The sequence below is a fragment of the Aulonocara stuartgranti genome (genome assembly GCF_965226115.1).
Source record: "Aulonocara stuartgranti genome assembly, chromosome: 17".
Lineage (NCBI taxonomy): Eukaryota > Metazoa > Chordata > Actinopteri > Cichliformes > Cichlidae > Aulonocara > Aulonocara stuartgranti.
In genome coordinates this window covers 15,220,892-15,292,980 of record NC_138953.1, presented here as the reverse complement: position 1 = coordinate 15,292,980, position 72,089 = coordinate 15,220,892, and the positions used below count along the sequence as shown (strand labels likewise).

General features: G+C 38.9%; 1 protein-coding gene across 2 annotated transcripts; it reads right to left on the bottom strand.

Annotated features, from left to right (window-relative positions):
- Window positions 1-25,058: 25,058 nt before the first annotated feature.
- Window positions 25,059-67,315, bottom strand: LOC309691880 (phosphatidylinositol 3-kinase regulatory subunit alpha-like). Of its 2 annotated transcripts, none has more exons than XM_082509906.1 (7): window positions 67,162-67,315; window positions 66,990-67,045; window positions 57,772-57,846; window positions 55,097-55,171; window positions 34,790-34,921; window positions 26,847-27,039; window positions 25,059-25,296 (listed from the first exon to the last, which is right to left on the bottom strand). In XM_082509906.1, exons 1-7 carry the CDS (start codon window positions 67,179-67,181, stop codon window positions 25,089-25,091), a joined length of 759 nt encoding a protein of 252 aa, XP_082366032.1. In that variant the 5' UTR covers window positions 67,182-67,315; the 3' UTR covers window positions 25,059-25,088. The 2 variants fall into 2 exon arrangements, with proteins under 2 accessions (XP_082366032.1, XP_082366033.1); XM_082509907.1 differs by having other exon boundaries at window positions 25,166-25,291.
- Between the last annotated feature and the right edge of the window lie 4,774 nt (window positions 67,316-72,089).

The following is a 72,089-nucleotide window of genomic DNA, read 5'->3' as shown; positions in this document are numbered from 1 at the left end:
GTTTCGATCCAATATGCTATCAAAGATTGTAAAATTCATGGACTGTAACAGTACTTCTGAGTTTTTTCATGAATGGTCCAGGTGTACATAAGTTACATGACTCATATTCCTGCCAGGGGGTTTCAAAATGTTCCACTGATTTACAAGTGTTGATGACGTCCCAAAATATGCTGCATGTGATAATAAACGCAGTGAAGACTGCTGGTAAACATAAACATACATACTATCCAAACATTAAACATTCCACAACACATGATGTAACAGGTTTAACTTGGTTGTTAGTCATAATATCTCTGTGTAAGAAAGTTTTTGTACACTGAATGACTCAGACAGCTCACATTTGAAAACATTTATGGTAGAAGCAGACTATTGAATCGCTCCCTGCAGATATCTTAAACATATGCATTGAGGAGGGATGCATAAACATCCACCCTAAGCCTACAGGTGGATGCTGAGGTTGTGAATGGAGATAAAAGAGCAACTGCACTGATGAGGGAGAGATGGAGAATTCTGCAACTTAAACTAATTCAGAGGATGTGCATGAAACAGAATGTGAGGAGAGGTATGAGCTTCCCGCCCAAAGAAGATTTCAGGCTTTGCTCCATTTGGTTAAAAAGAAAAAGTCAGGATACATAGTTTGACTTTTGTTTTCAAAGTCCCGAATCCTAATAAATAGTCATGTGAGCCAGTCTGCGATCAACAGCGAGTATCCTCATTGACAGATTCACTGTCTCCTGAGAGTCAATGCCTCAGTAAGACAGCTAGCATTTCTGCTTCATTACCAACACAAAACCTGCCATTTTAATCATATGGTGAAAAATTGCACGTTGTCTCATCTTATTTTAAGCCTCTGGCATTCCATTTCACTTAATGCATTCGCCACATTGTTACATATTTTTGGTCCCCAAAGTAAAGGCCACTTCTCCTGATCTCAAGATTTAACAAAAACTTGCTGAGATGTACACATGTATTCAAAAAGTTCTGCCCTAATGAACACCTTGCTGTGCATCTACAAATGAAGATGCTTATTTCTATAAGGAGACCTAGCCACAGCCAGCGGCTGCTTCATCACTTATTAAACAGTTTCACTGCTGATCTCTGAGATGAAAGCAGACAACCTCAGAGACTCAGCTGCAGCTGGCTCATTCACTGCTCATCTTGAATCAATAGAAAAGTTCTTCAACTTTTGACTCAAGTACAATTCAATAGCGGGTATTGATGCTGAAAGAGTCAACAAAGCAAATGCCAAGAGAAGAGAGCAAAGTTTTGGCCTGGGAGGAGCCCTAGTGCTCATGTCCTAAAGTGAGACCTGCTTCATATTCATACTCATCTTTTTATGCCTTCACTCCTCTTTCTGAATAATGAATACAGATACAGTTTGGGTACCAGGTTTAAATAATACATAAATGCTGTCTGAACACTGAAACTAGAACGATGACCCTGTGAATCTTTACAGCTCGTCTGAAAGAGTGGAAGAAAGAAACTTAGCTTTCTTTGAGTAGTGACCTCATCAACCTCACTGTTATTGACATGCAAAAGTTGTGGCTTGGCTAAAAACTTTAGACCTTTTCCTTTGGCAGTTGTCCTTTTGTTACTTTTAAACCAATAGGCACACATTTAATTGTATTATCAGATGACCTGGAGACGTGTCATACACTCAGAGTTTTCGACAGATTTACTACAGGTTCTGTTGTCAGCCAAAAAGAAACCCCTTTTCTGTAAAAGATATGACCTTGGGTCACTGCCATTTGTGTATTTTTCTGTTACACGATGTAGTCCTGAAGACATTTACTTTGGCACAAATGACCACAGTTTGGAGTACTTTGGTAGGTGTCTATCTAAATGTATGTATAACCCTAGATGTAGCCATAAAACATAAAACAGGTGTGTATGTAGTTTTATACCAAAGGAAAGGTGAATTTAAACTTTACACTGTATATATAAAATAAATAAATAAATAAATAAAAAGTTTAAGCCACATTAAGAATTCCATTGGTTTCTCGATGGCACATTATGGAGCCTCAACTTTAGCATTCTGGCATTTAGCATTCTTTTTTTTTTGAACCACAAAAGAGCATTTAAGATTTGGAAGAGCAAAAAAAACCCCAAAACCAAAGAACCCATCCTTCACAAGAGAGAGGGAGACCATTTGCCATATGACACGTCAATGAGTGTGTATATTCTAAATGCTAGAATTTAACTCATCAAAACTGTAGCCCAAACATTTGGAACAACCTGTACTGCACAGTAAGTCATATTATTATTGATTGCATTTGACATTAACTTACTCCAAAAGGCACCAAAAACAATGGAGAGATCTATTTCAGTAACTCACATTAGCAAAGGTCAGCTAATGGCTACAGTGTGTTATCAGTCAGGACACCAACACCCTTAACTTTAAGCCTCAAAACTATCCAGTTAATTCTAACATCATATACTTCTTATAAAGGGGGAAACTATCCGTAGACAACTGTACCATTTTTGTACCAGGTTGTAAACATGAACTTCTGTAAGGACTGAGTCTTATGTTATTTCTAAGCCCTGAAGGTTGTTGCTTGGTTGGTTGTTGCTTGGGTCAAGCATAGGATAGAGGGGACAGTGGACGTACCCCAGTTTTCATGCTTTTTGCCTACGTCTAAAATTCTTACTTTTACTTGTATTTGGTTGCTTCCCATTTAAAGTATCCTTATCAGGTGTGTAAACTTTTTTTGAATAGGCTGGTCAAGAATTTATTAACATTACAAATGGCCTCTATCTAATCCTTGTTGTACCTTAAGACAGGAAGTCAAAATTGAAATGTTCTTTTCTTTAGTCCCTACTATAATAGGCCACAAAATACTAGGGGTGCAACGATACACAAAATTCACGGTTCGGTTCGGTTCGATACTTTGGTGTCACGGTTCGATATTATTTCGATACAAAAAAAATGTTCATGCCTTTTTAATTTGTCATTTATTAAAATTATAAATATATATTTTAACTCAAAAGTACAGTTTTTAAATTTAACCCTAACCCTTGTGCGTGTTTTTTATTTTGACAGCGAATGCGCACCACTTATGTGCAGCCCTGGTTATTTAGCTCGTCATATTGCAGCCACAGAAATTCTTTTGTCCATGAAACCATAAAGCTGCACTTTCTTTTTGCCTTATAGTCTGATTTGTCATAACTTCTCCGTTTTGTGGTAAGCTTTTCTTTGGCTGTCACTTCTTCACCCTGACCTGTCTTATTTGGCTCAGCAGAACTAAAATATATATCTGTCTGTGAAGGTTCTCAGTCATCCAGGTCATCGTAGTCAAATATATATCCTGCTGCTTTTACACACGCACTCACATAAGCTCAGCGATTCTCTGCGCGATCAACCTCTCACATGTTTAAGCTTGCTGCGGGGGATTTCACTTGTCATGTTTGCATAGTAAGCTAACGATTAATAAGACGATGTCAGAGGAATTGGTGCACAAATTATCATCACTCACAGATCAGTGCTGTCGCTCTCTACACACAGTTCGTGCGATTGCAAAGTGAAAGCAAAAAAACAAGCGCAAATTCAAACGAGATTTCAATATGTCACATATTGACAGTGGCTCACCGATGCCAATGACATAATTACCCAGCTACATTTCTGAAAGAATGCAAAAGCATTGACATATATTTTTCCTTCCTACAATAGCCCGACGGGCAGGGAAGAGATAGATTTTGGTAGCCCGACTGAAAAAAATCGCTAGCCCCGGGACGTCGGGCTAGCGATATTGCAAGCCCTGTATCTGATTGAGGAATCACTCATCTTTGGAAAAGAGAGTTTATTACAGAGAAATGTCTCTTTCCAAAATAAAAGCTATACTATCCGCTTCTTCTGGGCTATATTCTCAGCAGTATAAGGAGAATCATGTGCTAACAGCTGTCTAAATGACTCGGCTAAAGTTAGTAGCATGCTTACTTGTTTTTGTCTGCTTCCACTTGTCTTTGCACTAGGATGATGTCGGCGTAAATGTGCAGTCATATTCGTTGTGTTCCCACTAGTGATTTCAGGTTAATCTTGAAATGACCTTAACGCCACAACACGGCAAATCTCCGTTAACGAGCTACCGCCGATCGCCCGTGCATGGGGCTAGACGGCCAACACGTTAACGAGCTAACTGCTGTGGAGCAGGGAAATTATTTTACTGCTATTGTTAAATAATCATCATTATTACCATTGCATTAATAATATAATCTGTAGTTTAGGCCAGACGAGGCCATTTGAATTACTAGGTTATTCAAATTGATCATTGCTTTAACAATGTAACAGATAGCTTTAAGATGGCCTTAAGATGTTTATGATAATGTTAACTTTGTATTCCAGGTGCAGTTCTAACTATTTTATACACAATGCATATCTGTGCTTATTTGAGTTGATGTTCAGGTTCATTAATGGTCTAAAGCTTCACCTAGTGAGAGTGTCTAGATGATCCATGCTGAGGGAAAACTAGAACATAGAAGGAATTGCAATACATGCTTACACAACAGTTCATTTTAATATCTTTTATATGTTCATATTCTTGTATTAAGCTTTTAGTAGGGGTTCTTGATTAAAACATTTATTTAGTAGAGGACACATACATAGTTTCAGTTGTTACATATCAGAGCGGCTTCTGTCTCTCTGTCTGGTTAGAGGTCAGGAGCTAGTCGCGAGGTGAAACAGGGTGCAATTGTGGTTAGCACACAGACACACACACACACACACACACACTCAGTTAGAGAATCATTTATAGGTGAAAGTTTAATCATGTTTTGCTTGGGGTTGCAAAAAGAGCAGTTTGTCGCAGAACTGCTGCTGAGGTGTCAGGATGACAAGCGAGCATCCGGCAGTGACAGGAAGCACCTGTTATGAAGATAGAAGACAATTGTTCTTTTAAACGGTGTCAAAAGTCATTGTGGTTTTGATTTGATCTATGTATAAAATGTATCTGTGACGTTGAAGGGGCGTCATTAAATTTAAGCCCTGACGGTATAAATATCTGTTTATGCTTTGATTAAGTTGAAGATCAATTGCTGTTTCTAGTGATCTTCCCACGTGTGAATTAAAAATCATTGTTTGACCAAGAGCTTCTGGACCAAGGGTGGTTTGTACTCTCCTTCCTCAATTTTGAACCTTAACACTGCGCTAACACACTAGCTCCCACCCATGTAATTGAGCATTGCGTGGCACATCCAACATACTGTTTTACTTTAGTCCATGACTCGCTTACCTTCAGGGTCATACGTCACATGAAAACCAAAATAATTCCAAACGCCAGATCTGAATGAGGGTGGGGGAGGTCCATGTTGCAAGGAGAGCTTAACTTCTGTCTCGCTAGCTTGCCCTGCGCTCTTCCTTCTGACTATGCTGTCTGTGTTGAGCGCTCAGTGGATCTGCGCTCGACAGTGCAGCCTAGGCGGAGTAGTCGAACGCAGATTCACTGAGCGCTCAACACAGACAGCATCGTCAGAAGGAAAGTTGATAAAATAAATTACAAATGTTGTATTGTTCGATACATATGCGTACCGAACCGAAAGCACTGTATCGAACGGTTCAATATCGATACGAATATCGTTGCACCCCTACAAAATACATAAATAAATACTGTGTTATGTTAATTTTAAACAATGTCAGAGGGAATAAAATAATGTTGCTCTGTCTTTGTGGCGTGTATCAAACATTGGCAACAAACATCATTGCAACTTCACTGGAAGAAACCAGTTCTTATATCTCTCATTTTGTCAGTAAGTCTACTCCAGAATCGATTCTGCAGCCCTCTGCCTGTAAACAGCCTTGAGCTACTTTACATGCAGTATTTATTTCCACAGATTAATTGCTTGTTGTGTGTAAACCTCCAAAACTATGAAAACCTTTTAGCATAACGACATTATGCTTTTAGAATAGAATTAGAATAGAATTCAACTTTATTGTCATTGCACATGCACAGGTACAGGGCAACGAAATGCAGTTTGCATCCATCCAGAAGTGCTTTAGTGATTTTTTTTTGCCTATTATTGCTTTGAACAAGGATCTCTTTGGTAATGAAGGGTACCCTTGCATTAGTTTTTTTTCTTTCTAAAAAAAGATATATAACAACATCCAGCAGTTTTGGTGTGAAGAAAGCATTCAAGTTCAAAAAGAAACACTGCATATATTCAAAATATCATCCATCTGAACAAAATTCAGAAGGTGTTTGTCTTTTATGTTAGATTTATTTTTAAGTTTGCCAAAATATTAATAATACCATACAAATATATCGAAAACATTAGCTAGCCGAAAAATGTGGACCATAACATGTAATTATTTGTATCTATTTTTTTTTTAGCTGAACATCCATTGTATAAAATCAGTTTAAAAATACTATCACTGACTCACTCTTGTTTTGCAGAATCAACTTATTTAATATCCTTTTTACCCACATTGTTCTGTGCATAGAAGGATTCACATATTGCACCTACACCTGAATTCTCAATACAGTGGGCTCAGTGTTGACCCAAACAGCCTGAAGTCAGCAGTCAGAGCAAGAATGCTACCCTCAAGGATATATACAAGGGAGAACACTACAGAATCAATACTGTTGACAGGAACCTCTCCTACTTTTTGACTATTTTAATAAAAGCGTGCAAGGGCAACTTTTATTAAAAAGCATGTCTGTGTGTTTGTGTGGACATCAGTGGGAATTTCTTTAGGTCGGGAAGCGGGTAGCTAGAATGAAGCTAATGAAATTAGTCTGGAATTAAAGTGTGCTCACTGAGCTCATTGGGAAGCTAATTTAATCAGAGGTCCTTGGAAGCAATGTTGAGCCCTGGATAAATCAGCCTGTCTCAGGTGCTTAATAAAGAAGTTGCAGTACAACTGACTGAATGCCAGGTAATGACATGTGCTGATCACATGTCAGAAAAGCAAAACAATTTCTATTAAAGCCTTTACCAGCTCAATACTTTGGTCTTTAATTGTTTCTCTCATTTAATTGTTGATTTATTACTTAACATATTATATAGTGTAGTATGAACGGCTATGGGGGAAGTCTTTATCAGTAAAAGCTGTAAAACCTATAAAAATACAGTTAAGTCTAATGATTTTTACCCTCTTTCATATTTTCCAAAGCTATCCAGCAGGCAGGATTGGAGCCATTACCAGCCTGATTCTTGCCATTGCCTTTTTTGCATATTACTTAGTTTTTATTCACCTAAGTAAATACTGATTAACAACCTTTCAGACAAGGAAAACCATATTATTTCTCTTAATTCCACAAAGATGATCAGAGTATGATTGTATAGATAATTCCTGTAGTTTTGTTTTTAAGCACACTACTAAATGTATATGATATGTGTTTTGAGCTTATCTTGTTGGTTTTATTGGCCATGAGTACCATTCACAGACAGTTGCAATTGCAGCATTGTAATTTGATCTCAGGTGATCTGATAATCCTGACACATAAGAGATCATCACAGGTTTTTGCACTGGCAGCGCTTGTCCTTCTTTCCCGGATCACCTGGAGCAGTCTTCTGGCACCTTTCCAGATTTTCAGCTTTGTCCAGCTGGGATAGCCACATTTATCCAGGTCTTCTGAGAATTTTAGTTTTAGTTGACAATTGACAGTGCTACAGAAAAGATGAAACGATGTTTCATGGTTCTGGGTCATTTATTTTACTTCCCTTGTCTCGCTACCTACCTTTAGTTCAGGTGTGTTTAGTTCCCCCAGCCGTATCATTTCCCATGAGCCTTCAGTGTGTCTATGTATTGAAAGCCTCAGTTTGCCTTATTTCTTTGTAGTGCCGTCTTCTATTCTTTGTGTTTTTGCTGGGAGTTAGATTCTGTTGTTTTATATGTTGTTGTAGTTTGTTTTGTTCTTTTCTGGATTTTTTTTGACTGCCTTTCATTAAAGGTGAGCCTTTCATTGAATGCCTGATTGAGTCTCATTTGAGCCATCAGTCATCCTCACATGACAAGAAGGAATGAAAGTGACAGGAGGAATGGATAGAAGATTTGCATTTACACTTGACTGAAGATGCTGAAGTGTGCAAAAAATCAGGTAGGAGGACAAAGAGAGCAATAGAAAATAAAAGAAAGCAAGTTGGATGAAGAAAGAAAAGAAACAGAAACATAAAGACAAAAAGAGGCGAAATAGAGGACATCTGTCATTAGCTGCAGGGTCTGAGTCAATGCCAACAATGAGGTCAGAGCAGCCTGCTGGATACAAACACTGACCATGTTACAGCAGGACGATGCATTTCAGCAGATTTAAACATTTTAACAGAGACGCATTCAGAATGGAATTGAAATAGAAATTTGTCCTAGTTCCCATATAGCTTTTGTTTCTAACAAATGATGTAAAAAAAAAATTGTGCTGCAGAAAAACTGAAGACATAAACAGAAAACAGTGAAGATTTACAGACTCTCAGCTCTGCAACTGAAAACAAATTCACAGCATTATCACAGAAAAACACTCCATCGCACCCATCATACAGTACTTGACAGAACCTTTCTCTATCACATACACACATGTACACAAATCCTGGTATTATGACTTGAGTTAATGATGCATTACATGCATTACATGCTGCATTTCCTCCATCTTAGCTGTGACTTTTAAGATACCCACTTTTTATCTCACTTGCAAGAACCGAAGTTCCGCTAAAAAGTTGAGGCTGCTGTGCAGATTCACAACAAAACTGCTTTTACCTTTGTTTGTTGTAAATGCCAGAAGTCAATTCTTGACGATTCTTGATGAATTTCTTCAACAACAAAAACATAGTTCTGAATAATCACGTGAAAGTAAGATTCCATTTTTCTTATTTTAGAACTTTGTATCTGTAGTAGGATCAGATCCTCTTTCAGCTCAGAACTGACAAACCCTGGCTCTGGAATGTGACATTAGAGACTATTTTTCCAAGGGCACTGGAGGAGTATAGGGGTAATAAGTTGGACACAATCTGCAAACTGACCACTGTACACTGCTATACCCTGCACGCACGGTAACCTGAATGTTATCAGAGCCTTTTGTATTTGTGGTGTAAATGGCAATGATGTGTTTTGTGGAAGAAGTCAAACTGGTGTAAGAAAAGGAATCGTTATTCTTTAGTATATCTTGCTAAAGGGATACAGAGCCTTTGCTTTTTTAAATAATTCAAACTATTCACTGACAGAGCTTCCATACCACGATGATGCTGTGAATAAGTGATCAATAAGGGAACAACATGTGGATTTTCTAGATCTAGAAATGTGTCTCTTTAAGATGTCCTTTTAATGACATTGATTTTAGGTCAGTGCAATTAATTCACTTTCATTTAAGTGATAACTGAGACCATTTTCAATTAATATTAGTAGCGCAAAGCAAATCAAGTGATCCGTAAATGAGCACCTAACGACATACCTGCGTATGCCAATAACAGCTGTTCTCTGCACCATGCAGTGTGAAGTTTCATTGCACTTGACAGCAGCAATATACCACAGATAAGACTGTCAAAACAAAAATCAAACGGCACAGCAGAAGGTGAAACACTTATCTCTCAAAGTGGATCTTTGTACATTGTGCTGTAGAATTGTTTCTGTGTAACAAAGACGTTAACTTAGTCAACTACCTGAAAACATATCACAAACTGCAGCATAATGAATATATAAAGATAAAGTAAAAGAATGCCGCTGTTGGTAAGGTGAATTGTTCAAAGTAGAGATGGCACGATACCACTTTTTTATGTCCGATACCGATATCATAAATTTGGATATCTGCCGATACCGATATGAATCCGATATAGTGTTTTTTAATCAACAAAACTGTTTTTTAAAATATCTTGCTGCATTTTGCAAGTCTGCAAGTTCATACTCAAGTTTAAAACAACAACTACACTAAAGCTATTCTGTTATACCTGTATACAAAAAAAATATTTCATAGTTCAGCAATACTGATCAATCTAATAAACTTAGACCTACACCATCCTCCCTATTCTGGTATTTTAAAGAGTACTTAGCGTAAATATTAAGCAACCTAACTAATAGGGTTCCAACTCCCAGCAACAACAAACATAAATAAATAAAAAATAAGGAACCACCCCTCACGCGCCACCTCATGATGCTTAATCGACGTAATCAACCTTAATTTGATGCAGTGTGAAAAAAAATGCACAGAAATCAATTATTTTTCAAGAAATATTAAATAGATTCAACATCTTTCTTCAACAAAATTGCAGACTGCACAGATGGTACCTTCCCAAAGTAAAAAGTACTATAGCTTACTAGGGTATATATTAGACTTAATAGTCACTATATACAGTAATTGACTTCTATTCATTTTACATCAAATTAAAACTTTGGGTGTCAGATAATTATTTATTAAAAGCTCGACATTTTAAATGAGAATAAGAAAGAAAAGTATGTCTTTGTGCCCCCTTTTCCCTGTTAATGCCCTATCGGCCCCCCTGGCTAAACTTTGCTAGATCCGCCCCTGCACAGTTACCAGCGTCAGCTACGTAGAAAAAGATCCTGGTGTAGAAAGTAATATTAAATACATTCTAACAACAGCTTATCAAGCTTAAACGTGCTGCTGTTGTTCAGCCGCTGGTTTCCTCTTTCTGGTGCAAAGTGGGCCAAAAACAAACAAGAGAGACGGACTCGCGACAGAAAAGCCGATCAGCTGATCATTTAAGCAGTTTCACGATTGAAGTAGCAGCCGGAGAGCGAGAGGCAGTCGCTTGTTAAGCTTAACGTGGGAATGCTTTACAAACATTCAGAGATGGACTTACACACTTGCTTTACTTCTCTCGGGGATAACTTTGTCGGAGATGAAATGCCAGGTTGCTAGCGAAGCTCCACATGCTATCCAGACCACCGACAGGTCCGGCATGCCACAGCCGCTCTATCACGTGATGCATACTGCTCCGACTGCTAACGTTCTGAGGTGAGTTACGGCGTGTTGCAAGTTTTGCGAGGTGCTTTCGTGATATTTAATTTTCTCCGATATCCGATCCAGTAATTTAGGTCAGTATCGGACCGATACCGATACGTAATATCGGATCGGTCCATCTCTAGTTCAAAGTCAACTTACACATTCACAAAAATAGTGAGTCAGCATATGTATCAATACTAAATCACAGACCAATAAGGATAATGAAGGCAGACAAATGATAAACATACTGTTCAAAACATTATTAGTTACCCTCTTGCATAATTATTTTTAAAAGCGGCAATAACACTGCAGGGAAAATATAGAGGGATCTCGAAATTGTGGAGGACTTTGCTTCAAATGAATACATGGAGATAAACAAAAACCCTATTTATCTGCAAATATGCTTTAATAAACAGGAATGCAGCACAATGCATGCGGCACAAGTCCAGTGTATTTGTAAAGGGGTTGCTACTTTAAAAGGCTGTATTTTGTTGAAAAAGGACATCTTCAACAATGGTACTGTGTCAAAGCTGATGTCTTTCTTTACATTTCTATTCTGAGGTCCAATAGCACAATGTTTTTTTTTCAGTCATACATAATACTTGTTTATTATCAGAATTCCTGTTAGGATGCCTGGGTCGTTGACCCAGAGTTTTGAGTTTATTATATTATTTATCATTTCTAGTCTTTGGTTTCTTTGTTAGAGTTCTGTCTCATGGTTTATGTTTCTGTGTTCTCTAGTTGCGCTGTCTCCCCTGTCAGCTGTATCCCCTTGTCAAGTTCGTGACTCTGTGTTATGTTTCCTGTTTTACTGTCTGTCTCATATGCGTCTGGTTTTGCTTCCTTTGTCTCGTTAGGCCTGATTTGCCCCAGCTGTGTTTCCCTCCTGTTACCCATTCCCTGATTGCTCCCTCTGTGTATTTTAGCCCTGTGTTTCTGTGTGTCTGTGTTGCGATCTACCCTCATCTTGCTGTGTGTTCTGTCTGTCTGTGTAAGTTTATTTTGGATTCTCAGTTTTGTTACTTTTTGAGTTTAGCATTAAAGCTGTTTTGAAGTACACGCTTGCCTCTGAGCGTCTGCACTTTGGGTCCTCCATACCACCACTCCTGCCTGCACACAGCCCTAACCTGACAATTCCTGCATTTGTCCAAAACCATAATCTTTGCCAAATTCCTCCCGAATTACAGTTTTGCCACCGTACACTACCACAGTAGATTTTAAATTAATCAGAAAGTGATTGAAATGCAAATTTGAACCTCTCCTGCCTGCACACAGCCCTAACCTGACAATTCCTGCATTTGTCCAAAACCATAATCTTTGCCAAATTCCTCCCGAATTACAGTTTTGCCACCGTACACTACCACAGTAGATTTTAAATTAATCAGAAAGTGATTGAAATGCAAATTTGAACCTTTTTCAAATTAATTTTACCAAATGTTTCCATTAACTAGGAATTACATTAAGGAATTTTAATACAGACACTTGAAATTAATTGGACAGTTGACTGACTGACAAGCAGTTTTGTGACAAGATGAGGGTTGTATATTTGTTATTTAATGACAAATGAAGTAGACAGAAGTTGATTTGTAGTAATAAATTTGTATTTTATATAGCTTTTTTCTATAAATATGAATACGAGTGCCAAAAAACCCCAGTTAGAAGTTATCAACAATATATGCAAAAACACCCAAACGCCATAAAATACAACTCAAATGGAGGATAGAATTGTTTAAACTGGTAAAGACAAAAACTCTTAAAATATCTAATCATGTCAAGAACAGGCTGGGAGGCAGGTGCTCATTGTCAAGGTCTACAATCAAAATAAACCTTCATGGATGTAAATACAGAATTTTTTAAATTCTATTTAACAACAGGAAAGCCTGATTAGACTAAAGCACAAAAATATTTAAAATTCTTTGGATGGATAAAACCAAGATTTACTTGTACCAGAATGGGAGGAGAGTGTGGAGCAGTAGTTCTGAAGCATCATCTAGCCAAAAACATTCAGTCAGTGTTATCGGGCATGTATGGCTCCAAGTGGAACTGGGCCACGTGTGATTACTGATAATGTGACTGCTGGTAGAAGAAGCAGAATGAAGTTGGAAGTGTACAAGACTATACAAATATACTATACACAGTGCAAATGAATAATGACCCAAAGCAAGCTGCAAAAGCAACCCAAGAGTCTCAAGGCAAAGAAATGGGATATTCTTCAGTGGTTAAATCAATCAGTGAGCTCACTCCAGCAGAGCATGCTTTTCAGACCCTAAGTGCCACAAAAGACCACAAATAAACAGCAACTGGGCTGTAATGCCCCTAACAAAGCATCTAAACATAAGAAGCACAGCATTTGGTGGTCGCTTCAGGCTGTCACTCATTGCAAAGCATTTTCATCCATGTATTACAAACAATTCTCATATTTAAAATTATGTATTTACCCAGTTGTATAAGAATACATACATGTGAAGGAAAATAATATTTTAGGAGAAATAATGACACCTGCTGTGTCCCTGCTTCACTATAACAATGTATAATGATTAAAATGCTTTGTTTTTTTCACACGCTGGTCAGTCTGAATGAAACTTCACACACATCATCACAGAAATATTAACATCTGCATGTCATCTATCTGTTAAAGAAAAGATTTCCCAAGTGATTTTCATGTTTATCATCACCCTGCAAATGTGATGTTATGTTCTCTGTTTGCATTTCTTTCATGTGTCATGCTCAACGTACGTCCATATTTAACTTGACAGTCACCAAAATTTGTATCAGTGACAGAATTTAGTTTGAATCTCCACAAAATGCAGAATGAAGAATTTTAAAAAGTGCCACAGACTTGTATATGTAATGCTTGATAAACACAGCTAATTGAAGCTGTACTGGTGTTGTATGTTGGCACAAACCAGTTCCTAGAGACAATGTTCCATTTTTTTTATCACCAATGCGTAAGACTTTGTCTGAGACAAAGAAAATTAGAGACATATTTTTTTAGTATTCCACTGACAATATAAAAGTCGTTACACTTAATCCCTCTAAGGCACCACAAGCACATAAAGCCATATGGTCTGGCTGTGTACATGTGAATCTCAAGTACACATGTGTGGCTCTATATGTGTGCCATGAGATCCATCAGATTATCGTCACCTGTGGTTCTGCTGCCTTAAAGCGCTGTCTGCCACCAATTACAACTCCCTGGTTACCCATAAACCTCCCAGCATAAAAGGACAAGTAGAGATTGTTTCTTTATAGGGAGCCAATGAGAGAAATGAATCTTTCTCATTCTCTCCCACTTTTATCCATCCCAGGCCTTATAATATCAGGCAGGTTTCACAGATTTCATTTGACCTTCAAGTGATATAAATGGTAAATGGCCTGCATTTGTATAGCAGGCCATTTGTATAGCGCTTTTCTAGTCCATAGGACCCCAAAGCACTTTACACTACATTCAGTCATTCACCCATCCACACACACATTCACACACTGGTGATGGCAAGCTACATTGTAGCCACAGCTGCCCTGGGGCGCACTGACAGAGGCGAGGCTGCCGGACACAGGCGCCACCGGGCCCTCTGACCACCACCAGGCAAACATGGGGTTAGTATCTTGCCCAAGGATATTTGGCATGCAGCCAGGAGGCAGCCTGGGATCGAACCACCGACCTTCTGATTAGTGGCTGACCTGCTCTGCCACCTGAGCTACAGCCACCCCAAGGGGTTTGATAGAGCGTCATATTGGGACTCTGTAACTTTTGGTGTGGTTGAACAAGTGGCGCACCGCAGGCTAGGATGGTGCCTTACAACAGATTAGGTGTTAAAGTTTCTTACCATAACTACTACCATCGCCTACTCTGTAAACCACATGAACCACAGCAGGCTAGGTGCTCGAGGCTAAAAAAGCAACCTCCAAAAAATGTCCTGTGTGGAATACTAAGAAACAAACAACAGAAAAAATGGAGAAAAAAACCTCAAGGTTGTGCTAATACATGTTTTTGAAAGTAAGTGTGGATGTTGTGGAAATTGTATAAATCAATGAATTCCATGAGACCACCATTAAAACAGCACCTACTAACAAATACCTAGAGTATTTGTTACTGCTGTTCTGTAGTTCCCAGTCTGACTGTGATGCTGAGATTAGGACTGTGGGCTCCAGATCATGTGGTGCGTGAACTCCTTGCTCACGCTGTTGTTTTAGGCTTGTATAATTTCATCTATATGATTCGATCTCTGGCTGCTCCAGTATGCATGCCAAATGTTCTTGGGCAACATACTAACTCCAAGTTGCTCTCAGAGTGTGACTGAAGCATAGAAAGGACAAAGGACTTAGGCTGCATTTACATAGATGACAAAGGTCTTCAAGACAGAGTGAGTATAGTGCTACTGGTGATGATGATTTCTTTGCTGAAATCCTGTTAAAGACATAAGAATAAATACAGTACAATCAATATACTGCACATAGTTTCTCATAGTTGTCTCTTATGTATTGGGTTACTTAAGGGAAAGTGAGATTATTATCAGAATATTGAAATATGGATTTTTTAGCAGAGGCCCCAGTCCCCGAGATCTTCAACGCACACCTCCGGCAGAGCTTCAACAGCATTCCGAGGGAGACTGGGGACATTGAGTCCGAATGGACCATGTTCAGCGTCTCCATTGCCGAAGCTGCTGCATTGAGCTGCGGCCGCAAGGTGGTGGGTGCCTGCCGTGGTGGTAATCCCCGAACCAAATGGTGGACACCAGAGGTGAAGGGAGCCACCAGGCTGAAGAAGGAGTCCTATCGGGCTTGGTTAGCCTGTGGGACTCCGGAGGCAGCCGACAGGTATCGACAGGCCAAGCGGAATGCGGCTCGGGCAGTGGCTGAAGCAAAAACTCAGGTGTGGGAGGAGTTCGGAGAGGCCATGGAAAAAGACTTTCAGACTGCCTCGAAGAGATTCTGGCAAACCGTCAGACGTCTCAGGAGGGGAAAGCGGTGCTCTACCTGCACTGTGTATAGTGCTGGCGGAGCGCTGCTGACGTCGACTGAGAAAATTGTCAGGCGGTGGAAGGAATACTTCGAGGACCTCCTTAATCCCACTGACACGTCTTCCGAGGAGGAAGCAGAGTCTGGGGATGAGGGGAATGACCCGCCAATTTCCGGGGGCGAGGTCACTGAGGCAGTTAAACAACTCCTTGGTGGCAGAGCCCCTGGTGTTGACGAGGTCCGCCCTGAGTTCCTGAAGGCTCTGGACGTTGTAGGGCTGTCCTGGTTGACACGCCTCTGCAATGTTGCGTGGAGATCAGGGGCAGTACCTGTGGACTGGCAGACCGGGGTGGTGGTCCCCATCTTTAAGAAAGGGGACCGGAGGGTGTGTTCCAACTACAGGGGGATCACACTCCTCAGCCTCCCTGGGAAAGTCTATGCCAGGGTGCTGGAAAGGAGAGTTCGTCCGTTAGTCGAACCTCGGATACAGGAGGAACAATGCGGTTTTCCTCCTGGTCGCGGAACACTGGACCAGCTCTTTATCCTCTCCAGGATACTTGAGGGTGCATGGGAGTTTGCCCAACCAGTCTACATGTGTTTTGTGGACTTGGAGAAGGCATTCGACCGTGTCCCTTGGGGTGTCCTGTGGGAGGTGTTGCGGGAATATGGGGTGTCTGGCCCATTGCTACGGGCCATTCGATCCCTATACAACCGTTGCAAGAGCTTGGTTCGCATTGCCGGCAATAAGTCGGACTCGTTCCCGGTGGGTGATGGGCTTCGCCAGGGCTGCCCTTTGTCTCCGGTTCTGTTCATAATTTTTATGGACAGGATTTCTAGGCACAGCCAAGTGGCGGAGGGCTTTCGCTTTGGTGGCCTCAGAATCTCATCTCTGATTTTTGCAGATGATGTGGTTCTGTTGGCTTCATCGGGTGAAGGCCTCCAGCTCGCACTGGAACGGTTCGCAGCCGAGTGTGAAGCAGCGGGAATGAGGATCAGCACCTCCAAATCTGAGGCCATGGTTCTCAGCCGGAAAAGGGTGGAGTGCCCACTCCGGGTCGGGGATGAGTTCCTGCCCCAAGTGGAGGAGTTCAAGTATCTCGGGGTCTTGTTCGCGAGTGATGGGAGAAGGGAGCCGGAGATCGACAGACGGATTGGGGCTGCAGCTGCAGTAATGCGGACTCTGCACCAGTCCGTCGTGGTGAAGAGGGAGCTGAGTGTAAAAGCGAAGCTCTCAATTTACTGGTCGATCTACGTCCCTACCCTCACCTATGGCCACGAGCTGTGGGTAGTGACCGAAAGAACGAGATCGCGGATACAAGCGGCAGAAATGAGCTTCCTCCGAAGGGTGGCTGGCCTCTCCCTTAGAGATAGGGTGAGAAGTTCGGCCATCCGGGAGGGGCTCAGAGTAGAGCAGCTGCTGCTCCACATCGAAAGGAGCCAGCTGAGGTGGTTCGGGCATCTGACAAGGATGCCCCCTGGGCGCCTCCTGGGTGAGGTGTTCCAGGCATGTCCCACCGGGAGGAGGCCCCGGGGCAGACCCAGGACACGCTGGAGAGATTATATCTCTCGGCTGGCCTGGGAACGCCTTGGTATTCCCCCGGACAAGCTGGAGGAGGTGGCTGGGGAGAGGGAGGTCTGGGCCTCTTTGCTTAGGCTGCTGCCCCCGCGCGACCCGGCCCCGGACAAAGCGGATGAAGATGGATGGATGGATTTTTTTTTTATTGTATCCAGTATTTGGGAATTATAGACTTACTTTTAGAAAAAAATGTGTTATTCAGCAACCTGGGTCTGTAAAACAATACCATCCATCCATTCATTCTCTTCAGCATATCCTTGTCAGGGTCGCGGGCGGTGGGGGTAGCTATCCCTGCTACCATAGGGCGAGACGCAGGGTACACCCTGCGCAGGTCTACCAACAATACCATTTGATTTAAAACAAACAACAAATAAAGAAACATGAAGAATGTATACAGGCAACTAGACTCTCAAGAATAAAATCTGTTGTCAAGCTGGACATGTAGAAAGCAAGTATACTACACTACCTCTGAAGAAAACATTAGCCAAACTTAGCTAACACTAAAATTAAATATGCAGTATTGAAACAATGGCCTTAGCTAATGAGTTAGCTGAAACAAATAGTTAATTAAGCATACAACCTACCTCTATAGCTCCATATTTATGGTTTTTTGGCCAAACTTATAACTGCTGGTGGCTGTGACATTTTAAAATTAAGAGGACTCGAGTGGTTATGTGAAAATATTCATATAAGATATCTAGTGGATTTATCAGTGTGGGAAAACTATAGAGTATTTGTTGGACAATTACAAGTCTTAATGCAGTTTCTTCTGTTTCTTCTATCCAAGTCTTATTTTTCCTTAATAGTATTTAAAAGAAAGGACAATAAAAACAACCTTGACCTTATTTGTACCCTCTGCAAATCTGAAGCTGAACGATCTTCCCAAAAACATAATTTGGCAAAACATTTTAGTATGACCATCAGAAGTAAAGTCATGTGAGTTTCATGTTCCTTCTTTTCTTATGTTTAAATAAAATCATTTGACTGCTGATGGGTGTACTCTACCTTTAGTTTTTTCATTAGAGGTGGAAGCGTGTTGTTACCAGATGAGCAGCTTTAATGTCTGGCATGCCTGGATTTTTAGCCACCAATGTATGGCACTGTTAGTGCCCCCCCCCCACTCCACCCCTACAGAACTGTTAAAATGTTTAGACATTCAGCTGCTATTTTGCAGAAGGTATTTTTCCAGCTTAATTTGACACAGAGTGATCCATCAGTGCTTGAATCGTATTTTAGAGAAGTGATAACACTGTTGGTCAATCTGCCTCTGGCTCCTTCAGGTGATGTCAGCGAGAAAGAACAGAAGGGGAACAAAGAGAGCTCGAAAGACAGTGTGGTAGTACAGGTGGTGGCAGACAGAGACATAGATGAGAAGAAGCACATTGGTATTCACGGCTGGCTTCAGCTCACCCATCCATCCCCGTCTCATATTCTTTACATCACATTTGCCCTTCAGCGCAGCAAATATGTCACACACAGCTGGTAGAAACTACATGCGTGCTTGAAGGGTAGCTGGCACAGTCCATCACATGCACATGTCTCTGAGTGAGTGCAATCACATGCCGTCTCCCCCAGCTGAGATAAAAACAAGCCTTTTTTAATTGCTACATGGGAGAATCAGATGTTTTATTTTTATTTTACCATGTAGTTATGTGCATCATTAGAACTTTAGGTCAGAAGTCCAATGCATTATTGATGGATTACGAGAAGAATAAAATAATTTGACCATAAACTGTGTCATACAATTACTGCTAATTCTTGAACATTTTTAGGGGTCTTCCATATTACTCTTTAATTCTCTACTGCAAGGGTGGGCAACTCCAGGCCTCGAGGGCCGGTGTCCCTGCAGGTTTTAGATGTGTCCTTGAACCAACACAGCTGATTTAAATGGCTAAATTAGCTCCTCAGCATGTCCTGAAGTTCTCCAGAGGCTGGTAACGAACTAATCATGTGATTCAGGTGTGTTGACCCAATGTGAGATCTAAAACCTGCAGGACACCGGCCCTCGAGGCCTGGAATTGCCCACCCCTGCTCTACTGGGTAGAGTACCTTGATGTCGGAGTTCTTTTAACCAAACAATAAGATACATTGAAAAGTATCTTTAAAAATCGAAGCATTTACCCAAATAACAGAAGAACTTACATGAGAATCAGCATACAGTAACTGTACAACTAACTGTATAAATACAACATCCAGTTTCATTAGTAGTTATGATGTAATTAGTAAAGTTAGGAAACCATTAAATTAGACATTGCATTAGTAATATGTATGTTTAACTGTACTGTATAAAACTGTTTCTCACTAAACCGTCAAATATTTGTTAATGAAGAAAGGATTGTAGTGTATGTAACCTAGCACTTAATGCAAATAAAACCCTAAAGATATCTCGTGGCAAGATAATGAGGATACTTTCTAACACTTTGTCACATTAACAGTAAATAAAAATTAAGTTAAATGTTTAGTCTTAAATCTTCATTTAATAAATCAGTGGATCCAGTAAATTAAAAAAAAACATCACAAAAGACCATTGTTTCTGATGTGTAACAAAACATCATTGATTAATTTTTTCAGTTTTATTTGCATTTAACATGGAAACACAAATTTACACAATGAAAAAAAAAATGAGTGTGATATCATATTACAAGATGTTACAAGTATCTCATTAGTATTACCAAGTTATCTTTTTGAGAAAGAAAAGTTAACACTAGGGAAGAACCACTATGAGCTATGAGCCAACATGTTTATGTTTACGAGTGCAAAACACTGTAAAAGACGAGTGGTTACAAAACTGTGCAAAGTCACCTGATTTTTTTTTTCTTTTCAAGACCAGGAATGAAACATACTATTACAAGACAATGGAAAAAGAGAGAAGAAAGTGAACAGAGTAAGTGAAGTGTGGTACATGACAGGAACTGTAGTTTCCATGATCTCATGATCCTTAAAATTACATATGAAGGGATAAACATGGTAGCCAGGGGCTATTTGATGTTAATTCAAGCTTTACATGAGCACAGATCATCTGCAGAGGAATGGTTTATTTGAAGAGTTTCAGTCAGGTTTCAGAGCTCATCACAGCACAGAAACAGCTTTAGTGAAGGTTACAAATGATCTTCTTATGGCCTCTGACAGTGGACTCATCTCTGTGCTTGTCCTGCTAGACCTTAGTGCAGCATTCGATACTGTTGACCATAATATCCTATTAGAGCGATTAGAACATGCTGTAGGTATTACAGGTACTGCACTGCAGTGGTTTGTATCATATCTATCTAATAGACTCCAATTTGTTCATGTAAATGGAGAGTCCTCTTCACACACTGAGGTTAATTATGGAGTTCCACAGGGTTCAGTGCTAGGACCAATTCTGTTTACATTATACATGCTTCCCTTAGGCAGCATCATTAGAAGACATAGCATACATTTTCACTGCTATGCTGATGACACCCAGCTCTATCTGTCCATGAAGCCAGATAACACACACCAATTAGTTAAACTGCAGGAATGTCTTAAAGACATAAAGACCTGGATGGCCGCTAACTTTTTGCTTCTTAATTCAGATAAAACTGAGGTTATTCTACTCAGCCCTGAAAAGCTTAGAAATATGGTATCTAACCAGATTCTTACTCTGGATGGCATTACCTTGGCCTCCAGTAACGCTGTGAGGAACCTTGGAGTCATTTTTGACCAGGATATGTCCTTCAACGCACATATTAAACAAATATGTAAGACTGCGTTCTTCCATTTGCGCAACATCTCTAAAATTAGAAATATCCTGTCTCAGAGTGACGCTGAAAAACTAGTTCATGCTTTTATTACTTCCAGGCTGGACTACTGTAATTCATTATTATCAGGATGTCCAAAAAACTCACTGAAAAGCCTTCAGCTAATCCAAAATGCTGCAGCAAGAGTACTGACAGGGACTAGAAAGAGAGAGCATATTTCTCCTGTTTTGGCTTCCCTTTATTGGCTTCCTGTTAAATCCAGAATTGAATTCAAAATCCTGCTCCTCACATACAAGGTCTTAAATAATCAGGCCCCATCATATCTTAATGACCTTGTAGTACCATATCACCCTATTAGAGCACTTCGCTCTCGCTCTGCAGGCCTACTTGTTGTTCCTAGAGTATTTAAAAGTAGAATGGGAGGCAGAGCCTTCAGTTTTCAGGCCCCTCTTCTGTGGAACCAGCTTCCAGTTTGGATTCGGGAGACAGACACTATCTCCACTTTTAAGATTAGGCTTAAAACTTTCCTTTTTGCTAAAGCATATAGTTAGGGCTGGACCAGGTGACCCTGAATCCTCCCTTAGTTATGCTGCAATAGACATAGGCTGCCGGGGGATTCCCATGATGCACTGAGTTTTTCCTTTCCAGTCACCTTTCTCACTCACTATGTATTAATAGACCTCTCTGCATTGAATCATATCTGTTATTAACCTCTGTCTCTCTTCCACAGCATGTCTTTATCCTGTCTTCCTTCTCTCACCCCAACCGGTCGCAGCAGATGGCCCCGCCCCTCATGAGCCTGGTTCTGCCGGAGGTTTCTTCCTGTTAAAAGGGAGTTTTTCCTTCCCACTGTCGCCAAAGTGCTTGCTCATAGGGGGTCATATGATTGTTGGGTTTTTCTCTGTATCTATGAAGCGCCTTGAGGCGACTTTTGTTGTGATTTGGCGCTATATAAATAAAATTGAATTGAATTGAATTACAGCAAAATATGGACATTAACCATGGGTGAGCTTCCTTCCAGAATACATCATAAAACAACTCAACCAGGGAGCAGTGTGCTGGATGATGGGCATTACAAGATAATCTTCTAAAAGAGCCTAAGGATAAAACTGTACAGGGCTGAGGGAGAGTGCTGTGCTGTCGGGAAGAGGACATCCCTGAATATTAACTTTTAAATATAACTGACTATACTCTGAGGGAAGCCTGAATGAAATATTGGGGTCAAAGGTACATTTTTAATAACTCTGAAGACTGAAGAACAATTACAGAATGTTTGTTTAGAATCAGATTCGGCTTTATTGACCAAGTATGTGTACACATACAAGGACCTGGGCTCCAGCTATTGCTTTGCTCTCAGTGTACATAGCAGAGTAGACAACATAAAATACTGACAACATGACATCAACACACAGACAGCATGACACAGACAATAACATGTATACCATATTTATGGTGCAATGGTGAAGAAAGCAAACATGCTGAAATAAAACAATGCAATAAATACATATAATAAACACAGATTAGAGTAACATAATTTCTAACTACAGAGGTAAACTGTAAAAAAATGTCATCATTCATGTAATTAATAACACTGTGGCCCAATTAGCCAGGTGTATTAGCTAAATTTATACTAACCTTTCGGTGATAGAAGCTAACATACTGGTTAGCCTAGAATGTTAACTAGTGATCAACTATCACCTGCAAAGTGATGTACACACTGGACTTGCAGTCTATCACTGGACAAATGACCTACTAGAGTGGTAGCTGATTACACTGATTATTATTTATTTGTCACAAAGCAGTTAAAAAATAAGGCGTTATCAGCACAAATAGAAACATAATCTATGAGAAACACTAACAAGTCCTCAATGCATGCTTTAATAACTGACTGGGTTACAAAATTTTACAAATTGAGTCTCATCGTAACCTCATCATCCAAACTTCATTTTAAATAAACTTGTCATGACAGCAAAATGAAAAAAAAAAAAAAATGGACGGACTGGATGGATGACTTTAACTGTCTGTGTGTGTGTGTGTGTGTGTGTGTGTGTGTGTGTGTGTGTGTGTGTGTATGTGTGTGTGTGTGTGTCATTAGTCGAGCCATGTAATCGTGTGCTACTGAGCTGGACACAGAACCACAAACAGAAACATGCAAAATACTAATAAATACAGCAGCTAAAAGCTGAGCATTCGTTTGACCTTAATCACATCATACAACCATGATGGCCTACAGAAATTCATCACACTAGCATGTGTTTGTATTTAGGTTTGTGTGTGTCTGTGTGCCCTGCAGCTGACCCTGTACATCAGGATTATGCTGTAAAAAAAAAAAAAACTCACGGTTTTAGTAACGCAGTAATGCAGCGTTCCTACGGGAAAGTAACGGTAATGTAATTACCGTTTTTGCAATAGTAATCCCTTACTTTACTCGTTACTTGAAAAAAGTCATCGGATTACAGTAACGCTAATGTTGGCCCAGCTATGTTTGCATCTGAGACTAATATAACAGGCAACACTGAACCTATGCATCACATAACGTGCACCCAACTTAAGGTGGAAACATGATGGCCAAGACCCAACATCCAATAAACCAGAATTTTCCTTTAAATGGGACCAAAGGAAGCACCATGGTAACACTAGCTATCGCTGTGATAAACTCTCCAAAAAGTCAATTTCAAACCCAGATGGGATGCATAACCAGTCAAATAAATGACCACAGACAGCCCACACAGAGAACATGTGTGTGCATTTAAAGTGTGTTTTGTGTATATTACATTCTTGCCAAGTTATGGGCACGCCTGAGAAGCAAAATGTCTCATAACAAAAGCACAGAGAAAGGGCCAGAATGTGAATGGCTTTATATGGGTGTTTACAATTCTCCCTTTTTTCCCCCCTCACATTATTTTAGCATGCTAACCGACACACGAGCTGGACGAGACTAAGGTTTCACATGCAACTGTAGGATAAACCCACATGTACAGATACCAGTCACACTGAGCAGAGATGGTGAGCCACAGTACTCAGGTAGCAGAGAAACAGTCATGAATTCAGTGAATTCAGACTTCATTTTAAAAAACAGACTTAGAGTGCAGCTCTGCTGAGACAGGTGCCACACACACACACACACACACACACACACACACACACACACACACACACACACACAGCTACATAGAGGTCTTAACACACAGCCAACAGGCACAGTGCTAACCTTTGACCTCCACTGATGCTATTTGAAGGCTACTAGTGGAGGTAATGGGTGAGAAAAATGCTCACACATGAGTTTGAGCTCCCTGTTTCAGCCTACCTCTCTCTGTCTCTCTTTTTCTTTGTACACATCAAACAAAGAGATGCTCTGTCAGATATGATATCACCTTGCCCTGCCAATGAAAAAGCAAAACATGCACCTTAACTTCAAATGATTGAAGACCTCAAAGAAAGTGCAGAGGAACACTATCAACTGGCAAAACTGAATAATTGAATGGCAGACCCCAAAGCTAATGTTCTTTATCCTTGGGCCAACAATTCAAATGTTGACTGCAATATATAAATGGACTCCAAATGGAGTGCATCAATGTGACAGCAATGGGGCATTTTTATAGGTTAGAATTTGATTGTAGTAATTCCATCTAATATGTCACTATTGAGACATAATCTTTGACTGTGACTTTTTATGTAGCTGTACAGCTTTAATTTTCATCATAAAGATTTGTTGATTCAGGCCTGACATCAATCAGATTTGAGTGTGGCTAGTGAAATTCAACTCAGCTTTTAAAAAATGTGGTTAATCACAATTAATTCAAGATACTTTTTTCAAATATGGGCAGGTAAACTTTTTTCTCTTGGTAAATAACAAAAATAACAAAAAAGCCTTTTCCCTGAGCAGCAAAACTGCTGATAAGCTATTATTGCTCCTTTATAATTAAATTTATTTATAATTCAATTATACATGTGTCAGAACATTTTTAAATTATTAAATAAAATATTGAAAGAATGCATCAGTGCAGTGAATGTATTGTTCAGGCAAAAGAAAAAAAACAAACATATTTTGTGCATCTCCATAGTTATTTTCCTACCTGGTGCTGCTTGCATCTCCATTCGACCTGCAGTTGTGATGAGCGCCTCCAAAATCCTGATGTGATGCTCTGGATTTACATCTGCACTGTAAACAAAGCACCAAAGTGAAAACAAATTGTAGTAAGGGACACCATTGAACTAAGTTTTGCATAAAAAAGTAAATATAGTTCATGATGTACTTTCAGGTACAATTTCAATTGTGCTGTGTAGAAGTCAGGTTGATACACAGCTGACAGCCCTATTTGACAACTGTTAGAATTCATATTATGACAAGAACCAACCAGCTAAGTAAAGAGAAATGACAGTCTATCATTACTTTAAGAACTGAAGGTCAGTCAGTCTGGAAAATTGCTAAAACTTTGAATTTGTCCCCAAGTGCAGTCCCAAAAACCATCAAGTGCCACGACACACCTATACATCAACTGTTCAGAGGGGATTGTGCAAATCTGGCCTTTATGGTCAAATAACTGCTAAGAAACCACTACTAAGGAAAAGCAACAAACAGAAGAGATTTGTTTGGGCCAAGATTATTTGTATTAGCCAAGCTCAAATAAAAACGTGACAAGATTACCTTCATCCAACTAAAACAGCTGATACTTTTATATTTAAAAAATGCTCTTGCTAACAGAAAACCAAGTGTGATATTTGGCTCATCTTTAAAATCAACATCCTAGAGAGAGATCCAGGAGAATGGCATTTAACAAGGCTTCCGAAATTGTTTTGTTCATCTGTGACCTGCTTACGTTCATCTGTGACTGTTTTTCCAGAATTTACCAAGGAATTTCTTCTCCTGGCACTGTGTACTGTGGAGATGTGCTGGATTTGGGGAGGGCAGTCAGTGAGTCAGTGAGTCAGAAATGAGGGTTGTTTGTGTAGCATGGTCAGGCAAGTTTACCTTTGACGTGAACAACGGGTGGAAAAAGAGTGGGGTGGTATTTCACATTGTGCCATGTTATTTGCACCAGATGCCATAATAGCTCATTTCATGTGTATGGAATCTCTGATTAATCCTAAATTGTTCTGCAGTCTGTAAGCATTTAAACAATTACACATCTTTTCTTGTCTGAGCCTTACCAAAAAGTGCTAGATACTAAAGAAAATATGAGGTAAGGCATCATTTAGTATTTTTCTTGACGTGAACAAGACCAAAATAAATAAATGTTTCTCATATTTTTGTCTGAGTCTCCAAAGCCTAATATACTATCTCTTTCCTCTGTGCCATTTCAATTACCTGTTCAATAAACAGCAAAAAAATGTCTTAATGGAGAATGAAAAGAAAATATTTCTACTTGTCTGTCTGCCTTTCTATCCGTTTACTACAGTGCTTTTTTAGTTTTCTTCAAAAACATAGAGTTAAGGTACAGGTCATTATCAATGATGATATAGGGCAGAGACAACAGCATTGCTTTCCTGTCCTTCACGGGCTCTTATATTATAGTTAAGTTAACAGCCACAAACATAACTTGAAATCAACCAAAGGATATGTGGCTCAGTGCATCATAATCATCAAATAAATTCACAGCAGTAAAAAAAGAAAAGAAAATTCACATGAAATAAAGTGTTTCCTCCAAAAACTCTGCATGGATATTTCCAAGAGGAAAGTGTTGAAGGTCCTGATAGTTTTTATATCTGTACCTAAGAGAAAGGTGCTTGAAGATAATGTCAGTGAAGGCCTGTCCTAGCAGCCGGGGGGAGGCTTGACTCTGCTGGCTGATTCGATTCAGGTTTCCAGTGAGGTGGACCAGGAGCTGGTGGTTGACTTGAGGGATGCTGGGAGACTCAAGGATCCTTTTCAGCCTATCCCCACACTCCTCCACACTCTGACTCTCTGAAAGAAAAGACACAACACCTGAATTCTTTGGAGCATTAAACTAGGTATAAAAATGATTCATCAAATGTCCTTTTTCAGCCTATGTTGATTTTGGCAGTAGACAATACATAGTATTTACACTATATTTTAACTATAACAGATATACTGTAGCATCAGGTCTTACCTTTCTTGTAAATAGACTGCAGTGCATTCTTATTTTTATAGACCACAATGTTTCATATTACAATACATATTCACCAACTGTCAAAGAAACACTACAGGGCTGAAACACTCATGTAAAGAGCTTGGCTGGGGCAATTCTGGGCTTGCCCCAAACACTGCAACATGATGACTCGAGGAGTCACCAACCTTTTGATCAGTGGATAACGAGCTCTACCTTCTGAGCCTTATAATTACCAAGAATAGATACAAGCGACTGCTTCAGTTTTCCTGCTTTTATTTAGTTAATGACACTGAATGTTCATTGTCTGAATGGACTGTCCTGGTGTGCCTAAATCTAGTGAGGGTGCGCTGGGAATGCCTGGCAGAGGCCTAGTCCGACAGATCTTCAACTCCCACCTCTGGCAGAGCTTTGACAGCATTCAACCATGCGCTTTGTCACTGATTCTGTTCATAACGTAACCAAATGGCAGAAGGCTTTGACTTGGGTGGTCTCAAAATCTTGTCTCTGCTTTTTGCTGATTATGTGGTTCAGTTGGCTTCATCAGGTGGTGGCCTCCAGCTTGCACTGGAGCTATTCACAGCTAAATGTAAAGCATTGCATGGGGTCACAATGACCCCATTCAATGATCATCATTCAAAAATTAATAGTTAACTTTTTTGTTTTGGCTTCCTATTTCTTGACTTTTCCTTATGTGATGGGGGCAACTAAGTAAGCATAACATTTTTATGATGAAATTTGGGATGTACACATTTTGCATACATCGACACTCCTCTGGGGTCAGTTTTACCCCGAGTTATTTTAGCTTTGTAAAGCATGTCTTTCTGTGTGTGACCTACTATCCTCACACCTGCTGAATTACAACTGATATTTCTTGTGTGGTGGTGGGTGGGAATCTCCTGCAAGGACATGACAGGACATGGAAAATAAGGGAGGAGCAAACATATAAAAGCTTTCATGACTGCCTCCTATCTAAATCATTGGTGCACTGTGTACTCTGCAATCTGTATGCTCTCTAAAAATGTCCTTTGGGAAAACGTTACTGTCAATGAGTTTTTGGCACAAGTCTTTGACAGTGAAAGTGCGATGGAGGAGAATGTGTCAGAGACAGAGTATTGTGTTGAGGAGGACCTTGGTTTTGAGGAATTCTCATCTGATGAGACTGAGTGTTAACCCTCCTGCTGTCTCTCAACCACCAGCAGACAGAAACCCTTCCAAAAATGGAAAGATAACATGGTCCCTTTCCCAACTCCAACAACAGGGTAGACTTAGTACTGATAATATTATCAAAATGGTTCCAGGCCCCACCAGATACGCAGTCAGCCATGTTGAGGACATCGAGCCATCATTTGAGCTCTTCGTGACACCATCAATTGAAAATATTGTGCTTCAGATGACAAATTTAGAGGGGACAGCTGGAAAGACTTGGGTGTAACTGACTTGAAAGCTGACATTGGGCTGCTCATTTTGGCAAGAGTTTACAGGTCAAACGTTGAAGCAACAGCAAGCCTTTGGAATGCTGAGACTGAAAGGTGGGTACAGTGTTTACCCCTGCTGTACAATCCAGGTCCCCGTGTGACTGTTGACGAGTGCTTGGTTGCATTTTGTGGCTGCTGTCTATTTCAGCAATATATGACAAGCAAACCTAAATAATATGTTTGTGACGAACACACGGCAGACCTGTCCATATTTCAGTGCTTTTCAGCATACTTTACTCGGTTGCTGATCTCACACACAGCTGCAGCTTTTCAGCTTGCAGCTGAACACTTCCACAACCACAACACTACAGGACCTAGTTCAGCCTTAAAGCCAGTGAGGCATGATTGCAGATGCCACTCAGGTGCGTCTGCCTCCCCTGCAGCGGAACCACAGACCATGCCCCACCACAATGCCATCAAAATATGGGCAGCATGTGATGCACAGTCCAGCTTTGCCTGGAATATGCAAGTTTACACAGCCAAGTCCACTGGTGAAGCAAACTCAGGGCAAAAGAGTGGTGGCTGACATGGCCGAAGGACTGCATGGGCATAATATCACACGTGATATTTTTTTTTCATGTCTTATGCCTTGGGTGAGGAATTGCTCAATAGGGAGGTCAACATGTTGGAGACAGGGAGAAAGAACAAGCCTGAGCTTCCTTCTGAACTTCTTGCTGTCAAGAACATGAACGTACCATTTTCAGTTTTTGACTTTACTGAAAAAGCAACTCTGGTTTCCTATTGCTCCAAGAAAGGGAAAAATCTCCTGTTGCACAGCACAATACACAAAGATGCTGCTCTAAGCACCAGGAGAGATAAAAAAAAAAACCACAAATGGTCCTGGACTATGAGACAAAGGGAGGGGTGGACAGTGAGTGCGTACAATGCATTTGTTATATATGGTATGAAATTTAAAAAGGACTGGAACAGGAGAAAGCTGAGTTGAAGGAGGATTTTCCTGGAGCATTCCCACCATGAATAATTCAAAGGCTAGCATGACCTGTGCACAATACAAGAAGTATGCACCAACTAGTGCAGGCGAAAACAATTTAACTGTGTTTCTCCACATACATGTTGTCTATTTAACATTCACACTCTGATGGATGAGTCAGAGAGCAACCTTGCCCAAGGATATATTTGCTATGTAGAATAGAGAAGCTAGGGATTGAACCACCAACCTTCTGATTAGTAACTGCTCTGCTCTACAAGCTTAGCTACACTCAGCCCTACTGATAAAATGTCACCTAGTCTGTATGGAAGTCATAATTGCAGACAAATTCAATTTGATTAATTGACCCTGTTCATGTCGTGTCTTTATTTGCAGGAAGGACTCTTGCAAATAAGACCACAACCCACTTCCAGTCTAATCTCCTTAAATAAAGGTTGGTAAAGGTCATATTAATTCAATCTATCAAAAGTTAAGAGACAATGTGCACCTGAGACAGGTCGCCAGTCACAGTCACATGACTGGAAGGTTCTCATACTGTGCTCATACTAAGCAGTGGTTCACCAGCCACTACTTTGGATGGTGAATCTGAGTTTGTAATACAGCCTTGCAAACTCATATTTGACCGTACCTCAGGGGATTGGGAAGCTCATCTGTAACTGGAAGGTTGCCGGTTCAATCCCCCTACTCTCTCTGTCCTGGTTGTTGTGTCCTTGGGCAAGACACTTTACCCTACTGGTGATGGCCAGAGGGGCCGATGGTGCGATATGGCAGCCTTGCGTCTGTCAGTCTGTCAGGGCATCTGTGGCTACAACTGTAACTTGCCTCCAGTCTGTGAATGAATAGTGGAATTGTAAAGTGCTTTGGGTGCCTAGAAAAGCGCTATATAAATCCAATCCATTATTATTATGTTGACAGAAACATTTAGAGTCTTTTGGTCACTGGATCTGCTGCAGTGACATTTGTCCAAGTTTAAGGCTAAGTTAAGACATCTGACACTTTTCCTTGTTGTTTTAGACTCAGTGATGAGTAGGTGTGTCAACCACACATTTGATTTTCATTTAAAGATTACAGATAGAGGGCTGATCACCGGCCCTTTATCTAAGGTAAGTCTCATAGGCAAGTGGTTTCTTCCTGTTCCAGCATCACGTTACGTTTAAACTAAATGTTTTACAGAAGCACTTCAAACCTGCTGTTACTCAATGCCAGTGGTAATCAGACAAAGTATTGTGAAAATTTATGCATTTGAGCATTCTAGGATATGCTGTGCAGCTCAGCAGACACCCTGGATGGCACATGCACAAACATTTCTCACATTAGAAACATTCCAGCTTTCCTTTTAAACAGAAGTATAGATGTGCTGCCGGGTGAGAAACAGCACCATCAATATCAATTTAAGCACGTAGCTAACTGCTTGCTGACTTTGAGGAGATGTAAAGCCTTGGCAGGATATTGTTATTTGCATTGAGTCCTAGTCCAACAGCCAGTAACGTGTAAGCTAGCCTAATATATAGTAAGGAGAAAATCGCATGGCCTCTATAAATGGATGGTTATAAAAATGACACCATGGGAGGCTGTGCAGGGTATATACCAATTCCTTTCTTGTACTAGCCAGGGTTTAGACAATGGGCTGTGTTCAAGAAGGACCAGACATATTGACAAGCTCTCTCAGCACAGGCCCTTTATCATGGCTAAGAAGCTGCAAATAAAAAAAAAACATCTGTGCCCGAGACTGCTGTGTGTTGACTGGAGGACACAGTGGGAGAGTGCTGATCTTCCATGGACAAACAGACTCCTAACTGCACTCCACACAACATGTCTTTTTATCTATGGCTGAGTCTATTTGGCTGCTCATGGAGTTTAATTTTTCTGTTTAATTTTGTTTGTTTTTTACTGATTCAGTTTATTTGATTCCTTTTAATAATAAAGTCTCATTTTAAAATCACACCCAAGCTTGTAAAATTAACTGGAATATACTCTAAATTCATCCTAAAGTGTTATGTCTGCTTTTTTTTCTTCTCAACATCTCAGAATAGTGTGCCATTTTACACCTTTACACATATTTAGTAGGCCAGAAAGAGGCAGATAAAAATGTTGCAATGTGTGAAATACCTTTGCATAATTTCTAGTACATCCATGTATCATTTTCAGTGAATGTAACTATGTTGTTTTGACTCCAGTAAGGATTTTGTTACAATGAAACAATGTAAGCTACTGAGGAGAGGTTTTTATAAAATTTAATTAAATTTAAAGCCTGGTGCTGTAAAACTGAAGTTTAAAACTGAGACATTTGTATAAAATGTAAAAATACATTTAAAACATACAAACATTGAGTGTGTTTTCCTGCCCAGAGAGGTGGCTCATGGGGGTTCAGGGGACACTTGTGGTGTGTATATGTGTGTTTGGTTTGTTTAAATGAAGGTCATGTTACCTAGGTCAGCCCTAGCTCTGTGTGATCTCTACTGATCACAGACAACTGGCACATTCAGCCCCCCTCCCGTCTGTCGTTATTGATTATTGTTGACCCAACTAATCAATGGAGGTCAAGGCTGAAGCGAGAACTTGGGTTGCCTGTTTGACCCCCTGGGGCTCTGAGAGACTGGACAACTGGACATTAGACTCCTTGGTGTGCCAAAGAGTGTGTGTGAGACATGCTGACATTATGGTGGTTAGGACCAGACCAGCATAGTTGGAGATAAAAATGCCTCTTATCTCCTGGGTTTTCATGGAGATAAGATGCATTTTTATTTCAGTTGAAATTGCAGTTTTGACTGATTTAGTGTGTGTGTGTGTAGACAAAGGACTTGAAACGCTGTACGGGTAAATAGAGTTCAAAAAGAACATAAGGATCTGTAGAATCTCATTAAATTTTTTGAGTTCCTGGTTACGACATTGCTGCTGATTGCTTCCAGTATGGATGTAGCTTGAATCTATTTTACACCTTTAAGATGATCTGGAATGTAAATTGAGACCTATGCCTAATCAGCCAACATCAGTGGTGACCCTCATTGATGCTCTCATGTCTCAATGGGAACATAATGACGCCAGAAGGCTGGAGCCTGTTACAACAGCACATTAATGCCCTTGAATGCATCAACCCCTCCAACTGAAAAGCCGTTTCTTTTTTCCCCTCTCACACGTTTAGGTCCAGATGGACAGTGATCAGGCTGACTCAGGCAGCTGGCCTTTATCCTCATAGATAATAACCTCTGTGAGAGCATTAAGGTTAACTAATGCTGACAAAAGCAATGAATGAGTCTTGGAAGCATAAAAAATAACGCTGGGGGAAGGACTGGGAAAGGATAAGGAAGACACAAGCTGGAGGAAAACGAAGCCCTCTGATTAAAGAAGATAAGTGATTCACAGACCACATATTTAAGTAGAATGGGAAACTTCTGAAGTAAAAAAAATACAAATGTTCAGATACAAATCTAATGACTTTAGCTCTGCAGACATTGTTACTTTAAGGGACTAAGGAGCATTTGTACACATGAGAAAGCAACTTCTTAGATCTTTCTGTTGCTATGAAAGAAAAGTGGCTCAGGCATGATAACAAAAGGTCAACTGTGATCAGGATGTTGCAGGAACGAATGAGAGAAGGAATACAGGATTACCATCTTCTCATGACAGGTTATTTTTCAGTATTCAAAAAAGTTTTAAAATAGGAAAAATAGAAATATGACTGGACTAATATAAGGCTCAAATAAAGTTTGAGGTGATGTACAAAAGCATTATAGATTAAATTAAACAGTCATGTTACATCTTACACAGATCTTACTCAGGCAATGTCAGAGAAATTTTAATTTCTTTAATAGATAGCTTTGGCAAAAAATAAAAAACACGTCCCACTGGTTGCTTCATATAGAGTACAGAAGGTTTCTGAAAAAAATCCCTTCAGTTTTCCAAACATTTTATCTTTGTTTCTAATAATGTAGGGGAATTTCCCATGATGTGCCACTGACTGGAAAAAAGGATTCAGATCAGATGAGAAAATGACTCCCGGAGAAAAGAACAGTCAGAGGAAAAGTATTTAACGAGAGGGGATTTTAAGTGTTACAACATCAACAAATTTCAAGCAACAGATGAAGACAGAACAATAAGGCTTTTTACTAATTCTATGTATGTGAGTATAAAAACCTGCAACATAAAATGCAGGGTGAATAGTTTACTGATTTACTGTTTTGTCATTATTAATTATAGATATTTTGAGGATGACATCTGTTAATGGAAAATAAGTAAATTTTAATGCGCTTTACGGAGTCCCTATGAACCCCAAAGCGCTTTACACTACATTCAGTCATCTACCCATTCACACACTGGTGATGGGTGGAGCTACATTGCAGCCACAGCTGCCCTGGGGCAGACAAACAGAGGCGAGGCTGCCGGACACTGTTAATGTGAGTCTGTCTCTGACAGGTCTTTTATTTCCACCATGCACAGTGCACACATTAAGCAAAAAAAAGGAGGATATCAAGGGAGGCTTGATGACAAATGGATTAGAGTTTCAAGAGTCCCTAAAAGCCAGGGAGAAGAGGACCTGCTGGGTGGAGTGGACAGCAGGTAAAAGGGAGGGGGGGGGCAAGAAGGTCAGGTGTATGGAAAATGAAAAATGAAAGAAAGATAGAGGGACAGAGACAGAGACTGACACTAGACCATAATTCAGTACAGTTTATGTTGAAAGCTGACAGAGGATTATATTCTTCTTGTTTTTATCCATGGCAAAATTCTGGCGGATGTGACGATACAGCAAACATGCTCAAAACCTTGACATCTTGTCTCTGGTCAAAACAAGTACCTTGGTACAGTGGCAGAAACTGAATTATAGGCAGATGGATGTCAAAATTGTTTCCATGCAGAATAGAGGTTGCATCAGAATGTGTCTTAGAAACTGAAAGGCAAAGAATGAATTAAATCCGTTTGTCTTTGATTCTTTTAGCAATGACAATATGGTTAGCAGATGTTTATGAACAGGCATCCACAGAATGTCTTTCTAAACATACAAAGACTACTACCACTGGGGGCTTGAAAGGCACAAGCAATAAAATTGCTGTCCAATTTCATAAGGCCTTAGAAACACAGTCCATAGTGCCCAAAACAGTGTAAACCCAAAAGTATCTGCGTACCTCAGAGCACCTGTTGTTTGTACTGTGTAGCACACTGTACCTTGAGCAGTATAGACCAGCTCACTGTAGATGGTGGCAGGTATGATGGGGGCAGGCAGGTCCTGCAGGAAACCTTTTAGAGCATCAGTCAGAGCAACCACATCATATCGGTTCAAATTCACAGAGAGCAGATCTGGGAAGACAAGAAAAAACAGACATAGCCCAGAGAAGCAAGAAGCGCTACTGTGTTCATGACCTCAGATCCAACCATGGATGGAATAAAGAACAAGGTCACTGAGGGTGCAGGACCAGAGACCAGACCACCTTTGTGAACGTGAGTGTTGTTAGCATTCGCTACTTGAGGAGAAAAAAGACACAGAAAAGTCACAAAAATGTGTGAGGGGGATCAGGGAAGGAAAACCCTCACGTTAATTGCTTGCTAAAAGACACTGGCTGGAATAAAAATCAAACTAGATGTGGGAAGTAACTCACAGATAAGGAATCATGCAAAAAAAAATCCTCTTATTATTGGATTATCATAATGTCATTTCAAAATCTAAGCACCAAATTCCCCCTACATAATAAATGTCCATGGTTCACAATAGCTCACATTGTTACTCTTGTGGAATTTTAATAAAACACATGTCACGGTGATAGGTTTTGGACACTGATTTGTTCATTTTTTTATGCAAAAGTCATATTTATTTAGCAAATTTATCCAGGTCATCACCATCATAGTAGATCTATTAGCATTTGAAGTAGCAGGGGACCAAGAATAAGGCAAAGGCATAAAAAATGGTGTAGAAACCAATGAGTAGGATATTCAAACTCATGTGTAGTTCTGCATCCTCGTTCAGATGGATTAAATTGGAAAGTGAAACGTGGCAGAGTAATGGACTTTTAGTTCTGGTCAAAATGCCATATTAGCAAAGTGCGAGATTGGTGATCTGCTTGATCAGGGTTTATCAACTCTCATGGTCAGTTGCTTCTGGGAAAGCGAGAAAGGACTTTAGTTACCCATAGATAACAATAAAAAAACACAACTGCCCAGTCCACAAGAATTTACAAATCTATCTTCCTCTAGACAAAATAATAGATAATACCCCCGTTATGACCCTGCTTTGTGCTTACGTGAGTACTTCAGCAGATTAGCAAAGGACAAACCACATGGCGTCAGAGGACGTTTTTGCTGTCCTCCATCTTTCACCCCAACCTTCCTCCTCTTTTCTACCTCCATTCATCCTTCCCCATTTAACCCCCCTCCCCCCAGCTCCCTTTCGACTTCTTCCTTCTTGACCTTTCTTCTGTTTGTCTTTTTAAAAAATTCCTGTATCAGCCTCGTTTGCTTTTCTTTCAGCCTTTTTTCATTTCCTTTCCCTTCTTGTTTTTCTCATCCCAGTGTCACCCAAACCACCTTTTCCCCTGTATGCATCAGCCTCTCTAGGGTTAAAATGCTTGTTAAAAGCCATTGATTTCATTCCCTAAATAATGCCTGAATAAACTTAACCATTCACAGACCAGTAAACCAGCAGGCCATTAATATCTACGGATGACCTCTTCACATTGCTGTGCTGGGACTTGCGTTATTGTGCAGTGATTTGTCTAGGGAATTTGATCATCTCAGTGCCGAGACAGCTTAAATTTGGTGTCACCATGAAAGCCAAGCCCACAGGAAGATACTAACACAGTTTTTCTTGTGTGTGTGTGTGTGTGTGTGTGTGTGAGTGGGGGGGTGGGGGTGGCTTGTGAAAGCATAAAGTATTTTATTCTAAGAAGTATTTTATTCTTAAAGCATCTTAAGGCAACTGTTGTAATTTGGTGGTATATAAGTGAAACTGTTTTGAATTGAATTATATCAGGTAAAGTATTGTTGTGTGGTCTTTACTTGAAAGTGCTTAGAGTGGTCAAGTTAGACTAAAAAAGTACTTTATAAATGCAGGTTCATTACATTATAACTGTCCAATGCTAATCAAGCTTGCTAATAAGTATTAGCATTAGCGCTCCAGGTCTGAACTGATTTAGGTGAAGCATAATCAGTCTGTGTAAGAATGTTTTTTGTAATGAATTTGTGTCACAAACTCAAAATATGTAGGCAGATTTATATGAAACACCACAGAAGTATTAATTGATGAAATTCTAATTGAACAACTTCAAACCAGAATTTTAGTGATGCAGTTATCTGTCTGGTTGGTCACTGAAGAAATTAAATTGTTAAATCATTAAAAACGAATCAAATGTCAAGAACATTTTAGCTATTTCTGGATTTAAGCTGACACATACACACAAACACACACAAATTTCCTCTTTACACCTGATCACTCCATCAATTCATCAAGGTCTGACCCTCGCTATGGATCAGTCATCGGCTAGGCAAAGGAACAAAAGGACAGATAAATGGACAGATTAATTAATGAATGACTGAAATGAGGAGAGGGGGGTCAACAGTCAAGTGCAGTGTTTAGCTATTACTACATGTTATAGAGGATCTATTTGGTAGGGTTGGTTGACTGACTTGATTGGAGTAGGTGAAATGTAAGATGTTTATGAATAATACTATGTATACACACTATTTTTAGGTCAGGTGAACTGATTTTTATTAAAGCTACACAACGAGACCTGAAGTTACAACATATATTAAGGCAGAAGAAATTATATACATGCATTTACACAAAGAACAAAGCAACAGCAGATACAAACTAGAAAATGCATTTTCTGAAGAAACTGCAGTGTGGATGCTGATAGCTGAATGTTTTGAGCTGAAATGAAATAATTGCTGCATGTTAAGTTAAAAATGTTGAATGAGATGAAAAATACAGAACTTTTCATCTGAAAACAAAAGTTCAGAACTATTGAAAGCAGAGATTCAAACAGAAGAAGTTAAACAGTAAGCGAACATGTTTAACATGTTTGTAAATTAGAAAAAGCCGAGTAATGACAAAAGAAAACATCTGCATAAAAAAAAACTTGAAACCTCATATTATTTTAATCACTGAATGACTGAAATGTGAGAAAATCCACTACAGACAGCTGAATGCCGTAAGTTTTAATCATTCAGTTAGAAAAGATGACTCTAAAAGTCATCATCTGACTCCAAATGCCCAGATCTGAACCACCTGTGTGCGGAAGAAAAAGCCACCAATGAACAATAAGCTTGAATTTAACAGGCCAATCAGAATACCCTATTTAGTTGTCCTGCACTAACTACTGGCATACTGTTATTCTGTGGCAAAACCCTGTCAAATCTGCCTTGGTGCACCTGTTGAAAGACTGCATCTAAATCCTAGACCCTAACTTCCATCAAAACAGCTTTTGAACTGTGAGGATCCCAAGGAATTGTTCTGCACAACAGTGTCTCTTTTATCCTCGTGGTGTCAAAAATGTGATGACAGAAGCAATTTAAAAAGTGGGGTCTTTCCTGCTGTTGAGACAAATTCCTGACTAAAAATACAATGTATTTCTATGGGTCAGTTAGAAGGTTATCCCCCTACTTAGAGCCACACAAATCAAAAAGTTTAAATCTCTGAGCTTTGAAAAACACAATGTTGGAAGAGAAGAACAATGACTACGTTTTGAGGGTAAAATGATGGCTGTAGAGCAAACATTGGGGACACAGCAACAGTTGAAAGAAGTTGAATCTTGGCAGAGTGACAGACAGAGCTCATTAAGCAGGCAGGTGTGAGCCTGGTTGCCCCCCCCCCCCATTGGACAAAAGTTATTGTGAAACAAATGCTTCCCAAGAAAAAACTACAAGTCGTATTGACAAAATTCTTTCACCGTGAGCGACAGCAATGTCTAGTCTACCGAGTTTTCATGCATGTGGAGTTTATTATATGGACATGATGACATTTATGAAAGAACCCCATAATATATACTACAATAATAATAACATTGGATCAAAGAGGACAGCGATGGCTACATTTTGAATGAGAATTTGAAGGGTCCCCCCCGTAAAATACATTATAATTTTTTGTTCAATAAAGTTGAATAATTAAAAAGATATAAAAGTTAAAAGTGAGAAAAGTAGAAGCAGTAATGTCCAAAAGAAGAGGAATTGAATGGTGGTTGAATGGTTTTTCTAAGCTGAATGGTGTTGAAGGAGATAGTCGGCGAAAAATGTACGGAATAGATAATAATAAAATAGAAGAAAGAATAGAAGAACAATACTTAATGCTTAATCAGCATCCACACTAATTAGTCTGATGATCCAGATCTGGGTTTGAATACGCAGAAATACCAGAAATAACCAGACTTTAGTTTAGTTTCATTTAATTTCCTGAGTGAGTGTTCCTGTTTCAGTTCAGTTTTTACTGTTTGAAAATCTTAAGGTTTAGTCCAGTTTTTATTAGTTTAAAGACATTCAAAGTCCCAGGAAACACACCAATTAAAACACAAAAACAAGGGATTTTTTAAAAGAAAATTTTACTTAAATATGTATTTATATTTTTTAGTTTAGTTTTATTTAACTATAAAACATTTCACCTTGAGAGGAGATGTGCTTGTTTGGTGGTACACAAATAAAGGTGAAGTGAACTTGCTGAGTACTGCAGAGTCCTTTACAGAAACCAAACAGGATAAACTTCAAGGCTTGTTTAAGTTTTCCAGATTATTCTTGAGGTCAGAACAGCAAGGTGTTTGAAAACAGAACACTTAGTGAATTTTGTGTAAGCTGGAATCAGTACGTATAGGTACAGAAGCTGTATATGTAGACATAAAAGAGGAACTTGATGTCCAAGGTCGTAACATTTAGAACTGACAGAGAACAAAGATACACTCTGAACTTGCAGCAGAGTCAAAGGAAATTTGAAGGCCAAAAACAATCTCAGACTCATGCAAGCTTACAGCAGTATAAGTTAATTAGGTAAAGCTTTGCTTTAATGTCATGGACAAGAAAAGTATTCATTTGGTGGCTGTAGCTCAGGAAGTACAGCAGGTCATCTACTAACTGGATACACTGATTGGAGTGTGAATGTGTCAGAATGAGAGATAGAAGGCACTGTGGTGTAAGAGCAGAGACTTAGAGACAAAGCAAGGTAGAATTAGCTGTCAAACAATTGAAGTGCAAAAAAGATTCTCATTTAAGTCGATGCCATTATGAAAGAGGGCTGCCACTCAAAACAGTACAGTTCTTGAGAAACTAGAAATGTGGCAAAGCATTCAAATATTTACAGATTACCATTGCAACAGTCAGCACTTCTTCTCACACCTAATATAACTGATACAGATTACACTATTTACATAAGTTAATGTATCAGTTTCAGAGATAATATGACAATATGTATCCCATTCCCTATAGTTACGAAGGTAAGCAGGTAAGGAGGCTACATGTGCCTCTGGGTATAGCTGAGAGCTCTTTTTTTTAGCATTTTTATTTTAAATCTTATTTAATTGATTTTATTGATCAAAGAGAGCAAAATCATCTGTCATACGTTACTAGTGAACAATCCCCTTTCTTTTATTTTGAAGTTTTTGAAAGCTATGTAAGCCAGCTTTTGAAAAAGAAGCTAGCTTGCCCCATCCTGTTTGTATAAATTATTTGTTTTCTGGTTACTAACACTTATATGGTGGAAATATATATTGTGGTTTTCCTTACAATATTACTTATCACTACTCACTCATCACCCTTATATTATATTATTATATGTTATATTAAATTATATTGTCTATGTGGATGCAATAGCTATACATATTACACATTGTGTGTAATATATTTCTCTTTAATTTTTGTATCTGACATGAAGAAAATATGTTCTAGCTTTTATATCTGTTAATATTTTCATCTTGTAGTTTTTTGTTCATTTGACTTGTTGATTTGTTGGTTTATTTATGGCAGAAAGCACCTATGTAGCCAGTTTCATTGATTACAGAAGAGTCTTGGTTTTAGATCAATTTTAAAGTGGAGCGAAGAATAACAAAGTGTTAGTTTGACGACCAATAGTTAGGTATTCTAGTAGACTAATAGACTGTTCTGCTCCACTAAATGCTTTGGTGCACAGTGAAAAAAGAGCTTTAACATATATAGTCAGCAAATAATACACAAACATACATCTGTAAGGCACTATGTTCAGTAACCAATTAATATACACTGTATGTATCCCTGAAAGCTTTTGGCAGCAGTATATCCAGTGCGTGGTAATGAGGCATAATTTCATCCAGTGCATGTGTGACAACTAACAACTGACCTCTATAGCATAAACATACCAGGCACAAACCATGCCTACAACCACTGACTGGTTTGTGGGAGCAGTTAACATTGTAGCTGGTTTGTGTCTTTTCAGTGGATTTGTTGGCTGTGGGGAAATATTAATGTTGCATTTTCTGTGACACAAAAAGTGAGAGCGATCTACATGGACCCAGATCTTATTTATGCCCCAGGATGTTCTGGAGGCCTAAACTGCCCTGATGCTTACAGTGTAACTTCCAGGAGTTAAAGAGCTATGGAATGAATTTCTTTTAGACATCAGGGCCAACAATGTTCCCAGCTTGCTGGTACTGTATGTATTACAGAAAGTAATATCTCTATAGTATGAGTTGTATTTGTTATAAAGTGTATTGCATTGTATGTTTTTACAAGTTTAATTTTCAGATGACAGATTTAATGCCACTAAATACATGAAAGTACTGCAAGATCACTGCGGAAAAACAGAATATTTAAAAAAGCCATTAAAGAGACTGTAACTGCTGCTGCTGAAATATTCCTGCTTTAAACTTTATTGCTTATTTTAATGGACTTGCAGATCACTTGGGTTTATGTACATAAAAAGATCCATGACTTTTTATTTTTTAATGTATACTTGCCTTTACAGCCTATAAACTAAATTTTTCCTCCTCAAAGTAATTTGTATTCAAGTAAAAAGTGCTTTTTATTTAGAGTACAAGTTTACCATGTGCTTCCTACCTTCCGCACATGGTACATATGCTTATATATGTACACTACACACACACACACACACACACACACACACACACACACACACACACACACACACACATACATATATATATATATATATATATATATATATGCACTCATCTGGACCGAGATCTCCAAATGATGCTCCTGGGATCTGCTGGAGCCACTTGCCTAGTTTGTGAGTTACTGCACCTACTGCTCCGATTACCTGATTTATCAATTCCTTATATACTCCAGTTATAAATGTGGCATATACAAAATGAATATAAAATCAAAACTGATCATCAACATAAAAAAAGAATCGCACAGTATCACAGTCTTCCTCAACTCTATTAGAATCCCCAGTTACCCTAATACCCATATCACTGACCTATAAGTGTAAACCCTCCAGGTCAATGACATAGGTCTTATATCGTGTGTAGTCTGCATGTCGCAAACAATCTGTTTGGTTGTGGTCATTGACCACAATCAACTAGAAGGTTGGAACAAAGAACCTTGTTGCTTTGAAGCCACAGTATCCGCCACAACCAGATGCAGCTACAGATGTAAACATCTGCAGTCAAAAAGCTCTGCTGCTGTTGTGAAAAACAAGACCAAATGTGAGGAAATATGTCAAGATGTTCACACTCCAAGTCTGAAGCATTAAACTCAAATGTTGGTGAAACATCCTAAAGCAGACAACTTATGTCACTGTTATTCTTACTATTGTCTCGTATTCCTCCTATATTCAACTTTTTGGCCATCCATTTTAAACAAATACAGCCAGCCATCTACAGTTTTATGGCGTGAAATAGTGTTGATATGACACAAAATAAACATTAGTTTATTTAATAGTATATATTGGGTTGTGTTGTTCTTAAATTTGTGAAAATATATATATTTTATTCTATATAAACAGAGAACTGAAAAAAAAATTCTCATTTTCTTCTGCTCATCCAATTTAGGATTGCAGTCTGGGTGGAACCCTTTCAGTATGTTACATGGTTGTGTGTTTGGTGCCTCGGGTGATAATGTTAGTCTAAACCATTTTAATTTGTGTTTTTGCTTATAATCATATAGTTCCCATGACTACCGCTAGGTCCCCAAGTCACCTCTGTGTCAACCCATGTGTCCTTGGAATTCTGCTCACACACACTCTGATATCACAACATGAGCTCAGATAGATGGAACAGGAGGACACAGAGAATAAAACACAGGGATGAGCGAGAAAGAGAGAAGTAGAAAAACTATCACACTGGCATACAGAACAGATGTGGTGGTTATTTTGATACCTGCCTGAACACGGCAAGAGCACTCTTGTGATCACAGAATTGTTCAGAATTGTTTAGAAAAAGATTGCAAAGAATTTAAGGTTTTAATTTGCCCCAAAACATCCGAGATCAGAAAACTGAAATCTGTATGTGTAAGTGTTTCCAACAGACGGTGGAGCCACAGGTATCTCTTTAGTCATTCATGTTACAGGGCAACATATGGTAGAGATAAGCATCTGAGAGAAGAAGTGAGCAGAAGCGAAGAGAAGAGAAGAGAAGCATTACCCCATCATCATTTCAGCATACTGAGTTAAAAACATTTGTCTTTTTACAATGGAAATAATTATCACATCCAGATCAGTTTTCTGATTACCTTATATGATGTTAAATGATGTTATATATGGTTAATAGGGTATTCCACCATGGGATAACTGGGAAAGTACTTGAAATATTCAACGTTTCAGTAAATGCTTAAGCTTTTACCACATTTACAATGATTTGGTTCTGGACTCTACTCATCTCACTTTCAGAATTTTTTCATTAACACAGTTTACTTTGCCTATTGCACATTTTCCTTTTCCTTTGTTTTCCAAATACTAACATTAATGTGATTGCCAGTGGCAGTCTGGGGAAAAAATACAATGAGCCCTTTGCATTGGAATCTCCAGTATGAGAAGAGCAAAAAAAAAAGTGGATCCAAGAACAAGCTCTCCCATAGGAGTACGCGATCAGAAAGCCACAGCTATGGTCAGTCTAATTTGTGCAAACTCTTTGTAGACTATTTGCTAAAATGATTTGACAGCTGCTTAACAGTCCATCGCTGAAACACAGATTGATCCAATTAACTTTTCAGAACTGTAAAAATCCCCTCATAACTGCTATGCAGCATTTTGGTTTAGGATTTATATTTGCTGAGAAGAACACATTTCAGTATGATTTTAGCTAACACTGACAAAAACATCAATCCCCTGTGAGTGTCAGCTCCCCAAAAGCCCCACTGGTTACACTGGAAAACATGAAAAGATTTCAGTACAGAGGACATGGATGCATTTTTTCGAAAATAGTAGATATTGATGCATGACACTAGTATATCAAGCAAAGCACAGTCTGCAGCACGTAGCAGAATAGCATAACAGCTGAGCAGACAGTGGAGCAGGGTCACTGTCTTTACAGTAAGTTGCTAAACAGTTTGCAAAACATATTCCTGAAATAAATATACATGTATAAAGAAAACTGGCTGCCATAGTAATATCAGAGTTTTTGGTATCAGTATCAGCCCTAAAAGTCAAAGTCTGTTCAGGTTGAATATAAACTATATCATATAACTATGAATAATATGAATTTTACCTGTCTCTGACTTTCTACCACTAAAGATTTATATTTAGAAACTAACTAATTTCTACAGTATTAATATATGGTGCCAATAAAGGTTAAAGTTTGGGAAATCATGCTGTCATGGCTTATATCAGGGGTATCCAGACTTTTTTTCAAGTGTGCCAGATTTATTAATGGAAAATCATTCAGGGGCCAATAATCATTCATTCCTTTTTCGAAACATAAAAACTGTGGGGGTTTGTTTTTTTTGTTTTTTTTTAAAAAAAAAACATTTTATATTTAATAATACAACCGTTTGTATTATTATGGTGATTAGGTGTGTTCAAGCCTGAACAAAATAAATGTACTTTTCATTCACATATTTCATAACACAGTCTTTGATAAACACTCTCTGTGAAAGGTTTTTCAGCATGGTTGCTCTCTGATAGGAAATGTGAATTAGCATGTTTTGTCTGATAGTGTCTCTTGACATTCAATTCCTTTTTTTCTTACTCTGCAAATTACGCAAACACAATTGTTTTGATTGTCTGTGAAAACGTACAGCATTGCAATTTCCATCTCTCCTGGAACACTCAAAAAGATGAAATTGGGTGGTCGTTATATTTTAGCCCCCCCTGCAACTCTGATAAAGATAAGAGGATGGATGGAGTGACAGCTACGTGAAAGTTGTTATAAAGCCATTCAAGTTTTATGTTAAACAGACTCTAGATTTTATTGGACACTCCAAAAATAACTCTTCAAATGAACTTAAAATAATAATGGGAAGGATTTTCAGATTAATCTATTACTTTCTATTAGCATTAAGTATTTTTGTTAGACTAACTTCATTTGCATGGGTTGGGTCAACTCAGCTAAATTAAGTTGGACTCAACTGGAGTAAATAAGTTGATTCATCATTATTTAATTACGTTGGTCCAACTCAAGTACATTAAATTTGAATAACAGAATTGCATAATGCTAAAATAAATTTAATTTAATCACATGAAAATCCTTTTCATTATTTTTTATGTTCATTGAAATAGTTATTTTTTGAGTAAAGGTCTAGCCTTCAGTATCTCTTTTTCAGAGGTGTCATGGCATTAGCCACAGCTTGTTACAACCAATGAGTGTAAAAAACCTTTATACAGTCATTGGTTGGAACACAGAGATCAGCTCAGATGCTGCTGCCACCATAAGATGAAGTGACAAGAGAAATTACTCTATAAATTCTGTTTGTTTTGGTGGGCCAATCAATAATACCTTTTAAGATGGGAGTGAGGGGTGGTTAATGACAGAATGAAGGGTAATTAGATGTCTCTGACGGGTTCTTCTTTCCTATAAAAGCACACCACACCTCTAGGCTCTTACTTTATTTCTCAAGAACACAATATTTCTTACATTTCTTCCGCTGTAAAATAGTGTCAGTAATACACCTGCAAGAAAATATGAATGTATATTTCTACACTTTGTTTTCCCTCTTGGGTGAAAAATAATAAATATATAATGCAATTAGTGTTAGTGGAATAAAATGTTCCTCTAGCAAGTTCTTAAAAATACTTGCTGTATTTGGAGCCAAAGAACCATTTTCTCAATTTTTACCAAATGCTTTGCGACAAACTGACTGACTGTTTCCACCACACATCCACTGTGAACGAATGTCTGATCAGCTGTTTATGAGTATGTGCAGCTGCTGACTGTAAAATTACTGGATTCCAATAGGTTACTGACGGACCCCAGAGGAAGATGATGACATCACTTCCAACCAATAGCAGGACAGAGACTGGGAGACAACTGGTAGCAGAGACAGAAAGAATAGAAGGATGCAGATGGAAGAAAAAGATGGAGTAGAGGAGCGATTTTAATTTCTGTTTTGCTGAACTCAGCAGCCACTGTCACTGAAGCACAAGGGAGAAGAAAAGGAATGGCGATGAATGAGTGAATAAAAAAGGACATAAAAGTTCAAAAGGGAAGACAGAGAGAGACTGAAGAGCACTAAAAAAATGCAAAAAGAAATAATATTATTTAAGAGTTCCGGTGTTGTAGATTGCTTGTTGCTGTGAGAGGCAACCAAATAATTTCATGGGAAAATGTGAGCAAAGATAACAAAGTAGTATGTCCTCATCTATCTGCAGTGTCTCTCTATGCTTCCATGCACACTGTTTTATATTCTGTGTAGCAGAATATTCTGTAACAGTTTAAGTGAACATGAGTCATCATTTCCAAAACAGACACTGCCCACTCTGTGCCATTGCACAGTGTTTGTGTGTTTGCATATATCTGAGCACGTCCATGTAATCATCACAAGCAACTACTTCAAACTCAGTTAAAAGCATAAAACACACATACTCAGAGGCCTCACACCAGAGATACTAGTACACATACAAAATAAAGATGTTTCCCATTGTAATAAAATCAAAAAAACACTACTACTTTTATACTTTTCACAGAAAGAACATTCTTAAACTCTAAAGTACTTTTGCACAGCTTATAATAGCTTTTAGTGAAATCCTCAGTTGATCCACTATCTCAAACAAGATGTTTTAGCTGCAGGAGGAAATAAACTGCAGGGTACACCAACAGCCAAGCATCACTCTTGGTGTGTACCATTTGCCAGGGTGGCAATGGCAGGTAGATAGATAGATAGATAGATAGATAGATAGATAGATAGATAGATAGATAGATAGATGGATGGATGTTGTCACTCTTCAGGTGTGAAACACATGCTGGTACTCACAGATACAGAAGTTCCAGCACACACACAGTGTTACTGGGCCAACTCACTGAGCGCTGTGTGGGCACGGCAGAACCAGTCTGCTAAAAAAGGCTAGCTGTTACCATGGCAACTCTCAGGCCATGTACCAATCACAGGTCAATTTGATGAGGTAATGTTCCTAAACCCTTTCAGAGTAACTCAGACACTTATACGCTCACTTTGACTCTTCTAAGAAAATACTGTACACGTGCAACATACCAAATAAAGCACACACAGCCAATCATGTCAGTTGGCAGGATCTGAGGCTGTGGAATAATGTGAGAATTTCTGTACAATATACAACTCCCTGTTACATAATATTATTCCATAACATGCAACACAAATGCAGAACAGAGAAGGCAGAGTACTTAAGCAGCCTGGATATACTTCCTGCAGACTGATGTTTCACTGCCTCTGCAACGTACTGATCAGAACACCGTTCCAACAAAGGTTTTATTTACTATTATCAGTTATTCAATTCAGTTTAGTTTTCAAAGTGCCACATCAGAACAAAAGTCTCCTAAAGCCACTTAATGTTCTAAATTAAAGACCCTAAAATAATTCAGAGAAGCCGCAACAAGAGGTAGACACACTCTGGAAGGGAGCCAGAGATTAATAATAACTCATAATTAAATTGAGTGTATAAACACATGGTCAGTGAAAAAGGAGTGAGAGAAGGAGAAACGCTCAGTACATCATGGCAATCTAAGTCTATTGCAGTATATAAATGTACTACCATACACAGTATACAAACATGGATAGAGGATTTGGATATGACCTTCAAGACTTGCATATTTCCTGGTTAACCTTTGACTTTGTAGCAATAGGCCCACCACTTGCAGGAGGCGCCAGGCCCCACAGGCAGTAGAGGTCGGGTGCAATGTGTGCCGGGCTGCGACCAGGAGCTGAGGCCCTGGCGGACCGACCGAGACTTCAACGCTCATTGGGCAACAACAATGAGACCTGGAGGGGCGTGATTGAGAGGAACGGGTTCAAGGATCTGACCCTGAGCGGGTTTTTATTCTTGGACTTCTGTGCAAACCACAGTTTGTCCGTAAGTCAAACCTCAGATACAGGAGGAAAAATGCAGTTTTCTTCCTGGCTGTGGAACACTGGATTGCCATGAGAGCAAACATGACTTTGTTGCCTATTCTTTGTCAATTTTTTTTTTTTTTAATAGGGCAGCAGGGTGTTGCAGTGGTTAGCATTGTTGCCTCATAGTAAAAAGGTCCTGGGTTTCAATCCACTATCTGGCCAAGGCCTTTCTGTATGTAGTTTGCATGCTCTCCCCATGTCTGGATGGGTTCGCTCTGATAGCTTTCTCCACAGTCCAAAGACATGCAGTTGGTGGGTTTAGGTTTATTGGTGGGGACCTGTCCAGGGTGCACCTTATATTTTGCCCTATACAGCTGGGCTGCTCTTGTTGACGATACAGCATTAAGGCTCAGGGGTAAAACGTATCTTTACAGCCTTTGTAGTACAAAATACAATTTGGGGCTCTATTAATAGTCACATCTTCATAACAAAGGCACTGTGGCTAATAATGAGATTTTTTCATAACTTAGCTCTTTGCTGAATGTTCAAAATGGTATTATAGTTTCTGCTTTTTGGACCCTGCTTCACAGAACTATGTAACAAATCTTTGTTGTACAGGCCATCCAAGAAGTTTGTTCTTTAGTTTTGTTTAGTGAAATTCTAGTACTTTATTATTCTTTTAGGTAATACCAATTAGTAGGCACGTATATCTGTGCCCCCTACAGTTTTTGTTGGTGCAGCTTGTGGAACAAACTTGCATTAGCTGATAACTTAGTACTCCACTCCATCATCCAAATATTGTCAATATGGTCTGTGAAACGCTAACATGGTGGTGGCCAAAAGTTAAACATTAAGGCTTCAAAATGTGGATTCCACAAGCCAACAGGTGATATTACATCAGCCACAGTGATTGCAGTATAGACAGTCTATACTTAAAGAAAAACACTCATTCATTATATTTCTTTATCTTTGCCTTGTATTTCTTCTGAGTGTGTAATTCAAAACCATGATTGAAAGAGAAAAATATTCCTGTGTGTGATGCTGAGGCACGGAGGAAGACAGTGTTTCCTTTCTTGTTTCCCTCCCACTCTCTCTCCATTGTTTCTCACATATACCACCCCTACGTGCCCTTCAGTATTCCATCCAAACCCTTCCTTTATGACTATTCACATGACCTCATACTCAGACGTCAACACAAATCTCCCCACAAGTTACCTTTTGATATATTTATATTCCATATAAATGCGGGCGATCGTGGCTCAAGAGTTGGGAATTTGTCTTGTAATCGGAAGGTTGCCGGTTCGAGCCCCGGCTTGGACAGTCTCGGTCGTTGTGTCCTTGGGCAAGACACTTCACCTACTGGTGGTGGTCAGAGGGCCCGGTGGCGCCAGTGTCCAGCAGCCTCGCCTCTGGCAGTGCGCCCCAGGGTGGCTGTGGCTACAATGTAGCTGCCATCACCAGTGTGTGAATGTATGGGTGGATGACTGGATATGTAAAGCGCTTTGGGGTCCTTAGGGACTAGTAAAGCGCTATATAAATACAGGCCATTTATAAACTCTGTCCACCTCTATTAGATCACATATCATACAGAACACAGTTATAGAGTGCATGCAATTTCTGTCATTCAGCCCCTTTATGCTTTAACATATATCTGGGTGTGCATGTCAGGGCTTTGTTATATATTTCTCTGCCTATATGTCAGCTTCTTTAATTCAATAATATGTGCATATCTTGGCCCAATGGTAATGGTCTAAAAAGGGTCAGGTTTCAGGTGTGTGCGCATGTATCTATACACATGTATCTGGCAAGCTGTGTAAAGTGTTTTGAGTGTTGCTCGGATAAATAACAAAAGTACTATATAAGAATCAGTCCATTTACTATGTTGTGTGGCTCAGCATCCAATGTCTTCAGTCTTTTTAAAACCTTTTGAAAGTATGATGTATTACCTAAGCCTATGTTTATAGCTGTGTGTGTGTGTGTGTGTGTGTTTAGTATTTCTTTTAAGACTTAGAAAGACAATAACATATAACATAAATGATGAAAAATACATAATAGTGATGTAGCATCATTAGTGCTAACCTCTTAGGATTCCAGGTAGCATAACTACTGAAACACCGAAATTAGTTCTGCATCAGTCCATAAAATACATTTCTAAATAGTTTTAGAATTATCTTCATTCAAGATTTACTTTGTAAATTATATTACTAATATATAAAATTAGAGGGAGTGCACTCGATTAACCATTATCTTAATATTCTTCTTGCTATTACAATAAAAATAATATTTTAACAATAATAATTCCATGTAAATGTGCCAGAGAGTGGACATGTGTTAGGGCAAAGTTCAGTTTTATATAAGCTTTATATAACATCACACCATACTGGTAAGAACTAATGAAATATCTGTTTTTGACCCACTATCATAAGCATAAATAACAAAAACTAAGAATAAATGTCTCATATCCTCCTGGCCAGCTACCTGCTTACCATGCTCCAACTGAGAGTGGAGTCTAGAGTGTAATTTTGTGAGCTCCCCTCCCCTTTCTCCCAAAATTAAAGTACAGAGCCAGAGCACTCCCTGGTGGTGCCAAAACTGAACTTCAAATACTACAATTTGGCCAAGTTTTGTCTTTTTTCCTGACTATCTACTTTGCCTGGTTTTGGAGCTGTGTTTTCTGATGATCCACTTGTTGCTTGCAGATGATTACAAATTAACCAACACAGCAAAAGGAAGAGCCCATTTAATTTTAGCAAGAGTCACTTTGTTTGAAAAGATAAGAAACATAATTTCAGTTTCAATTGAGTGCACAAGCTAAAACAAATGTTTGATGTTGCTATTTTAGTACACAAGAAGGCTTCACTTGTAATCTTATTTGTCTGCTAACCGAATAGCTTTTAGACAGTTACATATACAGTACAGTGAAAAAGCATTTGTGGCATATTTTAGCACATTTTGCACACACTTACATGACATCAAACACATTTTTATGTTAGATGAAGGTAGCCTCGATAAATAAAAAATATTTTTAAAATGATGATTTCATTTATCAAAAGAATAGGACTTTGCAAACCTCCATGGCCCCTGTGTAGTATGGGATGGTTTTTATTTTGTACTCTTCTACTCTACTTAAGCAGTCAAAGCACTTCATACAACATCCCTCATTCACACAAGCACTTTTTTCTATGCTTTTTCTATCTAACATTCACACTCTGATGAACAAATAGGGCAGCTACTTGGGGTTCAGCAAGGATATGTTGGCATACAGACTACAGCAGCCAGTGATCAAATCACCAACCTTCCAACTAGTAGATGATCTGCTCCACTGAGCTATAGTTAGCAGACAATTGCCCCTAAACCTAATAAAAGCCTTTATGTTCTTTTTTTGGTCGGCATAGGTTTTTGCCACAGAAGTCAAAGATGGATCACATTTTTGCTCAGTCTCTTCCTCTCTTTTTATCTCCCGGATTAGATGTGTTTCTACTCTGGAGTAATTTTGGTACTCCTGCCAATGCTTACCCATAATAAATTGCATTTTATATTTACTTAAGTTATATTTCTGTAACAATAACATTTGTTTGATGACCTGAAAGTGTGACAAATATGTAAAAACCAAAGAAATCTGGAAGGGGCAAAATGCTTTTTCATGTCATTGTACGTTTACCAGTTTGAATGCATTCAGGACAATTCTGAATAGAGCAACCATGTTTGTGCAGTTATTGCTACGAGGTGTGGAACAAGAAGAGAAAAGGGACCTGTGTGAAGTCAGTGTTAAGTGAAACAAAAGAGGTGCCTGTAAGTCAATAATTCAATAATTATCTGACCTGAAAGAACTGGTAATAGTGATAGAGTTTAAAAAACAGTTTTCGCCCATGCTGTTACAATATAGAGAAATCTAATCAATAAGAATAATTACTGGAACACCAGCTATTTATGTATACAGAATGGTAGATATACAATATATTATCAAGCAGTAAAAAGCACACTATTTTAACATTCTTTTATGCGATTCAAGCAAAGGTACCATCTGGAAGAAACCCATGCAAGGACATGTACTCCATTTAAAAAGGCCCCTGCTGTGATTGGAACCAGGAGCCTTCTTCCTGTGAGACAGGAGTGCTAACTACTGAACCACTGTGCCACAGTTTGTATATGCCCAGGATATTTTCTGGTTTGCACTTTGTTAGATCCCAGATACCCCTGGTCTGGACTGGCTCTCCATCCTTCGGGTCAGAGTCCCTTATTTAATTTGATTTAATTCTCCTGTTTGGCTGCCATGTTCCTGTGTGGACTTCGCATCTTCTCCTTGTATCTGCATGGATTTCCTCCCACGTTTAATAACTGCATGATAAATTAATTAATGACTTAATAATGTCAGAGTGTATCCAGGGTGTACCCTGTCTTCTTTCTATGACAGCTAGATTAGACTCCAGCCTAAGGACACAACATCAATACTTTAAAAGATACAACCCATGAGACAAGCTTTTGTACCCCTAAAGGCACAATAAAGTACTTAAAAGATAAAATAGGTATCTTTTTACCAACCATTGGGTCTGTGATAGAAGCGCTTGGAGGATCCCCAGTTATCGATAATTCAATTATTTCATTTCCCTCAGTTTAGTATTCCTACAACAGAATATTTAATGTGTGAACATCTTCCATGAAATTTTCCTTAAAATCAAAGATGTTGTTGTTGCTGTGAATCTAAATGCTAAATATCTACACTGTAAGTAGTTGGTGCAGATTAAAGCCATGTATTTACTGTTTACTCACACCACATGCGTGCAAGTGAGCTTTTCTGCATGACCAGAGCCTGTGAATATTACACTCACAGTGTTTGGATCACTGATCATGGACGTGTATTAGGCTACTCTGTGCTCATTGAACACAGGCAAGAAACGTCTGGTCATTTTTTTCTATTAGGAACTCTTAAGAAATACCCACAATCATCAGCAATGTTAAAATGGTACTAAATGCTATCAAGTGTAAAGGGCAGATTTTCCTTCTACAAAATAAATAAATGAATAGCTCCTTTGTGTTTGATGTTATAAAAGACAATACTCTAGAGCAGGTCATCAGCTAATTCGGTTGGTCAAGTATCCTTGAGCAAGATACTGAAACCCAAGTTGCTCTCTGATGTGTTCACCGATATGTGAATATAAGATAGAAACCACTGCAGTGTCGAAAAAGGTGCTAGTGTAAATGGCTGAATGAGGCACTTTTGACTTATTACAGTTTTGATTTATCAAAGGTCCTGTTTGACTTTTGCTTAATTAAAAAAGAACACAAAGGTGAGATTTGTATGCTTGAACTTTTACGTTTATTAACTTTAAATTTTAAATTTCCTCAGGTTTACAGTGTGCTGATAAGTTTCCATGACAGACAGGGAGTACAGCAGTAGTTACCATGCCGACACCAAGAGTCAAAAAATAAGTCATAGGTAGTGTCAGGATTTTATAAATACAAATACTGGTATTTATATTCTTAGTGTTCCGAACTTTCATGTTCATGTGTTTTGTTTTGTGCAGGTGATGCATCTTTTTATGTTAATTCAGCTGTGCCAGGGCCCTGCTCCGATTGGGGCGTGGATACACCGCCCCGACGTGACTGGTTCCAGCTGGAGGACCCGCCCATTAAAAGGAGGCTGGAGTGTTATGGCGGGAGAGGTCCTCGTGTTTCTCCTCATGACCCAGCAGTGTAACTGTGGCAGCCACTGGCTGCAGTGTGGCTTGAAAGTTGTGGAAGTGGAGTGGGTAGGGGTGAGCAGCCGTTTCTTTTGATCACCCGTTTTCTCCTGTTTTGAATTAGTTAAGGAGGTCAGACTCTGTCTTTATTTTTGACTTTGTTTTGGTAAGGTCAGGGGTGCGGGATTTGTGTAGATTTGTTTTTATTTATTACTTTGGCCTTGGCTCACCCTGAAGTGTTGACACTCCCGTTTTTGTTGTTCCTCTTTTTCACTTTATAAATAAATGGCATTATAAAGAACGGATTTGTTTCCTGTGGCTGCTTGGGTCTTGGGGGGGGGGGGAGCGAGTGCCTCACTCATGTTATTGCCTGGTCCTAGACGGGTCGTAACATTATTGATACTGATACTTAGTGATACTTTTATCAAGAGCACTGTCCCTTTTTAACATAATGGAAAATGTTTTAAGGGCTACCTTTGACACACTGGTTACAATAACCTTTTTCATGTCAACCTCATACTAATCAGCTGTTTGGTGACATGTTTCTGGTTCCAGCTGGTGATCACCACACATCACATCACCAAATATGATCAGCAGTTGTCAACTTGACACTGACATACTGGTAGTCAAGCCCATTCCCAGAGACAATAGTTAATTTTGGCCAAAGATGGGAGTAAGTTAGAGGATGCAAAGAGGCAATATGAGAATCTTTGCAGGTTCTGAGTGTTAGGGGTTTTCAGTTTTACATCATTATTGAACTTTGATTTTGATATTATTTATCATTTCTAGTTTTTTGGTTTCTTAGAGTTCTCTGTCTTATAGTTTATGTCTCTGTGTTCCATAGTTGCTCTGTCTCCCCTGTCAGCTGTGTCCCCTTGTCAAGTCCACGTCTCTGTGTTATGTTTCCTGTTTTACTTTAAAGGTTCGTGTCTCATGTTAATGTGTTTGGTTTTGCTTCCCATGTCTTAGCCCTGATTTGTCCCAGCTGTGTTTCCCCCCCCGTCTCCCATTCCCTGATTGCTCCCTCTGTGTATTTAAGCCCTGTGTTTTCTTTGATCTGTGTTGTGGTCTCCCTCATCCTATGCTGTCTGCCCTGCCTGCCTGCTCAAAGTGTCTGCACCTTGGGTCCACAGTTTCTGCCTGTACACAGCTCATGACACTGAGATGTAAAGAGAATGATCACTTTCATTGTGATATGATTTAAAATATTTCTATCATTTAGATATGAATGGTCAAGCAATATTTTCCTTAAATACTCAGACAAATCAGTCACATTCAGAGTCTGAGACTCAGCTCATTACCGCCTTATCTTGGACGTTTGATTGAACTGGCACCTCATAAAAAACCTTTCAGTAAATATTTACTGAATACATTATTATACATTATTTTTGCTCCAACATTTAACTTATTTTGAAGGGGTCCGTACCTGATTCTAGAGACTGGCGGAGCTCTACAGGTCCACTGGATGCTGGTGGGGCTTGGTACAGAGAATCATTAAGATCTGGACAGCACACACAAGCGGACGAAGAGGAACGAAGTCAGTCGAGAAATGACTGTGTCAGACAGAAAATATGATGTTCCTCTGGGCTAAGAAACAGTGATATACATTATATTATACAAATGATCAAGTCTGCTATTCAGGCTCCAGGCTAAATGTGGTGAATTGTGTTATATTTTTCATGCAGCCCTGTTGAATTATAAAATTCTTCACCTGCTGCCCTCAGAAGACAGAACCATACCACACATATTTATTATTTCTCATGTGGGAGAAGGTGGATTTATTTTTAAACAAGTGACGGAATGAAAAGATGGAGATTAATCTCACATCTCTAACCACAGAGCAGGAGTCAGGACATGGTTAGACTCATGAAAAGTAAAACCAGCCTGGCTCTCATTTGAAAATAAGGCTCGGAGCATATTTAAAGCTCACTAATCATCATGTTGGATTTGTAGCCCAGAAGCAGAAATGTACACATGCAGAAATGTACTCAGTGGTCACATGCTGAGTTATGAATTTGTGCAGCAGTGAGTCTTAGTTAGGTGTACATTTTGCAAAATGTGAACTCCTCTGTAAAAATTAGACTTATTAGACTTATTGTACTTTCTTCTTTATTTAATATATATAATTAAGAAAGAGCAATTACCATAATAATTATATATATATATATATATATATATATATATATATATATATATATATATATATATATATATATATATATATATTAGGGGTGCAACGATATTCGTATCGATATTGAACCGTTCGATACAGTGCTTTCGGTTCGGTACGCATATGTATCGAACAATACAACATTTGTAATTTATTTTATCAACTTTTCTTCCGACGATGCTGTCTGTGTTGAGCGCTCAGTGAATCTGCGTTCGACTACTCCGCCTAGGCTGCACTGTCGAGCGCAGATCCACTGAGCGCTCAACACAGACAGCATAGTCAGAAGGAAGAGCGCAGGGCAAGCTAGCAAGACACATGGACCTCCATCACCCTCATTCAGATCTGGCGTTTGGAATTATTTTGGTTTTCATGTGACGTATGACCCTGAAGGTAAGCGAGTCATGGACTAAAGTAAAACAGTATGTTGGATGTGCCATGCAATGCTCAATTACATGGGTGGGAACTAGTGTGTTAGCGCAGTTAGCTCGTTAACGTGTTGGCCGTCTAGCCCCACACACGGGGCGATCGGCGGTAGCTCGTTAACGGAGATTTGCCGTGTTGTGGCGTTAAGGTCATTTCAACGAGATTAACCTGAAAGCACTAGTGGGAACACAACGAATATGACTGCACATTTACGCCGACATCATCCTAGTGCAAAGACCAAAACAACAAGCATGCTACTAACGTTAGCCGAGTCATTTAGACAGCTGTTAGCACATGATTCTCCTTATGCTGCTGAGAATATAGCCCAGAAGAAGCGGATAGTATAGCTTTTATTTTGGAAAGAGACATTTCTCTGTAATAAACTCTCTTTTCCAAAGATGAGTGATTCCTCAATCAGATACAGGGCTTGCAATATCGCTAGCCCGACGTCCTGGAGCTAGCGATTTTTTTCAGTCGGGCTACCAAAATCTATCTCTGCCCTGCCCGTCGGGCTATTGTAGGAAGGAAAAATATATGTCAATGCTTTTGCATTCTTTCAGAAATGTAGCTGGGTAATTATGTCATTGGCATCGGTGAGCCACTGTCAATATGTGACATATTGAAATCGCGTTTGAATTTGCGCTTGTTTTTTGCTTTCACTTTGCAATCGTGCGAACTGTGTATAGAGAGCGACAGCACTGATCTGTGAGTGATGATAATTTGTGCACCAATTCCTCTGACATAGTCTTATTAATCGTTAGCTTACCTTGCAAACATGACAAGTGAAATCTCCCGCAGCAAGCTTAAACATGTGAGAGGTTGATTGCGCAGAGAATCGCTGAGCTTATGTGAGTGCGTGTGTAAAAGCAACAGGATATATATATTTTAGTTCTGCTGAGCCAAATAAGACAGGTCAGGGTGAAGAAGTGACAGCCAAAGAAAAGCTTACCACAAAACGGAAAAGTTATGACAAATCAGACTATAAGGCAAAAAGAAAGTGCAGCTTTATGGTTTCATGGACAAAAGAATTTCTGTGGCTGCAATATGACGAGCTATATAACCAGGGCTGCACATAAGTGGTCCGCAGGTGCGCATTTGCTGTCAAAATAAAAAACACGCAACTCAAAACTGTACTTTTGAGTTAAAATATATATTTATAATTTTAATAAATGACAAATTAAAAAGGCATGAACATTTTTTTTTGTATCGAAAAAATATCGAACCGTGACACCAAAGTATCGAACCGAACCGTGAATTTTGTGTATCGTTGCACCCTTACTGGATACAGACGCCCCAGGCAGGAATCGAACTTGCGATCCTCTGTTCGAAAGGCGTGTAGTCTAACCATATATATATATATATATATATATATATATATATATATATATATATATATATATATATATATATATATATATATATATAAATATCAAAATAATGATGGCATTGTGTGTAGTTACCTGGTAATAAATATACTTAGTACACAGTGCTGTTGCTTTTTCTCTCACCATGTTTCTCGACGGTCTCGATGAGTCTCCAAACAATCACAGGTGCTGCTTCAGAGAGAAGTTCTGCCTCCACACCTGAGACAGAGAAATAAAAGCCTTTATCATTGTTCTTGCCTGGAAACAATCAGACATCAACATAAGGATAATTTTAGTTCTACTTTTTCATTTGCATAGTGATTATAATTTGGAAAATAATTTACTACTGCCAAAAAACTGAAAAAAGAGAAAAACATTGTTATAAGACTACAACCAACATTTCTGAAGACTTGCTGAGCCCGACAACAAGAGGCATGGTTTTTCTTTTCAATTTCTGCAATCCACCCATCTAGACTGATGGATCCAAGTGCGTATGTGTGCTTTCATGTGTGTGCCCTCCAGGGAATGTGTACACACACACATACACAGAGAAACAAACACAGACAGCAGCATAAAGGCCTTGTAAATGTCAGTGATGAGTTCATACTTGGGTCAAAACTTCACATGCCACCGTGTGACACATACACACACACAGAAAAATAGCTGCTTCTTAAGGCACATAAATACATACATGTTAAGTTGTAGTCTTTTAGTGCTAGCATACAAAACACTAAAGAAAACTAAACACGTACACGACACATGAACATATCAATGTGTAGCTACAGCATAAATAGCTACAGCAGAGCGTATGCATGCACTGTACAGACAACCTCTGAGCATTTTTAAAAGGTTGGTTTATCATGCTGCACATATGCATGAAAAAGATGACTAACATTACTGAAGAAAGAGCAAGAAAACATGGTATCGTCTATAAACAGGGCTTCTTACTGAGATCTTGGTGAAGTAGAATTAAAACACTGAAGACGTGTTGGTACTCTAAAGCAGAGTATGAACAAATTAGCTTTAAGGAGCTGCTCTTATACTATCCATTATTATGCAGCCAATAAATCTTTCAACTAACTGAACATTCTTTTAAAATTATTGGCAACGTTTGAGGCATCCAGGGATGTGCTGGTAGAGCAGTCCACCTACAAATCGGATGATTAATGCATCGATTCTTCTGTGCGTGTGTCAGAGTATTTTTGTGCAAGATACTGAACCTCAAGTGCATCCACTGTGAGTGTTGAAAACACCAGTCCATTTTTTTTTCAAACACTTATTCCCACAGAGATCACCTAACTTGAAAATAAAACTATAGTTAATAATAGCAGCTTGCACAAATTTTTTGGGGAGTATGCTGTAGTATACTGTACATGGGTACAATACATTTAAAAAAAATCTTAATGGCTCCAAGTTCCCTTTGTATTGTTTTTATTCACCAGTTTGGTGAGTTTTTATTGGTCATTCACCAGATCTTTGTTAATGACGTGGTTTCTACAAATATTTCACCTTTACCGCACAAGAAAGGAAGCTATGGTTTCCTCCATGCTGTGTATAGAAAAGATGGAGGGAGCTTCTGGGTGTGAAAAGTGCAGCCAATGTAGACTTTCCTTAAGCCTGCAGTCTTTCTAATGGCTAGTGGGGGGCTCCTCTAATGGTTTACAGAAGTCAACGTGCATGGCCAGAAGTCTATGAACAAACCTATTTCAGCTTCTTTGATCTCAGTAAACAGAGCCCTGATGAGTTGTTGGTCTTAGTCACGAGTTTTGAGACTTCCTAAGTACAACATGATGTTAGTTTTTAGGAAGCCACCAACTAATGGGTTTGGAAAGAAACCTTTTATTTATTAAGGGTAATAAAAGTGGAATTAGAACTTATAGCATACAGATATAGTCTGTTATTTCACTACTTGAAATTTAAATATAGGTCACTGAAGCATTCCAAATGACAGGACCATGCGGATTTTATAAAATGATGGTAACTTTGTGTTTTATTTTATTTTCTCTATATCTAATATTTTAATGTGTAGCTAATGAAGTCAGGGTCATCCCATGGCTCGTCTCTACCACAACACTGCTAATATTCTGTTAATGTCTTTTCTCCTTTATTCCATCTTTACTTTGTTTTTTTTTGTGTACCCTCTCACTTTCTTTTTCCCAAGCTGCTCCTCAACTTGTCCCTATCCCTCCCTCTATTTCATCCTCTTAATAAACTTTTCCTTCACCTAACAATTCATACCTAGTTGCTCTCTTCTGCCCACATACTCTTTCTCACCATATCGTTTTAGCTTAGCAGTTCCCACCCTCCTTTGTTGTGATGGTCACACTTGTGTCCTATCATAGCACACACACAGCCAAGTATTGGTCACGCTGAATTAAATTACACCTGTAAATGACACTTGTCTTTTAATGATGTCAAACACACTTGCACAAAAAAATCATATTTAAAAACTTAACACACACTTAGTCACCATGTTTACAGGTTTACAGACCTGCTATTTCCTGCACTGATTATGTTTATGTGAGCGGCCAGTTGAGTGTATTATTTCAGATGTGTATGCATGTGTGGCTGTCAGTGTGAGCAATGACAAAGAATGCTGAGGAATTTCCGGAGATATCGGTCGTTAAATGCACAGTGCTTTCATTAATGTCACTGTCGAAATGTATTACAAAGACAATAGCTCAGCCAGAGGACAGGAGAGGAGAGGAGAGGACAATAGAGGAGAGGAGAGAAAAGAAAAGTGATAACAGAGGTAAAAAAAAAAAAGAGGAGATATGTAAAGAGCATGAGTAAAGAGAAAAATCAGAGCGAGATGGAAAAGAGGAGAAGAAGGGAGAAAGTAGAAGTAAGAAGAAGGTAAGAGGGGTCTCAATAGGAGGATGAGGGGAAAGTGAATAAGAAGAGAGCATTGGAAAAAACTGAATTCAACATGGATAAAAAGAGCAAAAAACAAAAGAGGGCAACCCCAAGAAGAGGAGAATCAGGGATTAAATAACAAACATAAGGACAAAAGCAAAGAGGACAAAAAGAGTGAATATATAATAAAGACAAGAGGACAGATCAGGGTGGATATTACACGGCGGGGATAGTGAGAGATGAGAGGAAAAATCAGAAGAGGACAAACAAGAAAGGAAAAAGTGAAGAACTGAAAAGTAAATGGACAAATGAAAACACAAAAGAGTAGAAAAAAGAAGAAAGGAAGAAGAACAGAAGAAAATGATAAAAGAAGAGGACAAAGAAGAAGAGACTGGTGGATGAAAATAAAGACAAAAGGAGAAGAGAGGAGAACAGTGAAGCTGACTCCATTCCTTCAGCTCTGCAGCAGATCACCCCACCCCCAGCCCCCATTAGACAGAGGGTAGGGTGCTACAAACAAAGACATACACAAACCTACAGACACACAGAGACACAGTTCAAAGTCAGATAAACAGATAGAGATGAACCCCAAGAGAAGATTAACGTGACTGTATGCACCAGTATAGTATGCACATCGTACAATGAGACAGAAAGACAGATGGAAGGGGAGACACACACGCACACACACACACACACGGTCTGTCCACAAAGATGTTCTCTCATTAAAACATTTTCCACCGTACTATACTGTATAAATCTGATACTATGGTACACACATACAGATGTGGTCATACCCTCAGAGCTACCAACAGCTGTGGTCCCGATCAGCAGTATCTGAAAATGATTTATTGATCGGTGAAGCTGGCATTATGAAGTAGGACCAGAATCACTATTTCGCGTTTACATTCAAATTTAGTATGCCCCCTCCCACCACCACCACCACACACACACACGCACACACACGCACACACACACACACACACACACACGTACAGATAGAAAATCTGATCAAGATAAGAGAGTGGAGTTATAGAGCAAGATGCTTATATATCAGAGAAGCTGTTCTGTGCCTGTGGGAGCTTCTGATAACTCATATACCAGGATTGGCTCTCTTGATGTATAATAAATCATGTTTAGGTCAAACACTTGCACGATGAGTATGAAATTCACTCATATTTGATGTTCACATCCCAATATGTTTACGTTTTCATCCTAAGTCCCTGTGCAACATCTCAGATCTTTGTCCCTCTCAGATGGAGGTGCTGTGTTCAGTTCTGCAATAATATACAGTGACACCAGGGGGCAGCTGACTCCAGACCTGACTGGACAGTCCTGTTCCTTTAATCGGAGCTACAGCAGAGGGAAGCCACATTTGGTTTGGAAAGGCTGTTTTGTTTCATCTCAGGAAGACAAGTTTAATGTACAGGGTGGCTGTGGTTACAATGTAGCTTGCCATCACCAGTGTGTGAATGTGTGTGTGAATGGGTGGATGACTGGATATGTAAAGCGCTTTGGGGTCCTTAGGGACTAGTAAAGCGCTATATAAATACAGGCCATTTACCATTCAATGTAAGTCTTCAGGTAAAACTCACATGAGATGAGGCAAACTATAATGTGCAATATGTGATCTACACAGCATGTGTACAGAAATAATGACACAGCATGTGGAAAATCCAGCAGAATGCAGGAGACCATAAAAAAGGGAAACACGCTGTAAAGGATAACAGATAATGCAACAAAGAAATATTTATACACACACAGCAATCCGTTAAATGAACACAGCTGGGAAAATGAGGCACAGGTGAATGCAATCAGGGAAAATGACAAATAGAAAGCAAAACTAAAGACAAGATGCAAGAAAGAAGCACTTATAGAGTGACAAATACCACAGACACATAGCATCTTGACATTAAGGAGTAGTGGGGAAGGCTATGGAATGAATTCAAAATATGAAACTCACAAATTATGACAATAGCCGCTGATAATATTCAATACATCTCCTCACATGTGCTGAATCTTAAATAGTACACAGGAAAGGGACTTGTCTTTAGCAATATTAACAGCTAAGCAAAGTGAAATATTCATCCTCTGTCTCCTCCTGACCAATCCACCATGGCAGCATGTTAGTCAGAGGAAACCTCCCCCCACCCCGGGGACTCAGCTAAACATGCTATGAGGTTAGCGTATGATGACTTATTATATGAGCATACTCAGAAAAACATTTATGCATATGCATACATTAGCATAAATGCATACAGACACCCTTATCGAGCAAACATAGCCATTGCATTTGCTTAAAAATGTAACTTTCAGAGTAAAGCTGTGTAGGGATAAACCAAACATTGATTTCAATTCATACATGCACAAACAGACACAAAGCTAAATGCTAAATGATGTCTCCCACGCAAACAAAGCTATTTGCAAGCCATTTGTCTTGCATTATGACCACATCCACAGGATGTTTAACATTGTAACATTTACATTAATATGTATCTTAAATGCACATTAAATCTGAATCTGTCTTCTGGTCTGCATATACAATTTTTGCCCGAGGACTTATTCATACTGTAATGTGCTGATGCTGTTTCAGTTTCCAGAACTTTGACTTACAAAATCTAATAAATGGAGGCTATAGATATCATTCTATGCTAAACGTCTGGGGAATCAGTGTCATAAATTCCAGAAAAATACTATAAAGCAGCACTTTAAGCACAAGCTTCTAGACTAGAAGAAGCCACATGGTAAAGAAATGCTAAAAGAATGCAGACAAGCCACTGTGTTTACCAGTTATTAAATCCTTCCTTCGTGATGTATCTACTTCCCCTCAAGGCAGCCGTAGTTTCAATTCATTTGAACAAAATGTATTTGTAGAAACTTAAATATCAAGTCTGTATTTTTTTTGTTGTTGTTGTCATCATTGCCCACACCGAAGTGTTTATAAAAACAAACACAGTTACATTCAGTATTTCCCTCCAGGCAACATTCCCAGTCCATTTTAGTCCTCCTAAGCATAACTTACATCCACATTTGGCTGGAGACTTTATCTGTTGTCTGTAAACTATTAACATGAAAGTGTACTATAGTTTCAAATATTGAATTTAATTTCAATAAAAGACATGAAATCATGATGTGATGTTTTGGAAATGGTTGGATGATCGATAAAGACACATTAACAGCTGGCCTGGAATGAATTGGAAAACGCCAGTGAAAATGGTGATGAGCACTGTCGTACTTTATACATATTTTTTTCATCAAGTGCCGACCTTTTCCTACCTAATTTAAATTAAGTTTACTACTACCACAAGTCTTTGTGTCTTGTCTGCTTTTTCTCTTCACATAAAGTTGACATGTTCCAACCCAGTCTCATTTAAGGACATCAAATTTTGAAAATTAGTGGCGTCTCACTGACATCCACAAGGTGTGAGGCATAGTGACACACATTTTAAACTGAACTCATTTACACAGACATTTATAAAATGTGTTAAATATGTGTGTGTGAATGACCAGATGAGAGGAAGCTTCTCTTAAACTGCAAGACTGTAATTGTGCTGTATTTCCCCCGTGGATTTCCCAATCCAGCAGGCACTTGGATAAAATCATTTTAGAGTGCCATGAAAGGCAAGTTGGACATGCAGATAATTAATCAGACAAAACTGTTTTGTCACAATTAAAGCTTCTATGTAGGAAAAGATGGTCTAGGTGTCTGTGTTTAGCACATTGAAACAATATAAATGGACTGGTTCTTATATAATACTTTTCTATTCAGACCATTAAAAGTTTGCTTACATATGCAGCAAATGGTAAATAGCAGCATTGTTTATAAATCTTTTTCCTTGTAGACTTTAGATTTTTGCATAATGAAAGTTCAAAATTCTGAGTATCCTTGAGTTAGAGTTGTTTTGGTGTGCATAATGCTGAAAATATCACTAATTAAATCCCTCTGCTATTTAATCTGTTTTTCCATTAATATTTCTTCTGCACAATGCAAAACTATAGAATGCTAATATTCCACTGGTAATTGGTTTGATTAAAAGTGAGCTAAAGATATCTTACACTGAACAGAGGACCCACAGAGAATCCCCTTTAATCCATCCTCCTCAATCTTGTCTTTCTCCTTCCTCTCATTTATCATCTTTGAAAAATCCACCACCCCCTGTTTCTCATCATCAGGTTAGTAGCATGTTGCCACCATCACACTGTGCTTGACAGGATTTCAGAAAAAAACATCCATTTTTAATGATAATTGTGTGGACATGCCACAGGTTTGCAGAAATTATCAATAGTCTGTGTTCTGTTGGGATCTTTGAAGTTGCTAATAAGATTTAGTCACACATGTCTACTATGAGGTTTAAGAAAATTGTTTTTGAATCATGGTTTGGGAAAAATCGATACTTTTGCAACAGGAAGTTTTCACACTGAAAAATCTGTCTCTCACTAATGCCTTACCATGGAGCATCAAGCTCCATTACCAAAGGACATATTATAAATAAATGAGTTTTATTATTAGTGGCATTAACAAAACAGCATTCACTGATATCTTCTGAGTAAAAAAAAGGTTTTGATCTTCAAAAACACAAATTACAGTCACAGAACAGAAAATGGTTCAAGCGAACCAAATTCAACACTTGGAACCAAATCCAAACCTTTGCTTAGCTAACAAACACTCATGATACAACTGGTTAAAATCCTTATTGGTCACTCGTTTAGTTGTTTTAAATTCATGAAAATCGAGAGGCTAAGCAAAGATGGCTGAATGGATACTGCAATGCCTGTGAATGTGAATTTTATGTTATATTTTAACTGACCTTTAGTTCAGCTTGATGGTTTTGTTTCCAATCTATTGTGGTTGTACAAAATATTATCTTATTATTATTATTATTATTATTATTATTATTATTATTATTATTATTATTCAGTAATAAGAAGCACATTTAAAAAAGCAACAGTAAGAAGTTTAACAGATAAGTCCGAATAGTCACCATTACATTTTTATGCAAATCAGAGACCGTTGAATACATAAGACGGAACACTAGTGTGTTGTGAGAAATTATTTCATTTCACTTAACTGGTCTTGAAGAGTAACTTCAAATTGAACATCATGCTTTTAATGCAACGACCAGTAGAGTACTTTCTCTTATGTCAGTGGGTGGTAATGGTTTCCACAATATGACCTGGTTAAAACATTAGAATTAGTGATAAGCGTAACAGGTAGCAGTGACTGTGATGGTCCGAGCGAGTGTCTGGTGGTTTTCCATCTGGAAACTGTGTTGTCCTGTGTCCACCCTTGTGGGTTCCTCACCAATAATCCATAGGCGGCTAATCAACTTAGCCACTAAGACCAGTACAGACCTTCACTTTTCGCCAGTTAGTCAGCTACCTTCTGGTGGTAACTAGGCCTCCATGTTCCTTGTTCCTTGTGATTATTCCTCATGCTTAACCTTGTCTTCTTGTGCCTCTAATTCTTCGTCACTCTCCTAAATATAATAATAACCACTGCAGCCAAGAAGAGTGCCTGACGAGCCCAGTTGTAAGTAAGCTATTAAGACTCGACTGTACACCGTGTTCGTGTTTTCCTCCGAAAACAATAAGTTCCGTTGGAGCAGCCTTTCAACGCCTCTCTTTGTCTCTCGCAAGAAAAGTTGACCCACACAACAAAGTAAAGCTATTTTTCGGCTACGAGCCCGACACGGAACCCGCCGTATTAGTCAGAGGTCCCTTTACTACGGGTTCGGAGCCGCGGACCTTCAGTAATAGTAATAAATCACACAGCAATAGTACATTCACGTTGTTGTAAAAAGCATGATAATATATTAAGTAATCCAAAGTATTCAGAATACGTTACTGTCATTGAGTAACGTAACGGAATACGTTACAGAATACATTTTGGGGCATGTATTCTGTATTCTGTAATGGAATACATTTTAAAAGTAACCTTCCCAACACTGGCCACCATGCTGCCATCTTATGTTTTAGGTTCCTGAAAGTAGCCACCCTTTTTGCTTTTTTGACAGTGCTGCAAACCTTTTGCCTTCTCTCACCTAAAATGGTTTTCACTTCACAGGTGTGTCTTGTAAGGGTTCATTTGTGGAATTTCTTGCCTTCTTTTTTTGAATTCTAAGTAAAGAGAAACAGCAGTCCACCATCACTTTCAAATTGCTAAAACTTTGAATGTGTCGGTAGTGGTATATGAATGGAAGATGAATACCATCAGCTGCATCTGCAATATTTTTCCAGAGACAAAAGTCTTATACATTCACCTTAGTTCCTCTGAGTGATGGTCACTGTCTTCAGATCACTCCTAAATGGCTTTCTTGTTAAGCCAACATATTGCTCCCCTCCTAGGCAGGGCCATTTCAATTAGCTAATGAGACCTGGAGTGCCAGGAGGCACTCTCAGCATATTTCTGATCTTCAAGGTTAGTGGTGGATGGAGGGAGAGGGAGCATGTGCTCTAATCTACAATTAAGGGGTAATTACATTCAGTTGCAACTACAGTGGTAAAATTACCTGGTGAAGTGATCTGCTGGGAGAAGTGACAGCTGGGAAAGATGGAGACTGATGCCCTGTGAACAGCGTTGGGTGTAAAGAGTTACAGTGTAATGTATTATATGCTGTGTGCCAAGCATTTACCGTGTTGGGACTACTGCCCATGGAAAACTCACCCTTTAGGTCCACATACCAATGGTTTCTGTCCCTCATACTGTGGCACCTGAGGTGGAGAGCAGCTTACCCCGTCTTGACTCTGCTATGCTGAAAGGTCACTTAAAGAACTCAGTCACTTTGCAGGTTTTAGGTTTTGTTGGGACATCTGTCAGAATCAAAGTGAGCCCTTGTACCCTGTGGATGTGAGCAGTGTCATTCTGTCATCTAACGTGGCTTGCAGGTATGCATTGTGGGTAGACTAAAGCAACTTAAATAATAATGCAGTGTTCAGTAAATTTTCCAATTAGGTGTAAAAGGGCACTAGTTGAGCCATCAGCATTTTGAAGCAAGTTTTGAAATGGTTACTTTTTTGTTAATGGTATCGTTCTTGATCATACTATATGCCTGCAAGCATTTATGAATATCTAATATAAGTGATAAATATAACACTGCTTATCTCAGTTCCTCATTTAGCCGTTTGCTGCTTCCCTACTGAGAGGACAATGACGCGTTTCCTTCGTCTACATGCTTTTCTTAATTTCATTTACTGGCCCATTGGCCAGCTAGAAGAAGCCTGAAAAAATAATCCACAGCTCAGCCTGGAGGAGTCCACAAGAACCCTGCTGAAACTCTTAACTGGTTGGAACTTAATGTAAGGTCTTCTTCCTTGGTGATTTGGCACTATATAAATTAAATTAAATTGAAAAATTGAATTGAAGGGAAGGTGTATATAAGGCAAGTCAGCGACAAACTGGTGAAGTTGTAATAGACTCCTGCTTCTCGGGGAAAGGAGCATTTCTTTTATAGAGAGTAGCAGTTTTCACGTATTTATTACATTTTTCACTGAACAATTTCAGTTTTACATATGTTGAATGGTACTTTAACAGAATTTCACAGATGTATAAATGATTTTGTATGTATGTATCTATGACAAACTGAATTTATCACTGAATTTCTTCCACTGACAACAGTATGACCTTTGAGCCAATCTCATGTTCTCACTATAGGAGACTGAGTGGAAATAGCATTTTCCTTCAGGGATCAATAGTCACATTATTACTCTGATATAACATGATGTTTATGTAATCCTCCTGCACTCATGCCATAAAATCTGAACGCAAGTTTTGAAAAGGTAAATCAATAAAGGTTTAACAGGTTACTGTTCTAAAGCACACCTGGGTGACATACTGTATGTGGTGTTTATTGTGTTTTTCATTTTATACACACACAGTCCCTGTGGAAGAATGAGCTAATTAGGTGTCAGATAGGTTTAGGTCTGTGCCGATGTATGTCTGTGGTCACCGTCAACCCCCTCCTACATTATGAGCAGCACAGCTGAGTCATCATATTTAGAATTCAAATACGGCTGAAAGACTTCTGTTATCACTTCTTTTTATTTTCATCTCCTATTTTCAACTCCTATTAACTATTGCGTTACTTTAAATAATGTTTAACCCTCTGGGGTCCAGGTTATAATTGGCCATTTTTAACTACTTTTGATTTTCCCTCCACATTTCACCTTTAAAAACTGTTTATTTGCCTTGTCTGGCATCATCCTTTTCAGCACAACCTCACGTGTCTGGATTTAAAGTTATGTTTTCATTTTGACATACTGTATTGACACAATTGATCTAAAATCAGACAAAAAAAATAAAATCTGAGTAAAAAAAGTTTTATTTTGTACTGTAACAACCACAAACATGTTTAATGAATCATATTTCATAACTTTAAATGCAAATATAAATTGTCAATTTTAAAATCATATGCACAAGTTTTGCAAACAACAAAGTTATATGCAGCCATTTACCTTTTACCCCTTTTTTAAAATAACCATTGCAAACTATTTACAGAACAATCAGCTGTTCTGCATTCAATAAGATGCCACACAAATTATTCGTGCCACTCCAAATATTTCTGTCCACTATAAAGGAGAACATCACAGCCTGATCCCTGCAGGTCTGACAGCGGCAGGTGTATCACTCCTGTTTCTACCTGGAGACAGCAGTCACCTCATTGTTCTGACACACAACACTGTCCACAACACTACACACTAACTACACAAGACAACACATTAACTACACACTTCAAACATGCTAAACGTCACAAATCTCTCACATCTCAAAACTCGCTCTCTCTCTTTTTCTGCTGTCTTTCTCTCTCTCTCTCCTAAAACGTCCCTCTCTTCTTAAACAACCAAATGTCATGTCTCCATATCATTTTTGATTCCACCAACATAAAAGGGCATTTTTTTAAGCCCTATCAATCACTCTCATAAGCAGAGACTGCTAGGTAGCGCTGTCCTTAGACAGTAAATGTGACGTAAAATGACAAGATGACCATCAATAAAGAGCACAATCATGATGTCCATCGAAACACATGATTTTTGAGAGTATTTTAATCACAATATAAATTCTCGATATAAGCAGACAAAAAAAAAAAGATATAAGTAGACAAACTGGAAATGTAGTCATGACATAAAGCTCTGTAGTTAATACTGTTTTGCTGAGTGTCTGAGCAATCAGAGATAAAAATGCTAACCACTCCATCAAAGACACTCAGCAGCAAGACGCAATGTAGTATAAGCCAAAGGCAGATGTAGACGCACATGTAGGCCGTTGATGCTGAAATGACTAATTGGCTCAGTGTGCTGATGCTGAGAGCATAATTACTGCCAGTGATTTTCAACAGACAACATAATGGAATTCATGATTGAATGCAATTATTCCCTGGGTGCTGGAAGCTTCACACTAATTTGACTTTGTCATTTTGATTGTAGGTTTTTCAGTATGTCCAAGCGTAAATCATCCCCACCCTGGCTTGAAAATCAAACCTAGGACAAAGGAACACAAGAAAGAACTGTCGCTCTCGTTCATCTTTCTCGCTGCCTCTTTCTCAGTCTCTCTTCACACCTTTCAGCTGAGTGATTAATGATACATGTAACTCATTTATCATCACTAATGTCACATTCCCTAAGACCTGATTTTAATGCTGACATAGTGCAAATGACATTTAAGTGAAAGAGAGGAAGAAAGACACGGAGAAACAGATTACAGCACACCATTGAAATGTCTCTGTCTTACGAGAATGGGTGTTTGAGTATCTGTGTCAATGGGGTGATGTCTGATAATTAAAACCATTAGCACCGATCTTTCTGTCAGACATCTGCTCAACTATGTAGCTTCTGATACACTTCAGAGGTCTTGTACTCAAGTTCTGCTTCAGTTTTGGGAGTGTTTTTTTGTTTTTATCAGTCTATAGTTCTGTATGAGTTTGTATCCTTACAGTTTAGCAATGGTCAGTAACCAATGGGTGAGATCCAGGTGGCTTTGTCCCCCTAGTTATCTATCATTGGTTTTGATATTATATAATTTATCATATATTATTGCATATTCCCCATGGTATAAAAATGCAATATCCTGATAATAAATTCAAAAACAAAATATCTACTTAATGCACCAGTGGTCAAGTATTAGTCATCTGCAGTATCAGTCATTATTTAGTGTAAAAAAATCCTGAACCTGCATCATGTTATGCACCAAAATCACGCTATTTACAAAACTTGCAGTAAATGTAGCATATAATGGAATAAATGCAATTCATTTGAGCATTTCATGTTCATAAGTAATTCAGCCAAGTTTCATTGCCTACCTATATTGACATATATGGTAATGGAGACAAAAAGAGTAACAACAATAGTGTTGCTACCACTGTCACTCACCACTCTCCCTTCCTTTTACTTGATTTCTCTCTCCCATCAGCAGCCACAGTGTCCCACTATCCTTCAGCCTACCCACTTACCTGCCTATGTATAACTGTGTGTTTGTGACTGTGATTCTGTGATGGTTATTAACTTGCTGTCAGCAGGAAGCATGGAAGCATGGGGGTCCATCCATTAACCCTGAGCACCTCTGGGTTCCTGGAAAGCCTCTGTATACACAGGAAGACCACAATCACACCAGCACACAGAGGCACACAACATATGGCTTTCTTATGAACTGATGGAGGGCATCCTTTGCAATTCTGGGGTCAGTGTCCATCGAACACACACACACCCAATGTTGTCCACCCAATAAACAACAGTAGAAGATGAACATTTCATAAATGAATAGACTTCAATGATGATCAGTGATGGACTTTAAGAGGTTAGTCCTCTCAGCTGTCACCTATGACAGATGTTTAACATTTGCCCTTTTCACTTATGTCATCACATTTTTAACATTATGTATTATTGGAGGGTCTTTACCTTACAAAATAGAGCACCTTGGGGTGACTACTGTTGTGATTAATGCTATACAAGTAAAACTGAATTGAACTGAAGTTCACATTGTTTATGTTATTATGTTGCTTTAATTTTTGGTCAGTGTTCATTATAAATTAAATTCAGTACTAGTTTAACAAAGTTTACCACATCAAGCGAATATTGACCTTAAACCTTTGACTCTAACACTAAGTAATCATAATATGTAATTCTGATGTTTATCTAACAGGCAACAAAGAATAAAATGTTGCCGTTCTTGAAAACATAGAGTTAGGGTTGCCACCTATGATGATTTAGTCATCATACTATGAATGACAACAAGGTACTGCATCTGCAAGAGGCTAGAAATAGTTAAAAACATGTGCATGATATATAAAATGCCCCATCCCATGTTTCCTCCTCACCTCCCATGTCATTTCTACAAATATATCAACTAAGGGTCCAACAACTTCAAAAACATACTCTGATGACATGAATATACAGCCACATGAAAGGGAATATGTTCACATGAATCTATGCAATCCTGTAAAAAAATATGTGCATCGTTCCAGCTTCTATGGAAATTAAGAGAGAAAATAGCTGCTAATCAAGTGCACTTAATTAATCGATCATCAGCAAACCTATTAAAGCAGAGATTCTGGCAGTTTGCTGGTCTAGAGCATTTCCATGTATTAATGCATTTTAGTCTCTACAGGGTTCTGTTAACA

Coding starts and splice junctions, on each gene's coding strand:
- LOC309691880 (XM_082509906.1), bottom strand. CDS start 67,181: ATGAGGGACAGAAACCATTG. Junction 57,847..66,989: donor CCAGCAGATCACTTCACCAG/GTAATTTTACCA, acceptor TCTCTGTCTCAG/GTGTGGAGGCAGAACTTCTC. Junction 27,040..34,789: donor GCTGGTCTATACTGCTCAAG/GTACAGTGTGCT, acceptor CTTTTCTTTCAG/AGAGTCAGAGTGTGGAGGAG.